The 71,559-nt window shown below is 47.5% G+C and overlaps 1 protein-coding gene and 1 pseudogene across 2 annotated transcripts; both read left to right on the top strand.

The window, feature by feature from the left end:
• The first annotated feature begins 5,100 nt into the window (after window positions 1-5,100).
• Window positions 5,101-37,012, top strand: Kcnk1 (potassium two pore domain channel subfamily K member 1). Of its 2 annotated transcripts, XM_038312886.1 has the most exons (4): window positions 5,101-5,182; window positions 5,300-5,706; window positions 31,141-31,536; window positions 35,884-37,012. In XM_038312886.1, exons 2-4 carry the CDS (start codon window positions 5,352-5,354, stop codon window positions 36,141-36,143), a joined length of 1,011 nt encoding a protein of 336 aa, XP_038168814.1. In that variant the 5' UTR covers window positions 5,101-5,182; window positions 5,300-5,351; the 3' UTR covers window positions 36,144-37,012. The 2 variants fall into 2 exon arrangements, with proteins under 2 accessions (XP_038168814.1, XP_038168815.1); XM_038312887.1 differs by lacking the exon at window positions 5,101-5,182 and having other exon boundaries at window positions 5,270-5,706.
• LOC119802191 lies at window positions 34,325-34,727 on the top strand (annotated as a pseudogene).
• Window positions 37,013-71,559: the final 34,547 nt, after the last annotated feature.

The raw sequence follows: 71,559 nt of genomic DNA on the forward strand, positions 1-71,559 counted from the left end.
GTCCTTCATTTTCTTTTGGTTCATCAGCTCCTCAGTGCCCTCGTTTCTGTTTTGATGTGATGGATACTGTATTTATGCTGCCTAAACTATGGTCTGCTCTTATTTTCAGCGCTGAGGATTGAACCCAGGGTCTTGGGTGTGCTGCAGAAGTATTCGTCCACTGAACTGAGTCCCCAGCCTCTTTTCTAGCCTTTTTGTGAGACCCTCACAAAAGCTCTTCCGCCACGGAGAAGACCCCAAGAGACAAACCTCATCCGGCAAGGCCAGACACACAAGAATGGCCTTCTGTGGACACTCTGGGAGTGCAAGGTCAGAAGTGGCAGTCACTTGGGAAGTCTTCCTGAAGAAGCAGGCATTGGACCAAAGGTGAGCAGAGGCAGAAGTATTTGTTCCAGGCAGAGATGTCCCCAAAGGAAAGGAGACCATGGGCGTGTGTGACCCTTTTGAAGACAGAAAGACTTTGCAAGGAGACAGAAGGTCCCATAGCTAAGCCGGGCGGTGGTGGCGCACGCCTTTAATCCCAGCACTCGGGAGGCAGAGGCAGGCAGATCTCTGTGAGTTCGAGGCCAGCCTGGTCTACAAGAGCTAGTTCCAGGACAGGCTCTAAAGAAAAGCTGCAGAGAAACCCTGTCTCGAAAAACCAAAAAAAACAAAAAAAAAAAAAAAAAAAAAGAAGGTCCCATAGCTAAGGGCAGCAGAGCAGGTTTCCTGAGGATTTCTCATTACCCTTAGTGTTAGTTACCCACCTCCCCCTCTGCCCCGCCCTCCACTCTACTGCCCAGTTAGCTACCCGTGTTCTGCCAACCGTGTCCTTGTCACCTTCACGCCACGCCACCCATGTTCTACTGTCCCCTCTCCCTTAAGGTCTTTCTTCCAGAAACTGCTAACAGTCCCCTTTTAATTTGCTGCCTTCTATATGCACCCCAAGTTAAGTGCACCCCAACTTAAACACACACACACGCATACACACACTTGCACACACACACTCGCACACACACTTGCGCACACACTTGCGCACACACACACTTGCACACACACTCACACACACACTTGCACACACACTTGCGCACACACACTTGCACACACGCACACACACACACACACACGTACAGTTTAAAGACAGGACCCACGTGTAAAAGAGAGCAGATGGCGTTTGTCTCTTTGATCTTGTCTGCCTCGTGGCCTCATTTCGTACACTGTACACTGCTTTTCCAGTCCCATCCGTTCACCTCTGAAAGTCGTTGTTTTGCTTTGCTTCACAGCTGTATAAAATCCCACTGTGCATGTGAACCCCGCTTCCACGATCCATTAGTCAGGCCATGGCGTCCCCACTGAGTCCATCTCCTGGCTACTGTGAGTAGAGACGCAGTGAGCACTGATGAGTACATCTCTCTCCAGTAGGGGACAGGGACTCATTCATTTTTTTAAATACAGTGAATATCGCCTTTTTTTCCTGGGACAGAAATCCTTTTTTTCCACCTTTGAGATCTGATTTATGGTGCACTGACATTGCAAGCGAGAACTCGGCAAACATTTGCAGGTGTGCACCCACTGCTCCGGTGGAGAGATAAAGCACTGCCTTCTCCCCCAGGCATTTTCAGTTATGATGTAATGCCGCTGCTGCTCATTTTGTAGCCCCCGGGGCGTTTCCAGATTCACGTCTATGTCTTGTCAAGTGTCTCCTTTCCTTACTGACTTGTTAATATTTACTTTAATCATGCCAGTGGGTGTGGGCTGTGTCTTTGTGTGGTTTATGCTGACCGGCTTCTACTGTCCCCACTGGCCTTGTGTGAAGCACTGGATGATTTGACTTCTGATACTGAATCATAGTAATGGTTTATCTGCCCTGGATTCTACATTAAATCAAACTTTTCCCCCAGGGATGATGGCCTATGTCTAGAATTTCAGCACTGAAGAGGTAGAGGCAGAAGATCTCACGTTCAAGGCCAGTCTGGGCTATATAGCAAAGGTTAAATTTGTTCTACCAAGCACTTAACAGCAGACATTGTGTACGCCCTCTGCAGCTCCGCCTCCTTCCTATTCCTCTAACACACCTCCTGCTTTCTAGTTTGCATTTCTTGCTTCCCAGTGTAATAATCTGAGCTGTTTCCAGACATGTCACACGTTCCGCATCACGGTATGACTAGTTTTCTCTTACACTGTTGATTTTTCTCTCTAAGAAAATTACAAGGGAAAGAGAATACATGCTCTCACCTTGGCCAACACAAACAACATTTTTTTTTTGCAGTACTCGATTTCTCTCTGTGGGTCCCAGCACCAGGCGACAATGCTCTTCATAGAGGATCTCATGCAGATTTCCATCGATAACCAGATCTCTCAACTACATTGGCCCAAAGATCTCTTTCAAAAATGTTCTCTGGACAGATGGGACGGTTCAGTGGGTAGAGGTCCTCGTGGCCAAGCCTGATGACCCAAGTTGAATCCCCAGAACCCGTGGGGTGGAAGAATAGAACCAGGTCTCCCAAAGTCCCCCGTCCTCCACATGTGTGTATGGTGCACCCATCTCAAATCTCAGACTCCTCTCTCCAGTGCGGCTGTAATCGTTCCGCTGTCTCCTGTCCTTGAGGGTCACAACTCTGGGTGCTGATGGCCACTGCCTGAGAACAGGCTGAATGTTAAGGAATGAACAAAGACCAGGATAGAAAACAGAACTGATGAGCCCAAGAGACATCTCCTCCCTAAAGTTGGTTCTCTTGAGTGTTTGCCAGAGCTATGGCAATGAGTGACCAATGAGCAACTAAGGAGAAGAGACTTTGTCTATGAAAACTGTTCTCTCTCTCTCTCTCTCTCTCTCTCTCTCCTCTCTCTCTCTCTCTCTCTCTCTCTCTCTCGTGTGTGTGTGTGTGTGTGTGTGTGTGTGTAGGACAAGCAGGACAAGGACAACCTCAGGTGTCCTTGTGTTTTGAGGCAGGGTCTCTCACTGGGCTGGAATCCATCGAGTAGGCTAGGTTGGCTGGTCAGTGACTGCCTGTCTCCACCCCTCCAGAACTGGGGCTACAAGCATGTACCACCCATCTAAAAGAAAACTTCTAATGATGCTCTTCAAACCCCAACCCAGATGTATCTTGTTCTGGTTGTCTATTAGAGTGTATCAAGTTAACACAAGACTTGGTGACTTAAAACAAGAACCTCTCAGGCAGAGTCCGGGTGGAAGATTTATCTGGTCCAGGGGACACATGCAGAGAATAAGTCTCCTGGGTCTGGATGGCTGGGGATAAACCACATTCCTTTTCTTCTGTCTCTCTGAAATGCTCAGGAAGTTGTACTTAAGCAGATTGCCACCTAGAACACCTACAGGTCGCTTTCCTACCATGGCTCAAGTCTCCCCAACTAGAGGAATATTCTGGGGTCAAGGTCAGCAGCTGCAGTTTGTATGACCCACCCTTAAAAGTCACCTAGTGTCTTCTCTAACAAACACCGCCAGTTGGAATTGTCTCAAGTCACCTAGTCTCATGCACAGGAGACTCAACTCTGTCTTTTACTAAGAGGACTGTCAGACTCTGCAAACATGGTTCAAAGCTCCATGTCACGTGCTTTCCTCAGTTCTCTTCATGAACCTGTGCTAGCAAAGCTGAGCAGCAAGCTCTAGGGACCCTACAGTTTCTGTCCCCTCAGTGCTCGGTTACAAGGGCTTGCTCTTATGATTTTAGACTTTTTATGTGGGTCATGAATGCCTGACCTCACTTCTGGGGATCCAAGGGCTTCCCCAGCTAGGCTGTCTTTCCTGCTCTCATCCTCCTACTCAGGAGATTTTAGAATGTCCCTGATTCTTGACTTCATGTGCTTATAATGACATGAGCACATATTCATTATGTGGGTGTGGTGGTTTGAATAAGAATGGCCTTCATAGGCTCATAGGGAGTGTCACTATTAGGTGTGGCCTTATTGGAAGGGGTGTGGCTTGGTGGGAGGAAGTGTGTCACTGGGGTGGGCTTTGAGATTTCAAATGCTCAAGCCAGGCCCAGTGTCTGTTTGTCTTCCCGCTGCTTGCTGATCCAGATGTAGAACTCTCGGCTCCTTCTCCAGTACCACATCTGTCTGCCTGCCACCATGCTCCCATCGTGATGATAATGGACTGAACTTCCTCAGTTGTAAGCCAACCCCACTTAAATGGTCTCCTTTATAAGAGTTGTTGTCTTCTTCACAGCAATAGAAACCCTAACAAAGACAGTAGGTATGGCCCAGCAGTGGTGGCACAGGCCTTTAATCCCAGCACTCAGGAGGCAGAGGTAGGCAAATCTCTGCGAGTCTGAGGCCAGCCTGGTCTACAGAGCAAGTTCCAGTACAGGCTCCAAAGCTACAGAGAAATCCTGTCTCAATAACAAGAAAACAAACAAACAAACAACAACAACAACAAAAAGACAGTAGGCATGATATGACTTAAATGGACCAGATACAGTTATGGTGAATCTTATGTATATGGTTGTCTTTCTGTAAGAAGTGGCACAGAGTCAAGTCACACACGCACACCCTTCTGGGACTCTTGAAGCACATAGCCACATGCATGCCTTTGCAGAAATGTAGTACTGATTTTTCACAACACAGCCGCTGTCCACCGTCGGTACTACAGTGTTCGGTACTCCAGTCCACGTTTTTGTTTCTGCCCCCTGGCCATGAAGTGCCTGAAACTGGGGGTATTGTTTAAGCTAAAATCCAGAGGCTGTGTTTTAAAGTATTGGACCTCTCCTTCTCTGTCAGTTGCTTTCTGTTCCAGGTGGAGGCTGAGGGTCGGAAGACGTTTCAAGTTGCTTTTTAGGGTGAGGTTCCTGTATTTTCAATAGTCTGGGTAGCAAATGTCTCAGCTGTCCAGCCAACAAGACAGAGAAAGTTTCTATCTGTACCCTTGGTATTTGGCGACAGATAAATAGGAGGAATGCCTGGGGGGGAAATGTACTAGGATAGGGGCTGGGTGGACAAGCACTGTTGCTCAGAAGTGGCACACACACACACACACACACACACACACACACACAGAGAGAGAGAGAGAGAGAGAGAGAGAGAGAGAGAGAGAGAGAGAGAGAGAGAGAGAGAGAGAGAGAGAGAGAGAGATCTCAGTCCTACTGACTGCACTGGGGAAGGGAAGAGGGAGCCAGGCAGCCTCGGGGTGGCCTGGCCAGAGTCTGGCGCCAACAAACCTGCACTTTCCGGTTTAGGAAGCCAGGTAGGGGGCGCGGGCAGCTAACAGCTCCCGCCAAGTGGGTGCGCGCTCTCTGCCAGCTCTGCTACCTGAGCCGGCAACCACGTCACTGCCACATCATCTGGCCTCTTCTCTTTGCAGGGATCCGGGAAAGGGAGCGGCGGCGGAGGCGCGGGGCGCGGGCGCCGGGAAGATGCTGCAGTCCCTGGCCGGCAGCTCGTGCGTGCGCCTGGTGGAGCGGCACCGCTCGGCCTGGTGTTTCGGCTTCCTGGTGCTGGGCTACCTGCTCTACCTGGTGTTCGGCGCCGTGGTCTTCTCGTCCGTGGAGCTGCCTTACGAGGACCTGCTGCGCCAGGAGCTGCGCAAGCTGAAGCGGCGCTTCCTGGAGGAACACGAGTGTCTGTCGGAGCCGCAGCTGGAGCAGTTCCTGGGCCGCGTGCTGGAGGCCAGCAATTATGGAGTGTCGGTGCTCAGCAATGCCTCTGGCAACTGGAACTGGGACTTCACCTCCGCGCTCTTCTTCGCCAGCACCGTGCTCTCCACCACAGGTAGGGGCCCTGCTGCTACCTTGCCCTGTCCCTGGCGACCCCAGGCCTCCCCTGGGCGCATCCTGCGGTGGCCCGCAGTGGCAGCCCAGGGTGACCTCGGAGCACTACGTGGGTGCTGCAGCTGTAACTCTTCGGGAGTAGTCCCTAACACCCTGGACCTAGCTGCTACAGGGGCCTCATTAGCTGCTCCACACTTGTGGGGACCCTGAGCTGCTGGGCGGGTGGGACCCTGACATTCTGTCCTAGAAACTGAGCAGCAAGGTTAGGGGCTGACTGAGAGCATTCAAGGGGTGTTCGACCTCCTGCTGACTCCATCCCAGAGACCCCAGGCTGAGGAATCTAGGAATGACACTTGGATAGGTCACCTTCGTGACTGTGACACCAACTTCCCGACTGTAGACCTATTTCAGCTTCTTTGAATCTGTTTGGGGGACAGTGGTGACATCACTCTGCTTTTTCTCAGGTGACCTCTGAGCAGACAGGCCTATGGGATTTCCCAGTCGGAGGAAAGGTGGGTGTGGGGAAGGGAGTTTCACTTGGCCTAGACCCCACACTGTGGGGCTTCCTGAATTAGCAGGTACTTCAACTTCAGATGAGTTTGGCTCCCTGTCTACTCCACCTTCTGCAGGAGGCTTAGAAATCCAGCTGAACATACATGCCCCGGGGCGCACCAGTTAGACTAGACAAAGAAAGGCCAGGTTTTGTCAGTGGTGGCTGACCATGCATGCAGGTTAGCAGGCTCTGGAGGACTTAAATAGGCGCATGGACGCTAGAGGGACTCTCAAAGGGCCTCAGTACTGTCCCTTCTTCTTATGCATGAGAGCCAATCTTTGAAATGGTCCCATTTGGCAGGCACAAGGTCACACAGTGCCCAGGGACACTCTGGAATCTGGGCCTCCAGAGTTCTTGCCAGGAACAGTGTGTTATGCCCCTTGCCCCACCTTTCCCAGTGACTCAACATCACCTGGGCTACTCCAGCCCTTCCGCCACGCTGCCCTGCCTCTCTGACTGGCCCTTTACAGCCTCCTCTGGGCTACGGCCAGTAAATTATTTTATTAATTACCCAATAATGAGTGAACACACTCTCCAGCCAGATCAGGTAAATTTATTGTTCAGAAATCTGGGGTGAGTTACTGAACTTGCTTCTAACACGAGGAGAGTTCTAGACTGTATTGTGGTATTTTAAACTGTGTTAAACAGATGCCCAAACAAGACAAACCTGTTGGCTCACCTTCCAGAGAAAGTCTGCCCCTCCCCTGCTGCCCACAGTCCAAGTTTTATGGCAACATATCCCAGTTCTTCAGGTCAGTCAGTCAGGTCTCTGTGGGTCCTGTTGGTGCCAGAGTGTAAATCCCTCCTTCTCCACAGACACGGCTACTTACAGAAAGTTCACAGCTGGTTCACAACGTCGGGTGAGCAGTTTGAAAATGAAGACTGCTCTTCCAGGGGCTGGGGGGCTGGGGGACAGGGTGAGAGCAAGAAATGCCACAAGGAAACAAATGTATGTTTTTTCCTGGGTGGAGTTTTCATGTAGAATCATGGTATTCGGTGTCCTCTGAATTGTGTGACAAGAGCTAGTTCAGACCCTATTTCTTCTGGGAAATATATTTGTCTATTTGTGTGCAATGTAGCCCCTATAATTAGGAAGCATTACAGTTCCTGGACTAGTTGGGGTGGGATAGGGGGCTCGGCTATTGACATTCGGATTGAATTGTTGTTCCTGAGAAAGAAAGTCTGAACTCTGGTGGTGGAACAAGGGTTCATTTAGGAAACGAGAGCAAGGGGCACTTAGGGATAAGCCAGACGAAAGAGGAAAAGAGGAGACTCGATTTGTGAAACCAGCTGATTGGTGAGACCTTCTGAACAAAGTATTGTGAGGTGGAACCCTCCTCTCTCGGGTTTGAGCTGATGCCATCGTAGGACACATTTGATACCCTCATGGTTTCCAGAAGGGCTTTGTGGCAGAAATGCAGACAGCGCTAAGATTAAGGCTGATAGGTTTCATTGCTGAGAAACTGTTTCATGCGAGAGAAGCAGGACCTCAGCTGCCCCGGAGTTACCCCTCTCTCAGGCAGGAACGAGTCACGTGCTTCTAGCAGTAGACTTCTGTCTGGGATAATGATAGGGCTCACAAAGGCATCTGTCTGCTGGGCTTGGTCTAGTCTCGGCACTGGGGACACTGAGGCAGGTGGATGGCTGTGATTTCGAGGCAAGTTGAGGTTAGGTAGCGAGTGAGACCTTGTCTCCGAGTGAATCCGAGCATCAGTGAAACCCACCAAGATGCCCTTGCTGGCTGCCGTCATTGTAGCACAGGCTAATAAAGGCTTTTATCCGTGCCTGCTGTCCCCCACAGCGCCAGCTTGCATGGATGGGAGGAAATGGGTGAAGTCTTCCTGGTCCGTTTAGAAGAAGCCTCAGGACAGCCCAACTCCTCGCTGGTCTTCAGCCATACTCTGAACGTGCCTATTTTCTGAAGCTAAGCAGGGTAGAGCCTGCTTAGTACTTGGATGGGAGGCTTCAGTAAGCACAGGACACCATGTTATCTATCCTTAAACCATTGAATGCCTGGCAGAGGAGGCATGACGGTTGCTTCTCCTCACTGCAAGGCTCTTGGCTGAAACACTAGACATGGAGAGGCATGAACACTTATTTCCACTTGAGCGGCATGGCGGCCTCTAGCAGTGCATATGGGCATTTCTACCTTCTGTCAACAGAGCGGACTCTCCCAGAATGAGGGTCTCTTCGGAGGAGGCCTCTGAAGTGAAGGGAACAGAGCAGTGGCCTTCCCACCTCTACCCTCGCCACGAATGTGGAGCAGCAGCCCTGAATGTTACCAACCTCGGTTCAGTTGAGGCTTCAGAACAGCGTCTTGAAGCCATGTGAGAGCAGAGGAAAGGGTGCACCAGGGTCAGGCTTCTCTGAGGAAAGACAGGCATATAAGAGAAAGAGATCACAGTATCCAAGCACCTTCTGTGCTGCAGCCCTATGCACTTTCTATATTGCAGCTCCATGCACCTTCCTTGTTTTGCTTGGTTGCACTTCTGGGTCTTAAACCCTTGGTGGGCCTCACATGTGCTAAGGAAGCACTTAGCCATATCCCTGGGTCTTGTCATACATTTATTTTTGAGATGGAATCTCTCTAGGCTGCCTCGGCTCTCTCTGTAGCCCAGGCAGGCAGACCTCACACTTGAAATCGACTCGTCTCAACCTCTTGGGTAGCTGGGGTAGAAAGCTGCACCACCAGACTTAGCTGCCTTTCGTCCTTAGGATCGTTGTATGCTGCCTGTGGTCTACAGGTTTGCTCTCTCTCACTCCTGCAGGCCTTGCCACAGCTTGATGATGGATGTCTCTCTCATAAATGCAGTATTTGGGTTCAGATAGCATATACGCTGTCTCTACCTTTTGTTTCTTCAGCAATGTGTGGCCCACATGGCAGAGTCTGTTCTGCCGTCTGCAGATGGGGGTCTTTTCCTGCTTGTGAAGAGATGCTTTAAAACTCACCCACAGTCAGGAAAGTCAGATGCAGTAGCTCATGCTTATAGTTCCTAGTACTAGAGAAGCTGAGGCAGAAGGATTGCTGAGAGTTCACAGTCTACCTGGACTTTAGAGTAAGACTCTGTCACACACACACACACACACACACACACACACACAAATAGTAAAAATAAAAAAGTGCTCAAGAAAGAACTGTTTGGAGTGTTTTTTGACCTGGGCTTTGACTTAGCCGAGGGAGCAGCACCTGAGCACTGGCAGCTTTTAAAAAGGGGATGGGAACAGGTGCTAAGAGGGTGCTGTTTGATCCTTAGTTTTAAATCTGTTGTCAAGAGGGGAAATGTGTCGTTACCCTCAGCCAGTGTGCAGGGGGGCGGGTCTGAGATAGTCATGGAACGTTAGCACCCAGTATGTAGCTACAGTACAGCCTTACAAGGCCCGAAGCACGGCCTTCATGTTTTCAAACAATTAGGGAAAATAGTAAAAGTAAAATCTTCCCAACACAATAAAAATTGACAACAATCCTTTTTCATGGTGTGTAAGAAGCCTATTGACCTCAGTCATACCTGTCATTTCTGTGTTCCTTATGGCTGTTGTCTGGAGATGTTGAATGGTTGTCATGGAAGCCATAGGGCCACACACCCTAAAACAGCAGTTTTCTAAGTCTTTACAGAGTTTCAGACACCTGTCAGGGATGTTCTGGAAGGAGAGCCGGGAGTCTGTGAGCTTTGTGAGTCCACCCTTTGCTTTTGTTCCCTTGCTGTAACACAACCAGAGCAAGGCTCCTCCTATCTCTCGGGCCTCTTGAGCTGGTCCCCAGCCAGCCTGTCAGGAAACTAGTAGTTACTATAGGATGTCACAAAGTCTGTGACACAGCCCCATTCTTTCTGAAGGGCAACAAAGCCGTGCTTCAGCCTGGGTTGTTTATCAAAAATGAGCACAGACCATTGTGGGGACATGCTGGTCGTCCCAACACTTCAGAAATAGAGGATCAGAACCGCAAGGTTAGCCTAAGTTACGTGAGATCCAGTCTCAAAACAAAGGATCCAATCAAAGGACAGCATTTACTCCATCTAGAGTAGGAACGAAAGCAAAAAGTCCGTATCAGCCAGCATGGAGCTGTAATCCGCAGAGGCAGCCTGTAAGCTTTGGCTTCAGATCCAGTTGGTTTGTTTCTTTCTTTAAGATTTATTTTAAATTATGTACAGAGGAGTGTAAAGTGTCATCAGAGACCGCAAGAAGGTGCTAGATTCTCCGGAGCAGGCGTTCTAGGCACTTATGTGACTCCTCTGCTTGGGGACTGAACTTGGGTCCTCTGCAAGAACAGTACGGGCTCTTAACTGCGGAGTTGTCTTGCCAGCCTGGGTCTCCGTTTTCATCCATTGAATCATGTGGGTTTTGTGAGCCCATGCGGACTAAAGTGGGAGGGTTCAGCTGCAGGAAAACACAAGAGAAGGGCAGTGGAAAGACAGACAGACCGCAACCCCCAAAACTGAAGTGAGCTTCTAAAGACCACCCGGCGTAGAGACCCATCCTTTCCTACCACCGACTCACAGCACAGAGGCACGAACTAAAAATCGCTGGCTGACGCCCCTGCTTCGCTTGCAGCTTTAAGTGACCAGGTGTCGAGCTCAATCTCTCTTAACTGCTGGATGCAGGTTTTTGCAGGCCCAACTCTGTCTCCCACAAGCTTCAAGTCCTAACCTGGAAACCTCCAGCAGGGCCTGGGTTTGGAGACAAGGTACTGGAAGGAAGGATAAGTTAAAAATGATGACCCAGTCAGAAAGTGGCTGTGCTCCAGCCAGAGGAAGCCTAGAAAAAACTAGACTGCTAACACCTTGGTGTTTGACTATTCAGCCTCCAGGTCTGTGAGGAAGTAGAAAGTAAACTTCTGCTTTAGCTAGAGCACCAGTCTGTGTTCTTGTGCAATGATAGCTTAGCAATGAGGCTGGGGTCTTTTTTTTTTTATTTAAAGAGGCAATAGGGAAGTGGGGACAAGGTCAGATATAGGAGCAGAAGTAACAGAAGGTTCCAGAGTGTGGGAATCACACTGGTAAATCCTGGCATTGTGAAAGGGGAAGCAGAGAAAAGAAAACATAAACAGATTTCTAGGTCTTCGCTCTTGTAAGCTCTATGCACAGTATTCAAACGGACACTATTCTTGCAGAGCCAAATATAGATACCGATGCCCTGGAGCCTAAAAGCATGCCGTAGTGTGCTCCTGTTTAAGGGCAGTGTGCGGTTGGGGGTGGGGGTCTTGCTGTGTGAGCGTGAGAACCTGGACTCAGTCTTCCAGCCCTCAGATCGAAAGCCCACACCGGCACCCCCAGCTCTGCAGGAGGCAGAGACAGAAGGATCTCTGGTATTTGCTGTTTGTCAGCCCAGCCTCAGGTTCAGTAAGAGACCTGTCTCCGGACAGAGAAGGACACCCAACACCCTCCTCTGGCCTCTGTGACCCATGGGCATGCACTTGCACACAGGCTCACACATGCACACATGCACTCACACGAATATTTAATAAATTCTGTGAGAGCTTCTGTCCAGCATAGGTAGAGGAGAGCAAAGATTTATGCTTAAATATGTAAACCCACCGCAATCGTACTGCATGAGGTCTTCAGGATCTCAAAGGGGTTTTTACTGTTCATCTTGAAACTTGCTGTTTCTGCGCCTATTTATAGAACTTGGAACATTCTGTCATAAGCAAGTGGCCACAGCTTTCAAGAAACCGGTCTTTGCTTTTAATAACAGAACTCAGAGTCATGTCTGGAATGCTTTAATTTGCAAACTGAGTCTTGCTACATTGACGAGGTCAGCTGGCTCCTGCTGGACCTTAGCCTTGCTTTTCAGTTCTGCTTTGCTGTCGACTGCTGGATCCGGGGCCATTTGTGATTCCTGGCTATCTGTTTTACTTAGGCTTCAAATCAAACGCCTGCCTCAGAAGGCTCCTTGGATGGGTAATAATGTCAGTACCACATCTGGGGTCACCTAGGAGACAGTTCCCTGGGCACATCTGTAAGGGGTTTCTAGACTGGGTTCATTGAGCTGAGAAGACACATCCTAAATATGTGTGTGACTCCGTCCCATGGGCTGGAATCCCAGGCTGAATGAGAAGCAGACGGTGAGCTGGGCCCCAGCCTTCATCTCTCTGCTTCCGGACCATGGATGAACTGTGAGCAGCTGCCTCACACTCTTCCCACCATGGTGGATGGCACCCTCATGCTGAGCGCTAATAGACTGTTTCTGAAGGTGCTTTTGCAGGAATTCTGTCAGGGAATGAGAAGAGTGATGGACACAGCTCTGCGGATTCAGCCATTAGTCCAGCTGGTGAATTCAATGTAGAGGACGGCAAACTCACAGAAGGCCCCTCAGACTTTCTCTGAATGTAGCTAGGGGGTCACATTTGAGATGTGGATCAGGTGGCAGAGTGCTTGCCTAGCATGCTCAAAGTCCTGGGTTCAATCCCCAGCACTACACAAACCCTACAAGTGTGCAGGCATATGCCTATGATTCCAGCACTCGGGAGGCAGAGGCAGGAGGTATTTGGTGAGTCTGAGGCCGGCCTGGGCTACCTAAGGTGCTGCCTCAGAAGAAAAGTGTGAAGTTGTTCTGTGGAGACAAGGCTGGAGGCTCCAATTGTGATGTGTCTTCTGTGTTCATGCTTTCATGACCTCTGCGTTTTCCTCTTGTCTGCTGGAGTCCCTTGAAGTTTCCTCTGGCTCTGGTTAGGTCTGTAGTGCAGCTGAAAGCAGTTATAAGTTTCTGAGCATGGCACACAGGACTCAGTCCTCTTACTGGTGGGTTCTGAGCATGGCACACAAGACTCAGGTCCTCTTACTGGTGGGTTCTGAGCATGGCACACCGGACTCAGCTCCTCTGAGCAGTGGGTTCTGAGCATGACACACAGGACTCAGCTCCTCTGAGCAGTGGGTTCTGCATGCATGATGGCACACAGGACTCAGCTCCTCTTACTGGTGGGTTCTGAGCACGGCACACAGGACTCAGTCCTCTGAGCAGTGGGTTCTGTTTAGGTTTTTGTTTTCCCAGCCCAACCCTGCTTCATGTCTTTCCCAAGCATTTAGCTCTCCACCTGCAATTGATGCCATGGTCAAAAAGCCATTATAACCAGGGAGGGCCAAGTGGGGCTCCAGGATCAGGAGAGAGACAGACTGTAGGACCGTCCATGCTTGCTCTGAGTGCAGCGGGAAGCCCTGGCAGATTTTGAGGGAACGGGTAACACATTCTAGATTTTCCTTAGCGGGTCTAAAAGGCCAGAAAAGAATGATGGCAACACTGACTGGGACCAGGCCCCTCCCTATAAACATTCTACAGCCAACAAAGAGTGGGCTCTGCATGGGAGGCCTGGCATCCAGCCATAGGCCTCTGAATTTGGGGTTACATCAGGTCCATTCAGCTGTAATGGGAGTACAGTGAGGATCACCCTTGGAAGTGCGGGAGGCCGCTTGCTGTGGTTCCCAGTTATCTGCCCTGGCTTTCGAGAAACAGATTTGACTTTCACCTTTGAGGGGAAATAGACAAGGAGGAAGAGGGAAGAGAAGGTTCCGGTGGAGCGTGTGGCTATCCAGGGTAAGTTGCTGCCATGCTGGATAGCTTCTAAGTCATTTTAAATACTTCAGTTTCTATGTTGATGAAGAGCAGTTAGACTTTGCTTTGGCTTCTCATTTAGTAGTGTAGAAAGCTGTGCAGAAAGCTGAAAAACCAGAACTCTATAGATTCAGTAGGTATTTAATATTTGATAGCTGATATGAAATGTGTGTTATAGGATATGCCACGTGCACAGCCGACAGGATGCTAACGAATGAATGCACTCAGCACAGTTTTTAGTGGATGGCGTGAAAGGAGCCATGGGGCCGATCTAGGAACCAAATAATGCAAACATGAAGGTTTTTTTTTTTTTTTTTTTTTTTTTTTTTTTTTTTTAAATAGAGACAAGCATTTCAGGTATAGTTGTCAAAAAAATACGATTTTCACTGGATGGGAAACCATCATCAGCTTTTGGAAAAATCCCTAGTGACAGTGAAGTCAGCTGAGGCTGCTGACTTGTGCTCCCTCTCTCTCCTCCTCTGCTGACTTGTGCTCCCTCTCTCTCCTCTGCTGACTTGTGCTCTCTCTCTCTCCTCCTCTGCTGACTTGTGCTCCCTCTCTCTCCTGCTCTGCTGACTTGTGCTCCCTCTCTCTCCTCCTCTGCTAACTTGTGCTCCCTCTCTCCTCCTCTGCTGACTTGTGCTCCCTCTCTCTCCTGCTCTGCTGACTTGTGCTCCCTCTCTCTCCTCCTCTGCTGACTTGTGCTCCCTCTCTCTCCTCCTCTGCTGACTTGTGCTCCCTCTCTCTCTCCTGCTCTGCTGACTTGTGCTCCCTCTCTCTCCTCCTCTGCTGACTTGTGCTCCCTCTCTCTCCTCCCCTGCTGACTTGTGCTCCCTCTCTCTCCTGCTCTGCTGACTTGTGCTCCCTCTCTCTCCTGCTCTGCTGACTTGTGCTCCCTCTCTCTCCTCCTCTGCTGACTTGTGCTCCCTCTCTCTCCTCCTCTGCTGACTTGTGCTCCCTCTCTCTCCTCCTCTGCTTACTTGTGCTCCCTCTCTCTCTCCTCCTCTGCTGACTTGTGCTCCCTCTCTCTCCTCCTCTGCTGACTTGTGCTCCCTCTCTCCTCCTCTGCTGACTTGTGCTCCCTCTCTCTCCTCCTCTGCTGACTTGTGCTCCCTCTCTCTCCTGCTCTGCTGACTTGTGCTCCCTCTCTCTCCTGCTCTGCTGACTTGTGCTCCCTCTCTCTCCTCCTCTGCTGACTTGTGCTCCCTCTCTCTCCTGCTCTGCTGACTTGTGCTCCCTCTCTCTCCTCCTCTGCTGACTTGTGCTCCCTCTCTCTCCTCCTCTGCTGACTTGTGCTCCCTCTCTCTCCTGCTCTGCTGACTTGTGCTCCCTCTCTCTCCTCCTCTGCTGACTTGTGCTCCCTCTCTCTCCTGCTCTGCTGACTTGTGCTCCCTCTCTCTCCTGCTCTGCTGACTTGTGCTCCCTCTCTCTCCTGCTCTGCTGACTTGTGCTCCCTATCTCTCCTCCTCTGCTGACTTGTGCTCCCTCTCTCTCCTCCTCTGCTGACTTGTGCTCCCTCTCTCTCCTCCTCTGCTGACTTGTGCTCCCCTCTCTCTCCTCCTCTGCTGACTTGTGCTCCCTCTCTCTCCTCCTCTGCTGACTTGTGCTCCCTCTCTCTCCTCCTCTGCTGACTTGTGCTCCCTCTCTCTCCTCCTCTGCTGACTTGTGCTCCCTCTCTCTCCTCCTCTGCTGACTTGTGCTCCCTCTCTCTCCTCCTCTGCTGACTTGTGCTCCCTCTCTCTCCTCCTCTGCTGACTTGTGCTCCCTCTCTCTCCTGCTCTGCTGACTTGTGTTCCCTCTCTCTCTCTCCTCCTCTCCATCTCTCCTCTTTCTTTTTATCTCCCAAATCTTTTCTTTTGTCTCTCGCTTCTTTCTCCTAATCATTTCTTTCTGCCTCTTTTCTCCTTTCTTTCCATCTGTCTCATTTCTATGTCTCTCTGCTTTCTTCCTCTCTCTTCCTCTCCCTTCCTCCCTCCTTCCCCCTCTCTCTCACTCTCTCTCCCCTCTCACCTTTTCTCTCCTTTACCTTCTTTCTTTTGTTCTTTTCTTTCTTTCATCCCATCTTTCCTTTCTCCTCCTCCTCCTCCCCTCCTCACATCCCCTCTCCTTCTCTCTGTGTGTCTCTTTCTCCCTCTCCACTCCTTCCCTCCTTTCCCTTTTCCCTACCCTCTTCTCCTCTTGCTACTGGGGCTGAACCCAGGACCTCACATCCCATAAACTAGGCAAGCACTCTCTCACTGAGCCACACTCCATGCCCCTTCTGTAGGCCATTGCATTTGCTGTTTCACAATTTGGAAAGATCCTCTTTGTATAAGCTGTTGTCTTCCATCCCTTAGCAATCGCTTTCTCATTCCCCACCCACGATTCCTGGTGCAGCCTCAGTTTTGGAATAACAACGGGGGACGTGAAATGTCTTAAACCCAAATTAAAAGGTTCCAGCATTCTTGTAACCAAAATTCTTCAAGTGTTTGAATACCGGTTACCAAGGCACTCAATTATTTAAAGAACATGGTTAGGTGGATTAAGTTAATTAAAGGCACAGGAGAGGCTGTTCCCAAGCTGCCTGCCTACGTGGCACTGCCGAGTGGCTCCAGGAGGCTCTAAGCTGAGTGAAGGGCCCCTCTCCATCCGCCCTCTCCCACCCAGACTGGACAGTGCCCGCGAACCAGCCTGGATCCTGCACAGCTACACCAGATGGGTCTCCTGGTGGGGCTGGGATGGCAGGGTCCCCTGTGGAAGGAAAGAGCGTGCTGTGTGGATGAGCCATCTGTCATCCACCCTGATCTAGCTCACCTCCTGCCACGGCAAAGCAGTTGAAACTTAGCAGCCCAAACCACACAGACAAAAGGAGACTAAATATGAAAAACCAGGAGGAGGAGGAGGCCTTAGCAAATGACTAGCCATAGCACATGGCGGTGACACGAACCTTCCCTTGTTCTTCTGGCAGCAGAGGGGAGCCGAGCAGGGATGGCCTCACTCAGAAGGAGTCTGGGCACTGTTTGGGTTTCTCTCCTGCTGTCCCCAGGCTGTCAGCTGCACTCCACCATGGTGCTGTCTGTGACTGCAGTCTCTTCTGTCACCTGACCTGTCCCTTCTGAGTGTCACTGGCAAAGCCCAGAGCCATCATTCACCATGGGAAGGACACTGAGAAGTCACCTCCTTGTGAGTCAGTCTGGTCAACACGGCTGGAAAAGTCCAGCGCTAGGTCACACAGCGTGGGAGTCAGGAACTGATTTTAGTTTATTATTATTATTTATTTAGTTGAATTTAATTTTTTTGAAACGGGGTTTCAGATGTCCTAGGCTGGCCTTGAACTTGTAGCCAGGAATGGCCTTGGATTCCTGATCCCCTTGCCTCTGCCTCCTGAGTGCTGGGATCACAGGCACGAGCCACTACACCCTGCCTGTGCAGTGCTGAGGGTGGAACTCAGGGGCTTCTCACACGTCAGGCAGCATTCTGCCAACTGAACCACGTCCCCAGCCCTTCCTGCCTTGCTTTAAGGTGATCTTTTTGCTCAGATGTATGAAGGACCCCAGAGAGACCAGACGCAGGGACAGGAGGTATGAAGGCATCCAGCTGGGCACCAGGGTAAGGGTGGGGGCTGGGTTCTCGTCAGGGTCACTTTAATCAGCAGTCTCTCCATTGCTCTCCACTCATTTAGACCACACGGGCCTCTTTCCAGAGCCGACTGTTTCCTGTTGTGTTCACAGTACAGGGACAGCCACGTAAGCTCAGAGAGCCCCCACGGCACTTTCTGCAGAGGCGGGATAGATGAGGCTCCTGGCAGCATGTGTGGTACTCTCTAGGCCTTGATGTAGGGGGCAGCGATCTGAACAGCTGTCTTGAGGAGGGAATAGTGTCAGGCCCACTGATGCGGGTGATCTTGGGCTGGTGGAACTGAAAAGGAAAAGGACATCTGCTCAGTGTGCATGTCCAGAGGCAGGCATGAGCCTGTCCGCAGAAAGGGAGAGAGCCAGCCTTGCCCAAGTTCAGAGTCCAGAGTTACCTGCAGCAACAGCAGCCAGTAGCCCTGAGGTGCCCAGGAGGAAAGGAGGTTGGCCCTTGAATCATAGGCAGCAGGAGTCATTGGCGTTACCCAACAAGTGGCCTGGCCTGCATGCTAGCCCAGGATAGGGATGGCTAAGGCAGACAAACCTGGCTGCTACAGTACTAAAGGGGGGCCTTGCTCTGAAGGGTCCCAGATGTGAGGACTAAGAGGTAGGATGGCGAAGCCGAACTGTACGCGGAGCTTCCCTTAGAGTCCTGGGTAAATGTAGACGGAACGTCACGGTATCATGGCAGAGCTTCCCTTAGAGTCCTGGGTGAATGTAGACGGAACATCACGGTGTCACGGCAGAGCTTCCCTTAGAGTCCTGGGTGAATGTAGACGGAACGTCACGGTGTCACTGCAGAGCTTCCCTTAGAGTCCTGGGTGAATGTAGACAGAACGTCACGGTGTCACTGGATTTATCAGGGTCACAGTCTTGTCCCTGGCAGCTCCTCAATGAGCCAGGCTTGGCTACCTGACCTCGGTAGACCAATTAAAAAGATGAGGAGTCCTGGAAAGCACACAAAAGGGGAGATTTGGTGACCAGTAACCCTCAAGTCTGTCTTTAGGATCCTGACATGTGCCTTAGACCTACAGGGCAAGTGGATGCCCAGCTGAGGAGATCTGGTCAGGGAGTTGTCCCCTCCATCCCTCCTCCTCCACGGTCTGGTTCCAGTCTGTATCTCTAGGTTGTCTGACAGGTGGCCACAGCTGTGCGAGATCTCTTCCTGGGAGAGAAGCTCTCCACCTTTTCTTCTTGCCAGCTCGAGATTCCTGGGGAAATTCCAGTTTCTTGGCGTTCATTGTTTAACTGTCTGATAGGCAAAGGGAAGGGCATGGCATCTCTTGAGAATATCTTCATTCCCACCAGGATGGTTACAGTAGTGCAGGCCCCAGGAAACCAAAGGTGAGGGAGTTGTCCCTGGGCCACCCCTCTGAGGTCACTACTGATAGAACAAGAGCTGAGTGCAGCCTTGATGTTTGCTGAAGATAGGACCACACCTCCTTTGGGGCTGCATGGTGCAGGGAATAACTCACCGCCTCATTCCGTGTTCTCTCACCTCGCTGTGGCTATTCGAAACCATGCTTCAGGTGTTCTGTGCAGGACTTGATAGGAAGTTGGAACCACTGCCCCAGATTCTCCCAGATCCAGCTCTGGGGTAATGGGGAAGCTCTCAAGGGTGTAAAGTAGTATATGTTCCAGGATGAGTCACAGATGGTACTTACAGCTGGTGTGAGTCCAAGTGGGTAGTCATCCTATTGCTATGCTCAGAACTGTCCTAGTAAAACCTTGACTGTACAGTGAGGAACACAACAAAACCCGGCGACAGCTCTCTTAGACGAGCCCTGCTGTTCCCATTGGTAAGGACATGAGACTCTTTATGTGTGTCTGAGCTGCATATGTACTTGCTCTTGGTAAGTGGAAAGTTGCGTATCATCATTGATGTGTGTGTGTGTATGTGTGTGTGTGCATGCATGCGTACATATGCTAGTGGGGGTCAGAGGTTGATGCTGGTTGTCTTCGTCTATCACTCCACACCTTGTTTTTTAATACAAGGTCTCTCAGTGACTGGGACCTCAATGTTTCAGCTAGATAAACCCCAGGGGTCCTATTGTCTCTACCTCCCCTGTACTGGGCTTGTTGCTCTTGTTTTACATGGGTTCTGGGGATCGAACTCAGGTCCTTTTGCCTGTGTGGCAAACACTTTACCTACTGAGCCACCCTGAAACGGGGTGTTCTAAATGTATTGTATAGCAGTTCAAGGCAATTTCCTAAGGTTCTAAACTCAGAGAGAAGGTGACCGGCTTTTCTCTAATGTTTTGTTAGTTTTACTGTTTCTCAGGACACCAATGTCACAAATGCAAGTCCAGTCCTACTTCCATAGAAGCCGAGTGGAATCCACACAGCCTTGAGCTGAGCCCCCCTCAGTGATGTTTACATTTGTGATCTGCCAGCTTCTTCAGAGACATAATTTTTAATGCCACACAGAGGATCACACTCGCAAAGTCTCCTTTTCCTTCTTGTTCCTTTACTTGAAAAGTGTGAACTCGAGAAATGAGTATCACATTGAGCTGACTTGCACAGCAAGCGTGCATTTGCACAGTTCCTGAGCAGACAGGTCCACACAAGTGTTTTGGAGGCAAAGTATGATTGAGCAGACTTGTTTGGCTTTGGGGTTCTTCCTGAATCTGTAACTTGTGCTAGGTTAGGGCAAGAGCCAGCCAGCCAGCCAGATGACCTTTGTGCTTCCACCCCATTCAGAAATGGGAATGTAGGCATTTACAGAATGCGTGGCTTGTTATGTGGGTGCAGTGACCCAAACTCTCATCCTTGTGATGCAGGATTAGCACTCCTAACTCCTGAGCTATCTCTCCAGCACCCATGTATAGGCGGAGACTGCTCTTTCATTTCCCAACTGCTCAGATCCGAATAATCACACAGAAACTATATTAATTGCAACACTGTTTGGCCAATAGCTTAGGTGTCTTTCTAGCTAGCTCTTACATCTTGACTTAACCCATTCCTATTTTATATTTTACCACAAGGCTCGTGGTTTACAGGTAAGGTTCCAGAGCATCTGTCTTCTTCGGCAGCTACATGGTGTCTCCCTGACTCTGCCTTCTTTTCTCCTCTATCTCTGCTTGGAATACCTGCATTGCTCTATTCTGCCCTGTCATAGGCCCAAGCGTCTTCTTTATTCATTAAAAAATAAAAGCAACACATATACAGAAGGACTTCCCACACCACCCATATGACTTTATATATGTGTATGTATGTGTGTGTGTGGGGGTGCATACCGTTTCTCTTGAACCTCCACTGTCTTCCCTAGAAATTATCTAACAGGAGTATATGTGCATGCATCCATGTGTGTGTGAGTGTGTGTGTGTGTATTTTTAGAAAAACATTCTGTCAGACTGTGTATCATGGAGCTTGTCCTCGGGGTGTTTGCATGTAGGTTGGCACATCTGAATAAGCCAGACTAACATACTGTGTTTGGGAAACGTTGGAACCGCTATTCAAATATCTGAAGGATTCAAGAACTCTCCCTGCATCTAGGATTATTGGGCTGCATTACTGTCCTTACGTGGCTGGTTTTCTAAGAGGTGATTTGTAGTCTTAGTGTCAAGTGAATGTTCTCTGCTTAAAAAGTCAAATCGTGGCTCCAATTCATCTAAAACCTCCACTAATGACCTGTAAAATGTCACAGCAATTCAGAGTGTAGAGTCCGTCTGAGAAGGAGCCATTTTTAAACATTTCTAGCGCGAGATGTTCTGTTTGTAAGCAGGTGATTTTCTGGTAGCAAACCTTCAAGGAGGGGATAGAACACACTGACAGTTAGGAAGGGAACCCCGTTCTGTGCCAGAGGAGAGCTGTCTTCCCTCTAGAGGGAGAAATGGGAAGTTAGCGCAGATCTCTGCCCTCAGGAAGCAGTGGTCTGCTCATCTGTTTATTATTAACTGGGGGTGAGAAGCTGGAAAGACGGGTGATCAGCAGAGGCAGTTAAGATAAGAAAGGGACAAGAAGGGATATTTGCCTTCCCAGGGCTGTGCTGTGACAGGTGGTTCTTGCTGCCAGGACTTCCGTGTTCTCTAGCTCTGTGTGTGGATGGTCGGGCAGCTCTGTGGGTCTGGTCTGTAGATGGCAAAGTCAAGTCCAGAAGACACAAATGTCTTCTGTGAGGCAGTAGAGTGCAGTGGAGACTCAAATGCTTGTGCCCCAAGTCAGCAAGGTTCGGCGGTAGCTGTGCTTTGAGACTAGAACATTCCAAGGGCTCAAAGAAGCCTCAGTATCAATCAGGGTTAAAATGTATCTGTTGAGTTTTGGTAACAATTACTTTTTGACAATTGTTCATGTTTTTCAATTGAAGCTAATTTATTTATTTATTGGGTGGGGGAAGCACATGCCGTGACATGCATATGGGGATCAGAAGACAATTTGGGGAGTTGGTGCTCTCCTTCCTGGGAGCTCTGGGGATTGAACCCTGGAAAACTTAACCAGTGACCCACTGCACTCTTTAAAGACACCTCATACCATGACCTGGAAGTCACCCCTGAGGCTTCACCTCTTCAACATCCCCCCACTCCTAAAAGTGCCACTCTGGGAGAACAAGTCTTCAATATAAGGATCTGCAGGAACATTCTAGATGCAAACTCTGAAAGGGGAGCAGGCAGAGCAGGCAAGCACCCTCTCCTCCTGTCCACAAGGTGAGCACCTGTTCTGCCCACTGTGGGCAATGCTTTGGCTGTGCAGGTGATCCTAGGTGCTCTAAGAAAGCAGGCTGAGCAAGCCCTGCAGAGCAAGCCAGTGAGCCTTTTCCCCCAAGGTGTCCCATCCGTTCTTGCCTCCAGGTTCCTGCCTTGGTTTCCATAGGTGATGGACTGTAACCTGTAAGCCCCCCCAAAAAAACCCGTGCGGCCCCAGGCTGCTTTCCATCGTTGGTTTTATCCCAGCAACAGAGAAACCTCACTAGTACACACACTCAGGCTGAGGAGCACAGAGTGTGCCTTTTGTCCAGACAGAACAATTGTCAAAGGGTCAGTGAGATGGCTAAGCGCGTAAAGGCGTTTGTTGCCAAGTGTGATGATTTGAGCTCGGTCCTCAAGGACCACCCACATGGTGGGCAAAGAAAACTGACTCCTGAGAGTTGCCCTCTCACATGCACACACACACACACACACACACAGAGAGAGAGAGAGAGAGAGAGAGAGAGAGAAAGAGAGAGAGAAGAGAGAGAGCAACATAAAAAGTAAACAAATAAATTAATAAATACATAATATAAATAAATAAATAAATAAATGTGACTTTAAAAAGAACAATGGTCAAAGAATTAATTGTTTGCTTCCAAGACTCAATGGGTGCATTATGACCCTGGTTGGCACGCTAGGCTTGTTTGTGCCCTTGGGTCAACTCAGAAAGACCGGAGAGTGGGGAAATGACTCCCTGGCGCCTTCTGACCTTGTTTGGCCAACCTTAACCGTGAGAGTCTCAAGATAGCTAAGGGCGCTTAGCATTCACACTGCATTTCCTTCCCAAGAGCCGCTTCAGGATCTGTGGAGAGTGATTACCAATTTGAGAATGGAAAATAGGAAACAATTTGCATATAAATGTCTTATGTATAGTTTGTCTGTTGCATAGCAACGGTCCTGGGGTATATGAAACACAATATGACCCAGAAAACAAATCCGCTTAACTATGGGGAAAACTGGTATTTGTTCATTCGAGTCACGTGGATGTTTTGAGATTCCCCCCTCCCCCCCCCACCCCCCGTGAGTTGATTTCTGCTTCTTGGGTTAAGAATATGGAAATAAGGCTGCACACCCATGGCCCAGAGACACACATGCAGGCAAACACTCAAACACATAAAATAAAAAGCGGATTAATTATTTTTTAGGCATAGGTCTAAAGAGCAGACACACCCTCATCTGAGGCAAACTTACAGCTTCCCACCAAGGTCATCATCATTTTTGTTGTGTTTTGTGCTTTGGGTTGATTGAGTGGCCGGTAGGACATCATAATTCTGCAGTCTCTCTCTGATAATTCTGCAATCTTTCTCTGACATTTGGGCTTTACCCGTGGCAAGTTAATAACACCTCCCCGGGTCATCCAACTAGTAGCTCAGCTTTTCGTTAATAACTAATACATAAAACTTACCTCTGCCAAATCGTGTTAGTTACTTCTCTCGGAGCTGTGATCAGACACCTCACGGAAACAACTGAAGGGAGGCTTTACTCTGGCTCACAGTGTGAGGGTGCAGTCCCTCATAACGGGGAAGGCAAGGCAGCAGGAGCAGAGGCAGCGGGAGCAGAGGCAGCTGGTTACGTTGTATCCACAATCAGGAAGCAGAGAGATAAATGCAGGTGCTCAGTTCACTTCCTCCTTTTTAGTCAGCCCATGACCCCAGTCTATGGAAGGATGCTGCCTGTATTCAGCGTGGGTTTTCCCTCCTTGGAGACGTGGCCAGGGGTTTGTCTCTTGGGTGATCCTAGGTCCTGTCAAGTTGACAATCGATAGTAAGCACCCCACAAATGAAACTCGATTTGGCTCATGCTAGCACCCCAGCATGAAGTACTGCTTGGCACCAGGAGGGCTTCGGGGCACTGAGTGGCACCCTAAAACAAGCAGACAGACACTTTTGTCCTGGAACATATATTTTAAAAGAGGAGAATAACCACAATCAATGTAAGCATGTAAAAAACTATTTCATATCAAATAAGCATTTGAAGGAAGACGGACTAAGGAAAGGTGATACAAGGATTGCACGAGGGTGACGTAGAGACTTTACGTATTTTACATTCTCCATGTTGACTTTGGTCAAGTCTTAAAGTTTGTGAGCAAGCCATCCATTTGGATGAACCAACAAGGGCCACTCCAGGTGGTGGTGACATCGTGTGCAATGGTCCTGGCATAGAGTCAGCTTCTTCTGGTTCCTCTGGGGAAAGTAGAATGTCTCAGAAATCCCCTCTGAGTCACTAAAAGGAGGGACAGGAAAACGTGCTTTTCCTTAACTGGCATAAGTGTGTGGCAATGGGTGGGTTAGTACAGGGAATGTTTGTGAGTTTGCCATGTGTGCAGGTCCACAGCGTGGGAGAAAAGTATTTCCACAAGAAAGAGCACATCTTAGGGAGGGGACACTGTCCCAGGTATCCCAGATGAGAAAGAACTCACGGAAGGAACTGCAGGTCCCACTGGTCCCAGTTTCCAAGCTGATAAAAAAGTCTTGGAAAGAGAAATTCACATCCAGCCTACAGACAAGAAGGGCAGGAGAAAGTCAGAAGGACATTTGCCTTTGTGAATCTCTATTTTGCTTTTAGACAAACAGAAGGAATAGAGTCCCCTGTGTTTGATCACCTTTGGCTAAAGAGTCCTTTAGAATTGGAATAAAAACTATGTCTGTTTGTTTGCTTGTTTGTTTTGGTGCCTGTTTTCTTCCTTTACTGTATCAAAATACTTGAGACAATCAGCTTAAGAGGAGGAAAGATCTATTTGGTTTTCTGGCCCACTGCCTTGCTTTAGGCCTCTGATGAGAGGCAGGGAGCAAACAGATGGAGGGAAAACTGCTCAGTTAGACCGGGTGGCCAGCAAGCCTCAGGGATCCACCAGTCAGCCACCCCAGAACCCGGGTGGCCAGCGGGTGGCCAGCAAGCCTCAGGGATCCACCGGTCAGATTCCCCAGAGCCCGGATTACAGTACATGGATCTGTGTGGGTGCTAGGATTGAATTCAGGTCCTAATGCTTCCATGGCAAACTCTTTAGTGACTGAGCGCTCTCCTCAGCTCCCAGAGCATCTTCACTACCTTTGGAAAGGGAAAGAAAAACAAGTTACGTTGGCTCTTGGTCAGACAGTGGGGTAATGCATAAGGGAGCTGTCAGGAATTCACAGAAGGGTCCTTAGCTGTTAATCCTGGGCTGATTGGGGTCAACAGTCCTGAAAGTTTATACCCTAAACAGGAAAACAGGGTGCGGTGTCCCTGATGGTTGGCTGCAAAGGAATTAAACCAACGTTTCCACGTAAACAGTCTTTCCTGTGGACTTCACCTGCAGCTAATTAAACGCCTTTTACGTTTTCACCTGCCAGCCTGTGTAATTAATTTCAAGACGGCTCAGAATTTTTCTCTATCAGTTAAATCAGGGACTGTTTTAATAGCCTTCAGTCATCACTACGGAGGACATTATCTTAAAAGATGCGGTGGGACTTGAACTGTGTGCAGAGAATAGAGTGGCGTACATAGGCAGCTTCTTTGTCGTCTACGGAGAAGCTGCATCGCTGACCTGAACACGTGTGCATATTGTATGGCCAGTGCCACAAGAGGGCGGTGTTTCACGAGTGCTCATGAGTTCAGTACATACAGTACACGGGTCATTCCGCTTTATCCTCGGGATACCTGCATGAACTAAGAAGTAGCATCACACAAGCCCACAGGGACCATCTACAGGTTCATCTAGAAACTTTCACTTCCCTAGGTGTCAAGGTTCCAGAAAGTCTCAGTGGACACCTTGTTCTCCTCCTGTAGTCTCAGGCATGGCACGGCGGTGGGCAGATTTGGTTGCTCCAGAGGGTCCCTCAGGATTCCCATCCCTTCACACTGTATGAGGGTTGGGACCACTTCACCTTCTGCTCTAGAGTTAGGGCTTGGGGCCAAGTGAGAGCTCTCTTGATTACTTGGGGGTTTTCTGTGGCTAAGGGCACACCCCAAATGACCCAAATGCAGCATCAAGAAAACAGTGTCTGGGCTGAGGAAACTGTTAAGGGCACTAGCTGCTCTTCCGGAGGACCCACTTTGGTCTCCAGCACTCACATAGGATGGCTCACAACCGTCTCTATCTCCACCTCCATGGGACCTGACACCCTTCAGGCACCCGCACGCATGCACACGTGTGCACATAGCCTCACAGAGACACATACTCATGCACACAAAAATAAAATAAGTCTGAAAGAAAATAGCATCTCCTTCTCTCTTGGCATTTTGAGTTACCTTTGGAGTCTGTCTAACCAGCCTACGGTGCTTAGCAGTTGCCAGGGGAAGAAAGATTAAATTGTCTGAGCAGCTGCCTTGCTGGGGGAGTGCCTGCAGCAGGGACTGTGCGCCCTCTTCTGAAACTGCATATCTAGGAAAGCTTTAAAGTATAGTAATTTAGCCTCGGGGTAGTGATGGCCTCGGGGTGGTCTTGTTAAACCTGGAGGGGACTCGGGGAAAGTGGCAGTGGAGGACCTAAGACTTTCGTTACTAGATCAGCAGACCTAGCTCATGATCTTGGGCTTCCAGAGAACCTTTGTCTGTTACACTTTCTGACTTCTTTGATGGCTTTTCACCTTCAGCCAAGTCCTGGTACTCCCATTGCCAAGGTGGGGACTGCTGGGGGATGCTTTAGTGTCTAAGAGGACTTGCAGTACAAACATGAGGACCTGGGTTCAGAACCCTGGCACCCACATAAAAAGGGAGGTGTGCACCTCTACCTCAGCACTGTGGGGGGAAGACAGAAGGATGTACAGACCGCTGGTTGAACGTGATTTGGTGTCTGTCTGGGAGTGCGTTTCTGGAGGTTAGTACAGAGTTAGGCTCAGGCGATCTGCCCACCGGTGTGTCTGGCTGCATCTGGAGTGTCAAGGGTCCACACCGAACAAAAGATTAGTTCTCTCTGCCTCCCTTGTGCTGGGACACCTCCTTCTGCTCTTGGATGTCAGGCCAGGGCTCTGCTCACTGTAGGCTGGAAGCCTGGAAGTGTCAGAGAAGGACCTGTTCCTTCCATGCTCTTGTGGGGACACAGTTCTAAAGAAGAAGGAAACAAGCGGAGTCCGGGATTGCACACTTGGTCAGTTTCACAGAGGATGAGACAAGAGGCCACTGATTTGTGTACATGTCAGGGTGGCTTTCAGTGCCTGGAGCTCCAGCCTGGGCCTCCTTCCCAGCATGCACCACGCTAACAATAGTGATGGCCTGTATTGTTCCGTAGCTTGCTAGTTATGGAAAAGAAAAAAGGGTAGCTACTATACCTGCTGAGCAGCATCTCTCTTAGACGCATCTGTGCAAGTGAGAAAGTTCTAACTCTGTGATGTGCTCTGGTGTGCCGTGTGAAATCCCACAAAGTTTCTCCACGATGCCAGAAAGGGGATATAAACCCTAATATAATGGGATATAAACCCATGTCAGCACGATTTGAGGGTTTCATGTGAAGTGTTCCCTGGCCTCATGTGTCTGCATGAGTAGTCCTGAGATGGTGGGTGCTCATTGAGAGGGTCCTACCTACCTGGAGGCAGCGGGTCACGGGGGCGGGGAGGGGCAAGCCTTGGGTTTTAGTGCAGCCCAGCTTCCTGCCCCAGGGTCTCTGCTTCATGTCCTAGGCTCCCTGATTCCTGTCCCAGTCTCTGCCTGCCTAGGCTCCCTGCCTCTTGCTCCAGATTCTTTGCTCCCATTCTCAGGCTCCCTGGTTCCTGACTTAGCCCCCTCCTTCCTTCCTAATGTTCTCTGCTCCCTGTCCCAGGTTCCCTGCTTCCTGATTCCCAAAGATACGCTTCCATCACCAGCCGCGCAGACAGGAGCTGGTCCCTCCTGCCTCCAAGACGGAAGGAGATAATGGATGGCTACAAGTTGTTCTCTCTCTCTCTCTCTCTCTCTCTCTCTCTCTCTCTCTCTCTCTCTCCTCTCTCCCTCTCTCCTCTCCCTCCCTCCCTCTCTCCCTCCCTCCCTCTCTCCTCTCCTGTCCTCTCTCCTCTCTCTCCCTCCCCCTCTCTCTCCTCTCCTCTCTCTCCTCTCTCTCTCCCTCCCTCTCTCTCATTCTCTCCTCTCTCTCTCTCCTCTCTCCTCTCTCTCTCCTCTCTCTCTCTCCTCTCTCTCCTCTCTCTCTCCTCTCTCTCATCCCTCTCTCTCTCTCCTCTCTCTCTCCCTCCCTCCCTCCCTCCCTCCCTCCCCCAGCTCCCTCTCTCTCTCCCTAAAAAGCCACGACTTCACAGGCATGCAAGCTTTTATCCCCACCTCAGATCAGCTTCTTTCCTCTACCAGCTCCTGCCTAAGTCTCTGTCCTCCCTTGCAATCTCTGCTCAGCTGTCTCGGCAGTGGATGCCCTCCCTGCCACACTTAGTCCACTCCTGGGTTCCTGCGTTGCTATGGGTGAATAGAAATCCATCTCCAGATCATGTCTCATTTCTCTGATCACTGGAACGTGTCCCCTGAATGTCTAAGGAGAACTCTAGCTCCTGAGAGACCTGGAGTCGGTGTGGTCATGGTTTGTTTGACCCACAAATGGTCTCGTGGTCTCGTTCTTTGCCATCCAGCCCTTCCCTTTTCCATATGCTGCCTGGATGTGGCACACTATTGGCAGTCTTCACGCGGTATGGAAGCCCCAACGCTCCAAATGTCAAGCTCAAAATTAGCCTCGGCACTCGGGAGCTGTTGGCAGCGTGGGGACCAGATAGAGTCAGGGATTGGTGCTCAGAGTCATGGTTCTTACCAGTTTGGGGACACGTGCCACTTTTGAGAAGCTCTGCTGTGGGAATGTCACAAAAACACGCATCTGTGTGTGGATGTATACATACGTTTGCACACGGCTTCAGAAGATGATCTGTGGTTCACTCATGGGCTGTGCACCTCCTGGGGCACACAGTCTGCTCAATTGCACACGCGCATGTGTGTGCGCGTGTGCATGTGTGTGTGTGTGGGTGGGTGCATGTGTGTGTGTGCGTGTGTGTGTGTTTACTCACTGGGTACAGAGGTCGGAAGAGTGCCCAGCTCTATCCCTCTGGCCTATTTCCTTAGGATTTCTCATTGAACATGGAGCTAGGCTGTCTGCATGCAAGCCTCAGGGATCCTCCTGTCTCCCCATCCCCCTTACTGAGCTAGGATTTAGGTGTGTGCATGGCTATTCCTGTCTTTCTACATGGGTGCTGAGGATTCGAACTCGTGTCCTCAAGGGCTAAGAACATCTAAGTTATATCTTGAACCCCAAGAGGAGAGGTTTTTCTTGGGTTTGATTTTGTTTTTAAGAACATCAGATACTTGAGAATGAGACAATTTGAATCTGCAACTCAGGGGTTTTAGATTTTATTTTATTTTATTTTTTTAAATATTTATTTATTTATTGTGTATATAGTGTTCTGTCTGCATATATGCCTGCAGGCCAGAAGAGGGCACCAGATCTCAATACAGTTGGTTGTGAGCCACCATGCAGTTGCTAGGAATTGAACTCAGGACCTCTGGGAGAGCAGTCACTGCTCTTAACCGCTGAGCCATCTCTCCAGCCCTCTCAGGGGTTTTAGAATTATTAATTTTAGGCAAAATATATTCCCAAGACCACACTTTGAAACCCGTTTCAATTACACTAACATGTCATTTTTTTCAGATCCTAATTTCATTTTTTTTTTAAAAAAATACGCTTAGCTAGCTCTCTCTTGAACTGACTTGTTCAGACACACTTGGCATTTCAGGAGGAAGCCCTTGTGGGATTTCAGACATGGTTCCGAGATCCTTCTTCTTGCCTGAGCTCTCTCATCGGTTCCTGATAGGTTTTTTGATAATTATTTCAATGAAAGTCAGACATGTAATGACCAACAATCACTAGTCCTGAATAGCTGCTCTGTTTGGTGGGGTCACGGGGCCTCTGAATGTCTAGAAATGGCAGGAAGGGAAACGTGTGGACCTCGGAATGGGCTCCGAGGTTTGGAAAGAATCAATCACTCAGCCTATGACTCACTGAGGTTTTGCTTTCTGTGTCTTTACTGTGTCTGCCCCCCCACCCCCACCCCCGGTCCCCTGCTCTTATCAGCCTGCTTCCCCTCACACGCCTTTGTTTGTCCGTCCGTCAGTCCTACCGGAACATTCCCTGAGTAATCTGGTTCCAAAGGGAACACAGTGCGGCTATAGACAGATACTAATGAGGGCCCTGTGGGGAGCGGGGAGGGAGGGATCAGCCTTGATGAGTGGGGTGTCCTGCAGGAGTTTTCCCGAGGGGTCTGAGATGACGAGGGTGTTATCCTCTATCACACACTTCCTCCTGTTCAGCCCTGCAGTGTGTCCTAAGCCAGAGACCTCTGCGTGAGAGGAGCAGGTCGGATTTCACGAAGAACCGATGAACACACCAGATGTTACCAGAGCGCTCCCAGGAATGTCCCGGGACATGATGTCCAGGTTCTTTGTTTCTTGAACAGTGAAGGGGATATGAGACAGCATGGCAGTTATGAAACTGTAGATGGATTAAAAATTAAAATAGGATCTAGAGAGATGGTTCAGAGCATTGAGAGCTGGAGTTTGATTCCCACACACACCTCAGGCGGCTCTCTTCTGGCCTCTGCAGGTTTACCTGTATTCATGTACACATACATTCACACAGACACGCATTTGCCCACAAAATACTTTAAATCTTTTTTTAAAAGTTAAGAATAAAAACGTAGACTACCCTCCATGGGATGGGAGCATGCATAGGAAGTTCAAGAGCCCTGACTTAGAGTTCAGGGTTCCTTTCTACCAAAGTCCAGAGAGAAGTTAGTTGACAGTGTGGGATCTTTCTTTGGTTGTTGATTTTCTGTTTGCTGGAGTAGGCTTTTCAATTCTTGGGGTGGTCAGGCCGAGTCTGAACGAAGCCTTCCTTGTTTGCTGGGTCCCTACTTTAAACTTTTGTATGATTCACAAACCTTCTTGCCTCACAAGTGACTGTCACCCTGATTAATTTAACAGACACCCAGAGGCCAGCGCCTCTGAAGGCTCCCGCCTCTTCCCAGTCTCCTCGTGGCCCACGAGAGCGTTGTTTCATGGTGTGTTTTGTGTTTCCAGTGCACTCATGAAGCCTTTTCTCCACACAGGCTACGGCCACACGGTGCCCTTGTCAGATGGGGGCAAGGCTTTCTGCATCATCTACTCTGTCATCGGCATCCCATTCACCCTGCTCTTCCTGACGGCTGTGGTCCAGCGTGTCACCGTGCATGTCACCCGCAGACCCGTCCTCTACTTCCACATCCGCTGGGGCTTCTCCAAGCAGGTGGTGGCCATCGTCCACGCTGTTCTGCTGGGGTTCGTCACCGTGTCCTGCTTCTTCTTCATCCCAGCCGCTGTGTTCTCCGTGCTGGAGGATGACTGGAACTTCCTCGAATCCTTTTACTTCTGCTTCATCTCGCTGAGCACCATCGGCCTGGGGGATTATGTGCCAGGGGAAGGTTACAACCAGAAGTTCCGGGAGCTGTACAAGATTGGGATCACATGTGAGTACCTGTGGCAGGCTGCGCCCTGCGTGCCTGCTCTGTCCCCATGTCCATCTTTCCTGTGGCAGTGCCTGCTTGCTTTCTCTTGGATCTGTTTTCTTCATTCCCCTGACTTCCTAGAGTTATTTCACTTCACCCATTCCAATATCACAACGCTTACTGCTTAGTGATGTGCCCAATGCACCTGGAAGTCACCGCCGAGTTTCTTGTGTGTGTGTGTGTGTGTTTTCATGTGGGGTGTGCATGTGTCCTTGTTTGTGCTTGGGAAATCAGAGGACAACCTCCCCAGTCCTTCCTCGGGTGCCTTCTTCTTTTTGTTTGAGACAGGGTCACTCTTTGACTTGGTATTTCATCAAGCAGCCTAGACTGGCTGACTAGGGAACTCTAGGGACCCACCTGTCTCCACTTCCCATCTCGACATCTCTGGGATTACAAGTTCAAGCTGCGGCACCAGCATTTCCCAAGGGCTTGGAAGATTCAACTCACACTTGTGATGCTCTTGACTGCCAGGCCATCTCCCAAGCCCTGGTGGATTTCTCAGATGGTGTGACAGGCATAGTAGCCGTCTATTACTTCAGTAGCTTACATTACACTGTTAACTATTTTACTTGCAAGAAAATAAGACCTCAGCTTGTCACTAACATCGTGGTCTTTAATTTTCCAGAAAATTTCTCAAAGTAGTCACTGGCCTCATTTGCCTGTGTCATCCGTCTTGAAGTTACCTGGCACCAATTCCTCTCAGAATTTACATGTAGAAAATGAGGCAGGCAAATTTTAGAGGCCTCGGATGGCAAAGTGCCAGTTGCTCAAGCATGAAAACCTGAGTTCAGATCCTTAGCGTCCACACGGAAAGCCAGGTGTGGTGGAATGCTGGCAGGGACAGACACAGAAGGATCCCAGGGTCGCTGACAGATCTGTCCAGCCAAAATGGCAAGTTTCGGGTGCAGCAAGAGACTCTGTCCCAAAAGTAAGCTGGAGGGTCATTGATGACAGAGAGTGCCGACCTCTGGCGTCTCCATGCATATTCACCAGCAAGCACACCTGCATACGCGCATGCACACAGCACACAGTCTGGAGGAATGCAGCCATCCATCTGGAAGAAACTGCAGGTTTTCTGTGAGCCCTCTCTGTTTGTTCAGGATGTGCAGCAGGCCATCCTAGCTTAGTTTCCTCTTCTGCCTTCCCTGGACTCTTTTCACCTGTGACCCAGCCCAGCTACAACTTCTAGGAAGCGGTTGGTGTCCTTGCCCTGTCTTGCTGTCTTAATTCCAGAAAGCGGTTGGTTGAACTACACTTGAACACTTCCATGAAACCGTCAGCTCACCGGGAACAAAACCTGCACTCATAAACCCAGTGCTTCCTGGCTCTTGGCTCCAGTTCAAGCTCAGTAAATATTTGCCAGTGTTCTGCAGGAGGGTTTCCTACTCTTTATTATTTTAGAGTCTGGGTGTAGCTCGGGGACCACCCCACAGCCGGCCTGCCTCGCTTGTAGAGCTCGTCTGGCTTGCCTCTAATTCAGCAGCATTAATTCTCAGTGTGGAGATCTTTTTGTGTTTGTATTTCGTATTTGAGATCTTTCTAAGAAGTGGAATTGCTGGCCCCAAATGAACACGCTTCTTTTGTGAGTCACAGAAGATAACTCTGAGGCTCCCAAAGGGAACACAAGTGCACACAGTCACTGGTATCTGAGGTCCCATCCTCTTTGGGTGGCATTGGCCAAAACAGGTCTTGGCATTTTGTGCGTGAATTTGATAGCAGTGTAGATAGACGCCATCTTAACTTTCTTTCCAGCTAGCAGGCAACTCTTTAGTTTTCATTTGGCTTTCTAATTTCTTTGAGAAGCAGCATGTCCCCGAAATTGTGTTTTCTGGTTCATCTTTTCTCTTGTGTTAATTGCTCTTTTCTATCTCCTGATCCGTGAACTAGCTTAGCTTTCCAAAAAACACCGAATCCTCCCATAACCTGTTTCCCTGGTTGCGGCATGGACTGTGTTTCTCAGGCAGTCAGCCAGGACGCGTCTTATGCTCTGAGTGTTCAGAACTTGAACACCTAAGGAATGAATGATCCGAAGGTGTAGTTAGGGTAAAATCCCACAGCTTGCCCCATGGGCACTTCTGGCAGTGTTCCCGAGTCTGGCTAAATAATAACCAAGGAGGGAGTGGATTTGTCCACTGACGAGCAGTGTTACTGCCAAACACAAGAAAGTCCCTGTGGTGCCAGCTTACTGTCATAACTGATAGCCGAAGTCGGACAGATCGAAACTCTGTCTGCCTGGGACTCCAGGGTCCAGGCTCCTACAATGCAAGTTTTAACTTTCCTCATCTGTATATTTTCTGGAAATCTTCCTTTCATATTTTACTACCAAGGCATGATACAAAAATTTCTGACATCCCCTTCCTGTCCCTTTCTGTGAGTTTGTTTGTTTTGTTTTTTGTTTTTCTGAAAGCTGATTTTAAAAAAAAAATGTTGAAACAGACTTAAAATCGTTACTTGCCCATCACAAGTTCCAAGAAATAGCAGTTATCCTTCATGAATGAGAAAATCGTAGCTACATAGTGAATTCTCCTCGTGCCCAGATACTGACAGTGGCATCGTAGGAGACTTAAGAAGCAGAAATTATGACAAGGATATGGACTGCTCGGAAAGGCACTCAGGAGAGGGGAAAAACGGTTTGTGACTCTCTGATTCTAGGCCAAGGAGGAAAGGGTCACACCAGGCAGCTATGGAGGGGAATCACACTGGCAGCGACTGATTGCTTTATTCCCCTAAAAATTAAAGCCCGAAAGCTGGAAGGAGCAGGATGTCCAGCTTGGGGCTTAGCATTAGTGGTGTTGAGCGGTGGGGAGCAGGTTAATAATGGCTGATGCTGACGAAGGCAGGAAGAGCTGTGTTCAGAAGCGTGCCCAGTGCCACTCTGGGGAACGGGGAAGCGTGCCTAGTGCCACTCTGGGGAACGGGGAGGCAAACATCAAACCGGATAGACCAATTCCCCAATGGTTTGTCAGGCCGCTGGATTCTCTCATACAGATGCTAACAAGAACAAAGGCATCACCCAGGGAGAAGATTCTCTGATGGTGTATTTAGAGAATTCCCAAAAATACATCCCTGGAACAAAAATAGTCTTCACTGGAATTAAGAAGGAAGAAAGGGCAGACTTATCAGCTTATCTTAAAAAGGTTACTCACATGTAATACCGCCTGCCTTATTGGTTAGAAAACAAATGTCTCATGGCTTTTAATGTGTACCATAATTTAATTCATACATCAGAACTCAGGTCATGAATGGCTAGCAGTGTTTCATGTCGGACAGTTCAGATTTAGGTAAAACTGACTTGTAGAAAAGTGAATATGTTCTTTTTTAAAATAGGGATTCCGGTTGCATAAACACTGCTTTCCCTCAATCAGTAATATTCAACTTCCCACAAAGATGGGGGTCTCGCCACAAAGTCAGCTGAATAGTCTTAGATTTATGTAACTGGGCATATGAATGTGTTCAAACACTGGGGAAATTCTCCCACTGTCTGAGGACCAAGCAGAAGACACCCATGCTTCCGTTTGTGCTTGCCGGCCTGTCCCACGCGGTGGTTAAACATCAGGAAGCAACTGTCTCTTCTAGACACTGTCGATTTAATTAGGATTCCCTGTGTCACAGATGCTGCCTTTTATGGTTGAGGGGCATTTTTAATGCCGTTTATGTATGATAGCAAACAAAGAGTGTTTGACACTTCAAAAAGACAAGCCGGGACTGGGGAGGTGGCTCAGCAGTACGAGTAGGCACAACAAGCATGGAGATGTGAATTCAAATTCCCAGCCACCACATACTCACCAGAGGGCATGGCTGCACACCCGCAGCCCCCCCCCATGCCCACCAGAGGGCATGGCTGCACACCCGCAGCGTCCCCCCCCATGCCCACCAGAGGGCGTGGCTGCACACTCTCAGCCCTAGTGCCAGCAGAGGTGGAGACAGAAGGGTCGCTGGGGCTTGCTGGCCGCCAGCCTAACTCCAGGTTCAGTGAGAGACTTTGTCTCAAGGAATGAAGCAGAGAGTGGCATCCAGTGTCCCGGCCTCTGCATTCACGGGCATGGGTGCACCCTCCTACCTGTGTGAAGCTCACACATACGATCGAAGCCTGTGGTTGTGCCTAATCCAAGTTCACCAATGGCTCAGTCATTTCATTCTTCTTTGGGTTCCTCCATGAGCCGAGGACTTCAATCATGCCTCAGAATAGACTGGCTGTAGCCTGTTGGAGAACTCTTGTGCGGGTGGCGTGGGGGAGGATAAGTCATGCGTTCTTGATTTTGTGGTACTTGGTCGAACTGAGCTGCTGCCGTGTTTTCTGCCTTGCAGGCTACCTTCTCCTCGGACTCATCGCCATGTTGGTCGTCCTGGAAACCTTCTGCGAACTCCACGAGCTGAAGAAATTCAGGAAAATGTTCTATGTGAAGAAAGACAAGGATGAGGATCAGGTTCACATCATGGAGCATGACCAGCTGTCCTTTTCTTCCATCACTGAGCAGGCGGCCGGCCTGAAGGAGGATCAGAAGCAGAACGAGCCTTTCGTGGCCTCCCAGTCACCCCCCTATGAGGACGGCTCTGCGAACCACTGAGCCCGGGCCGTCAGATCCCGGATATGAGGCAGAGCTTTGACTGTCCATTTTTACAAGGAAGTCAAAATCAAGATAACATCATTTTAAGAAATATCAATATTTTAAAAACATGGGACTTTGGGCTCTGGAGGTGGGTGTCTAATCCCTGCACAAATGAGATGTGTGCCTGTAATTCATAGGAGACACATCACCTGGACATCACGGATACTTGAAGCAGTGTGCTGCAGAGGGTGGGAGCAGATTTTATATATAACCAGGGACTCTGGGTTTGCATTCCAATCATTTTTGCTGACAGCTAAATAGCAACATTTATATTTAAAATAAATAGAGAGAGATGTATTTTATAAATAGGCTTAAGTGTCCTGGCTTGCATGTACCTATCCAAAATGATTATTTTTGTAGGATCTAAATTAACGTTATTTATAATAAATAGGTTATCATCCACTGTGTACATAGAACGTATAAATATGTTTATACCCTGTACTTACGTGTAGGCTACCAGATCTCCCTGTACTCCTTAAGCAAAGATAAGGAATATTTTTTTCTTTTCGATTTCTCTTTATACTAAAGAACTCAGAATTGCCACAACAAGCTAGAAGGCATACGAAACCCAAGAGAAAATCAGTATGATATTATATTACCGTATTTGTCTCTGCCTTCTTACGATGGTGTGGGGCCAGATGGCCAGTGAGGAAGAGGACTTGTGAGAAGGGGAAGATATTTGGTCTGGAAGAGTCACCGCTGTTTCTACCCACCCCACAGTAAAGCACAGGACACAGCGTCAATGCCCCCAACGAACAGATTACGTCAGGCTGATCTGAGCAGTCTACATGTAGAAGCTGAAGTCAATAAAATCATGGCAGGTCGCAGTCTCGTGTTTTAGTGTCTGATGTTTTCCTCCATATCTACAGTCCATACGGGCACTGCTTTAGAGATACCGTATGGTAGCCATTTATTGGTGTATCTGGGATATCAGGAGGGCCCTGTGTGATGACAGATGCTCACGATCCTGGGTCATACCCAGGGGTGACTCCCCTCACCTGGTGATGACCTGGCCATATCCGTGACTGCAGAGTGTGGTCTCCTCACATTAGGTAGCTCGCTCCCACCACCTCAGCCCCATGTTGCCCACTCCTGCCTTATCCTCCCAACAGCGTGTTTCCAACTCAGAACAAAGCCATTCCTCATGGAGTAAAGTTTCATCTTAGGGCAAAGCAAAGAAGCTCTTTTTTTGTTGTAGGTGTAACACACACAAAGCCACTGTGCTGGGCCATCTCTGGTGACCTCAAGTGTCAGCATGACCTTTCTAGTGTTTCTGAATCTGGGGCATGCTGCTCAAGAGTAGGTATTTTCCATGCTGGCCCTGCCTCCCAGAGGGTAGGCTGCTCTCCAGTGTCAGACAGGAGTAAGGGCAAAGCAGTGACTTCTCACAGGAGGCAGCGGGTGTTGGGGGCTTAGCCGAACCTGCCAAGGGCCCGGAGAGTTTACTGTGTGGTGTGATGCAGCCAGAGACCTGAGAAGACTGTAAGTCACAGGGACAGTGGGTCACGGGTGGGGTGTCTTTCTGTTTGATACCGCACAGAGGAAAGCGCCTCTCCCCACAGTTTCTCAGCTTTAAGTGGATGGGAGTCAACATGAGGAAGCATACAGATGGGGGGCAGTACTAAGTAGCCATGGGGACTGAGGAGATGGCTCGGTCAATACAGTGGCAGTCATGAATGAGGGATGGACCTACTCTCTTGAGAACTAACCCCAGCGAGACAGTGCTGGCCACTCCTTAGAGCAGTGTCCCCATGACATAACCACCCCTCACTAGGCTCCTCCTCTTAAAGGTCCCATCCACACATGGAGGGAAAAGCTTTGAGCACACTAACCATGTCCAAACACTAGCACTGGGGTCTCTGCAACCATCAGATCTTACAACAAATTTAAAGGAATTTGTGCAGAAGGCAAAGGGAGAAAAGCAGGGGCTTTTCTGACCAGACAATTTTTGCCCAACTCCAGGAAGACAAGAAGATGAGATTTCCAATACAGTCACAATTTTTCTAAAAAGCAGCTGTGTTTATGCTTGTAAGTCATGTACCTTGGGACGTGTGCACGATGTACCTTTTGGGTGATGAGAAAGGAGATACTTCAAAATTAGAAGGCAAAGTCACTGAGATGGTCAATGCAAAACTCCTTCCACCTTCTAAAGTTACCAGGAGTCCAATGCCCTCTAGGTATTAACCGCTGATACTTGTCTCAAATAAGATACATCACTGTCACCAGGACAGGCACCCTGAGGGGTGGCAACAGGAAGAGCTGTGTCTTAGGATTCCGAGCCTGACACCCGTACATTCCCTGTGGTTTCCTGTTCTAGGAGTTCTATGCTGAGGAGCTGAGAGGGGAAGGGATAAACACATCCTCAATTCGGAAAGGTGTCCCCTTTGGGCTTTTGATTGCAAAATATGTTCAAGGTTTCAGTTTCTTAAAAGTGGCTGAAATTAAAACGGTACAGTATTCCTCACCCGTTGTTTGCACATGCCCGGTGACACTGTTAATTGACCTTGTTTTTCCTACCAGAGTTTATAATTTTCCAAAAGATTTACTTTTCTGTTGTTTATTTCTTTTTTGTTTTTGCATCCCAACCAACATTTCCCCTCCCTCCTCTCTTCCCAGTCCCCTGTCCCCACATCCCATACAGTCTCCCTCCTCTGCTTATCTTCAGAAAAGCGAGGGCAGTTTCTGCTTTCATATTTTTCTTCTTAGCTTGTGGGTGTGGATGCACACATTTTGTAGGTGCGTGCTCATAGAGGCTAGAAGGGGCATCTCATCCCCTGGAGTCACAGCAGTTTGTGAGCCACCCAAAGTGGTTGATGGGAATTAAACCAAGGTCCTTTGCAGTGGTAGTATACATAGCTGCTGTGCTATCTCTCAAGGCCAGCAACCTCAGCTCTCTAAAGCAAAAGGGGTCTCAAAATAAACAGAATCTCTTCAAATAAAATCTTTTTCTTGAGTTGTCAAGAAAACACGCCGAATGGGAAGCAAGCCCTCTCTGCTCCACTCAGAGCAAACCCACAATCAATTTGCTCTCACTTCTAATAAAATCCTTGTTCTGATTTCCAAGCTCACAGAAAGCAAAGGAAAAACACCATGCCCTAGTCCTCAGGTTCTGTGCTAGCGAAACCTGCCATGCAAGTTTTAAGTGCACAACTAAAAAAATAAATTCAAAGTGTCAAGATGCAATAGCAACAACTGTATGACCACCTAGGCCACTTCACTGTAGCATGGCATGCCTTGGTTCTATAGAAGAATCTATAATACTAATACTATGCTCCAGCCATCCTGAGGTAACTGCCCCAGGAATACAGTGGCTACTTATTTTACACCAAGAAGAGGAAACTGTCTCTTCCCTCTGAGACATGACAGTCTCTCTCCCAGCAAGCTCTTCTCTTGCTGCAGTACAACACCTGAGAAACAAGCTTTCTGGCTCATGGTGTGAGGGGGACACACAAACCATCATGGTGCAGAAAAATGGCAGAGGTCATGGGGACAGAAGCGTGTGAGTGGTTCCCCTCGCATCTTCACAGATCAGTGAGCAGAGAAGACAAGAAGTGTGGCTGGGCTGCAGACCCTCAGAGCCACCAGTGAGCCACTCCTTCAATGAAGCTCCACTCCCTGAATGTTCTTCCAGAACAGCACCACCAGCAGGAGACGAGTGTTCAAACACAGGAGCAGACAGCAGCCTCACACTGTATCCAGAGGAAGCCCACTAGCAGGATTCTCTTAAGCTGACTTCATTCACCTGTAGGAATTCTTACAAGCAGCCAGGCTGGATTTCCTCTGCTGGTAGACTGTTCTGGGCCAGCTGCGTGGTTTGTGGACCTAATAATCTACTGAAAGCCACATTATCTGCTGGTTCAAGAACACGCAGAGCAGGGCTGGAGAGATAGCTCAGTGGTTAAAAGCACTTACTGCTCTTGCGGAGAATCCAGGTTAGGTTCCCAGCACCCACATGGCAAATCACAACCACCTATAACTTCAGTTCCAAGAGATTCAACACCTCTTCTAGTCTCTCCAGGGTCCTACAGGCACACACACACACACACACACACACACACATAATATGTAAAATAAATAATTCATAATTTTAGAAAGAGCTTACAGAATAGCAGTCAGTGTGGCTGATACCCTGACAGGGACCCTATCATGCTCACCACATACACCCAGGACAGCGACAGAGAAAACGGGTTGGCCTGAGGACTGGACACTCTTCATGTTATCTCAATGACACTATTTCCATAATGTGCTCTGTTTAAACAGATACTATAAGTAACATGAGACGGGAGAGATGGTTCAGATGTTGAGAGTTCTCCATGCTCTCCCTGAGGAGCCAGTTCCAGCTCCTGGGGATCTGACACACTTCTAGATTCACCAGCACACAAGGCAGATGCTCACACTGACTCCCCAAAGTAAAGTGAGTCTTCAACAAGTGGCAAGTGCTTGCTAGGTGCCCTATCTATGGTGGAGATGCTCTAAGACCTCAGTGGATGCCCCAAACCTTACGTGGTACAGAATTCTACCGCACTGTGTTCCCCATCCTTCACAGTGATGCAAAAGTCCGGTTGCTAAAAGAGGCGCAATGAGAGATGCAGCAGTGACCAGTGGCACAAAAATCGCCACAGCACATCACAGCTAAGGCGACTTAGAACTCACTTGCTCCTTTCCGGAATTTCCCATCTCATATCTTCAGGATGCTGTTGAGTGGCTAACAGGTAGGAAGCTTGCTTGTTATACGGTCCCTTGTCACCACCTTCTAAATCATGATCATTGCACAGCCCTGGAATTAGCAACCTTACAGGCAAATACACACAATCTCAGGTGTGAAAAGTTCGAAGTCATTTTACATCATTTGCTCAGTGCTGGGGTTTGAATGTTTTTAACACTCAGTTCTCCACTTGAGGTACTTTCTGGTGAGTCAAAATAAACCCTTCCTTAAGTTGCTTTTGACAGCTTATTTGGGTCACAATAATGACAAGAGCAATAGACACACTAAGCTAGGGGCTGAGCCTCCCGGTCTCTTTGTTTGTGGCTCTGTGTCCCCTGCTTGGGCATGAAGAGAAGCTTGAGAAAGCAGAGGCTAAGAAGCATCACTGTTAGGAGGTCCCACTCGTGTCTCCTGTAGGTGTCAGGACTCAGAATCACAGGAGAGGGAGCTACAGCAAGGGAGGACGACGTAACTGTCTGCCCATCAGTGACCGTCTGCCATCCGTGACCGCCTGACCACCAGTGCTCAGGAAACGGGTCCACAGCATCGGCAGCTGCTATGAACTCCAGGCTCAGGCATCCCTGGGAGAGGAAATGATGTCGACAGCTGTGGAAGTAAAGAGTGGAGTGGGCTCTCGAGAGGACACCTGTGAATGGAAATACCACACATGCCAGTTAGCAGTGCAAGGCCATGATGCTGGTGACACTGTGTGAGTCAGCAAAATGAGCATGAACTCAGATGAAGGTTGGAAGCAAGGTTTTGTGGGGAAGCTGGTCCTGGAAGATTAAGCATAAAGACTTTTTTGGAGACCAGGTGTTGTTGGTTGTTTTTACTCTTTGCTTTTTGAGGGCCCCACACCCAGCTCCCAAATAAATCACATGGAGGCTTATTTGTTATTATGAATACCCAGCCTTAGCTTGACTTGTTTCTTGATGTAGGTGTGTCTTCTATCTATCTGATGATTTCATTGGATAATTAATAAAGAAGCTGCCTGGCCCATCTGATAGACCGGCCCTTAGGTGGGTGGAGTAAACAGAACAGGAAGAAGGAAGTGAGGTAGATGGCTCAGTCAGATGCCACGCCTCTCTTAAGTTAGGCAGACCACCGTGCCTCTCCTCAGAGAGAAGCCAGACACGATGAAGCTCCAGCCCAAGATGGACGTACGCTAGAATCTACCTGGTAAGGCACCACTTTGTGGTGCTATACAGATTATTAGATATGGGTTAGTCAAGATGTGAGTAAGAGGCTGAAAATAATGGGCCAGGCAGTGTTTAAAAGAATACAATTTGTGAGATGTTATTTCGGGGTATAAGCTAGCCAGTGGCCGAGAGCAGGGCGGCGGGAAGCCGCCTGCAGCTCTTCACTACAGTTTCTAGCCAGCTTTTCTTAAATTATCCCATCTACCTGTTTCTCTGCGCTTTCACCTTTCTCTATTTCTGTGTATCTTCTCTTTCCTCTTTCCTCTGTGTCTGGCTGTGTGGCTGGGTGGCTGACCCCTTCTTTTCTTGCTACTTGAACTTTTCTTCCCAAATTTCACCTCCTATTTTTTCTCTCTGCCTGCCAGCCTTGTCTATCCTTTCTCCTGTCTTGCTATTAACCATTCAGCTCTTTATTAGACCAATCAGGTGTTTTAGGCAGGCAAAGTAACACAGCTTCACAGAGTTAAATAAATGCAATGTAAAAGAATGCAGCACACCTTAGCATCATTAAACAAATGTTTTGCAGCATAAACAAATGGAGCACATCTTAAGATAATATTCCACAACAACCGTGTAAAGACTGATTTTAGGAGCCAGCAGAGACATCCACGCCATGTTCTGAGTGTGGGGTTCAGGTAAGCTACTCTCTACCATGGTGTGCTCAGTGTCTAGACACCTCATGGGTCAAGGCTCTTATGGCAGATGTGGGGTATCTTCTACTTTCTGAGGATGGGGTGGGGAGGTCCACAGAAAAAGCCAGGCAGAAGTTCGGGAAGTTGTCAGGAACCAGAATGTATGGTCACTATACCTCCTTTGATTCAATTTCCTCTGCAAGTGAGAAACCCTGGAACCTGAAGCCTGTAGGGACTCAGCAACAATGTCTCAGTTGGCACCTGGGTGTCTGTGAAACAGGAAGGACTACTGCAAGGTATTGTGGGCTGAGCAGCAGCTGGATTTGCACATCACAGTCTCCTAAACCGGACACCCCATGTTACTCTGTTGTGTTCTCAGGTGGTTAGTCTTGGTTGCAGAAGGCTAATTTGGTAGAATGTTGGCTATTTATAGACCCAACTGCAACTATGGGGAATTTCTCACAACAGTCTATAGGACACTTTTTGCATTTATTCTACCCCATTTAACTGACCAAGGTTCTTTGTCAAATGTATTTATTTCTGGTCCAGGAGATAACTCAGCGTTAATAAAGTATTTATCCCACAATCTTGAGGACCTGAGTTCAAGCCCCAGGGTCTATTTTAAAGAAAGGCATGCTGACACATTTGTAACTCCAGTGCTAGGGGAGCTTAGACAGCTGGGGCTGGGACTTGCTGGCCAGTAGCCTAGCCTGCCTAGCCTGCTTGCAAAGTCCTGGCCAATGAGAGACTCTTTCAAAGTAAAGAGATAGTTGGTGCTATGGAATGACACTTGAAGTTGTCCTCTGACCTCCAGAGGCGCGCTCACACACACACACACACCAGCACAAGCGTGCCACACTCAAACACATACCCTCCTATGAGCACACAGGGATGTATCCATTTCCAGAATTATCTGTCTACCTCAAGTACCCTTGAGATCAGATCCCACATGGATAGTATTGCTGTGAACACAGACATCAGTAGTTACCCCTGTGACCTATGGGAGGACCCAGGCTCCGCTTTTGTAGGAGGAAACCTGATCAGAGTAAAGATCTTTATAGAACCAGCTACCATGAGAGAGATTTCTTCTCCCTATAAAAATTGACAATGATGTTTTCTTGTGTCTTGTCACTATGTTACGGCTACAGTTTAGGACCCCATCTGTCTAGGTAATAACAAACCAGCAATAAAATAGGAATTGATTTTCCCTGGCTCTTGCTGCACAATAATAGTGATGTTGGCAACAGCTCTGCTGGGGCTTTTGGAAGGCATGGAGGGTGGATGGACATGTGTATGTGTGTGTGTCTGTGTGTGTGTGAGTGTGTAAGCATGTATGTGTGTATGTGTGTGTGAGTATATGAGTATGTAATATATGTGTAGATGTGTATATTGGTATGTGTGTGGGATGTATGTATATTTGTGTTGTGTGTGGTGTTTGTGTATGTGTATGGCCTCTGTGTATGTGTGGTGTGGAATGTGTGTAAGAGTTTGTATGCATATATTGTGGTGTGTGTCTGTGGCACATGCATGTGTGCATGTGGTAGATGTGTCTATGAGTGCAGGTACACACTTAATATGGAGTCCAGAGGTTGGCTTTGGGTGTCTTCCTCAACTGCTGTCCACTGTTCTTGGGGACAGGGGCTTTTACTGGATGTGGACCACATGGATTCACCTAGGTTTGTCACCAGCAAACCCCCTGGATCCTCCTGTCACTGTCGCCCAGTGCTGGCACCATAGGTGTGTGCTCCAACACCCAGCTCTTATGAGAGTGCTAAGGATCCAAACTCCATTCCTCATGCTTGCATAGTAGGTGTTTCACCCCCAAGCTGCCTCCCCAGCCCCGAGTGCCTTCAGACCCATCAAGAGAAGATGACGTCACATTTGGGAGCTCTGGAGCTGTGCAGACTCCACACTACTTACAGATTCTTTGATCACAGTCCCAGTTGCTCCATTAAATTTTCACACCATTCCTCAGTCCTGTGTCCCAAAAATGACTATAAGAAAAGAAACCATGGGGAATAGCATTCCTAGCTCCTTAATGCTGCTGCTGCTGCCGTTGCAGAAGAAGAAGAAGAAGAAGAAGAAGAAGAAGAAGAAGAAGAAGAAGAGGAGGAGGAGAAGGAGGAGGAGGAGGAGGAGGAGGAGGAGAAGAAGAAGAAGGAGAAGGAGAAGAAGAAGAAGAAGAAGAAGAAGAAGAAGAAGAAGAAAAAGAAGAAGAAGAAGATCCTTCATGGCTCAGATTTTCTTCCTTGTCTCGCATCCCTGAGGGAGGGAGGTCTTAAGAGGGAGACCATGCTTCTATGCATAGCTGAACCCAGAGTCTGCACATGCTCCTTTGCACCATCCTAGATGTGGTTCTGGGCGATGTCAGAGGGTCTGTCTACCTCCTCAGGATTTGAGTTTATTCTTCCATAGAGTGGAACAGACATTGTCCATTTCCATGCTCAGGGAGGGCATCATGCTTAAAATTGGCAGCGCACCCATCGACAGTCTTAAGGATTTAGAAGACAAAAAAAAAAATAAAATGATTTCTTTGGCACACCAAGGCTCTTGGAACTCCAGAAGGGCCCTTTGCAGAGAGAGACTCAGGCCCCTTGTAAGAACAATCAGAGGATGAAAATTAAGTGTGGGAGAATCAAGACGGCACAAATACCACAGGGACCGAGATGCTTGAAGAAAGGTGTGGGTGCGAAGAATCAGGACGACTTCAGCTGTTAAAACATGCCAGCGTTTCCTTGCTGGAAACCCCCCTCCATTTGTATCTTATCATTCCTGCACAGCCAGATCTGAGTGAGGGATCCTGGCATCCCGGACTAAAGCAAGACTTAACGGCCAGGCTCCTGGAAGGTAGAGACGTGCTTCCTCTTCTACAGTCCTGACTGGACACCTCTCTCACCCTTGCTTCCTTCCACACCACACAGGAAAGGAAGGACTGACGGTGATGGTTGCCCCTATAAACTCAGGGTCTCAAGTGTGAGCTCCTCCCCTGGGTGAGCCCCTGAATTAGTTACTTGTTATTTTACCAGGGCTCTGGTAAAATACCTATCAAAAGCAACTCAAGGAAGGGCTTGTTCTGGGTCACATTTCAAGGGCACAGCCCATATGGCAGGGAAGGCACTGTGTTAAGAGCATGAAGTACAATGTATCTTCAAAGCATGAGGTACAATGTATCTTCAGAGCATGAGGTACAATGTATCTTTGGAACATGAGGTACAATGTATCTTTGGAGCATGAGGTACAATGTATCTTTGGAACATGAGGTACAATGTATCTTTGGAGCATGAGGTACAATGTATCTTTGGAGCATAAGGTACAATGTATCTTCAGCTCAGAAACAGAGAGGTGACCCCTGGTGCTCAATTCACTTTCTTCTTTTAATTCAGCTCAGGACCCCAGCCCATGGCATAAAATCACCCACTGTTAGGGAGGGTTTTCCTGCCTCATAAATATAATCTAGAACTCCCTCATAGGCTCAGAGGCCTATCTGTTAGGTGAGACTAGACCATCTCTGGGTGACACAGCCTGTATGAACCACCACAGCCCCTTATAGTTGCACATGACCTGGGGACCCAGGGCAGCTGACCCAAGTGCTACAAGCAGTGGTCTACTCTCATCCAGACACTGCTTGTTTCCTTCCTAAATCAACATGCAAATGAAGCTGATAAAGCCTTATAGAGAGGTTTTTCTGCCAGGCAGGCCTTAGTTTAGACATCTACACACACACACACACACACACACACACACACACACGTTTAACTTTCTTTCAACTGTTGACCAGCTGAAGGTTCTCACCGGTCATGTACTGTCCCATGCTAAGCTTATGACAGCGGGTCTCTCCTCCCTTTTCTCTTTAGACTTGACATGCTCTTCTTTATTCATGTACACAAGTTTTTTCCCTCAGTGGGTCCCTTTATTGACACTGTTATCCTTTTATTACCCTTCCTGAGGGTCCTAAGGTTCTCAGATGCTGCCTAGAGTTGGGCATCTCATCAGTGCCATAACCTATGACATTTTTTGTTCCTTTAAGATATCTAGGGGAGGCCAGGCTGTAGTGGTGCATTCTTTTAATCCCAGTACTTGGGAGGCAGAAGCCAGTTTGGTCTACAAAATATGTTTCAGGGCAGCCAGCGCTGAAGAAGTAAGAACACCTGTTGTGAACTGTTCATGTGCATTGTGGCAAGTTTTCTTGTTAAACTGTCTTCGGTTGGTCATCCCACAAATAATGACCTGGAGATTTATTATTAACTATGAAAGTTTGGCCTTTAGGTTAGGCTTGTCACCAGTTAGCTCTTATTACTTAAATAAACCTGTTTCTATTAATCTACATTCTGCTGTGTGGCTTGGTCACTTCTGTTCTGTACTGTATGTCCTACTTCTTCAAAGTCTCATAGATATCTCTCTCAATCCACACACCTAGATTCACCTCCAGTCTCTCTTTCTCTCCCTGGAAATTCTGCCTATCTCTCCCATCCAGCTATTGGCCCATCAGCTCTTTATTAAACCAATCACAGTGACACATTTTCACACAGTGTAAGCAAATATTCTGCAACAGTGCATCTTAGCAATGAAGGCCCAAGAGCTAAGCCTGCCACCGCTGAGCACACAGCAAGATATGTCACTGCTGATGAGCATGCATGGCGGTGTGAACAGGCCTGAGGACAAGGCCACCTGTCTAATGTTAAAATCCTACATTCTGTATAACTCCATGAACCTGAGTTTGAATTCCCAAAATATATGGATTTTTTTTGTTTGTTTTGTTTTCAGTTTATGTTTCTAAGTAAGATGAAGTAGCATGGTCCTGTATTCTGAATGCTGGGCTGTGGAGACTAGAAGATCTCAGAGGCTCTCTGGTTCACCAGCCTATCAGAATCAGTGAGTCTATGCTCAATGAGAAACCCTGACTCAAATGATCAAGTGGAGAGTGATAAAGACCCCTGATATTGATCTCTGGTCTCCATGTGTACATATACACATAAGCTCTCTCGCTCTCTCTCTCACACGCACATATAAAACTCTCTCACATACACAACTCTTTCTCAAATACACACACACTACACATACACTACACACACTATACACATACACACTATGCACATGCTACACACACTACACATACCATGCACATACATACACACTGCACACATACAAACTACACATACACTACACCCCCCACACACTACACCCGTAATACAGACATGCTACACACACATATACACTACACACACACACAGAGACACACCCTACACATATATATACACTACACACATACACACACTATACACACCATAGGCACTTTTTTCACAGCCCCTTCAGCTTTCATTCACCTTCTCCTCCATTTCCTGCCATCCCTGGCACCAGCTTGATGCCCATTTGTTTGGCCTGCCATTAGCTGGTGTCCTGACAGCCCCTCTCTGTCCTTGTGCCAGCCTGCGCCCCAGTATCTGCTGTGTGTCAGCTGTAGCTCTGTTCCCGCTGTTCTAATTTTCTTGTCCCCCTCCTTTTTGCCTTCCCACCTGCTATGCACCAACATGACATTCGTTTTTAGACCCTTCTGGTGTCGATGCAGAGATGTCATTTTAACTGATGTTAAACAAACCCAATTTCCTCCTAGTCCCTTCCTGTACAAGCTTTGTCACATCTCTCTTGAGAGTTCTTCTTTTAATCTGGGTGGATTTTTGTGTTTGCTATTGAATGTTTCTGTCACTACACTGGGCAGAAGCCATGTCTAAGCGTGCCTGTAACAGTTCTTGGATCTGATAAGATCAGGCTTAGTATACATATAAGAAAGGAAGATGTTTGGAAAGCAAAATTTTCTTAATATTAGACCCATGGTGATTGAAATACTGAGATACGAATAGAAAAGGAGTATTTATTTTACCAACAAGTGTGTGTTCCCACGAGATGGAAAACATCATTCCAGATACGTGAAACAACCACAAACACAAAGACAGAAGTCCTTGCTTGCCCTCACGCAGCTCTGTGATCTGTTTATCTTACTTTACTGTACTTTAATAAGGTCTTTTGTAGTCGTAGGCTGGCTTTGCACTTGCTATGAAACAGACGATAACCTTAAACTGCTGATCTTCCCTCCTCTACCTCTGAAAGGCTTGGATCACAGGCATGCACCATCATGCCTCACCTCCTGAGGATTATGATCACAGGCATGCACTACCATGCCTCACCTCCAGAGGGTTGTGATCACAGGCATGCACCATCATGCCTCACCTCCTGAGGATTGTGATCACAGGCATGCACCATCATGCCTCACCTCCTGAGGGTGTGATCACAGGCATGCACTACCATGCCTCACCTCCTGAGGGTTATGATCACAGGCATGCACTACCATGCCTCACCTCCAGAGGGTTGTGATCACAGGCATGCACTACCATGCCTCACCTCCTGAGGGTTATGATCACAGGCATGCACTACCATGCCTCACCTCCAGAGGGTTGTGATCACAGGCATGCACCATCATCCCTCACCTCCTGAGGGTTGTGATCACAGGCATGCACTACCATGCCTCACCTCCTGAGGGTTGTGATCACAGGCATGCACCATCATGCCTCACCTCCTGAGGGTTGTGATCACAGGCATGCACCATCATGCCTCACCTCCTGAGGGTGTGATCACAGGCATTCACTACCATGCCTCACCTCCTGAGGGTTGTGATCACAGGCATGCACCATCATGCCTCACCTCCTGAGGGTTGTGATCACAGGCATGCACCATCATGCCTCACCTCCTGAGGGTTGTGATCACAGGCATGCACCACCATGCCTCACCTCCTGAGGGTTGTGATCACAGGCATGCACCACCATGCCTCACCTCCTGAGGGTTGTGATCACAGGCATGCACCACCATGCCTCACCTCCTGAGGGTTGTGATCACAGGCATGTACCAACATGCCTGGTTTGTGTGGCGCTTGGATCATATCTAGGGCTTTGTGTATGCTAAGTGAGTACTCTATAAACTGAGTGAGAGTCTAAGCATGAAAGCTCCATTTAAAAGGCTATAACTGGGGCTACAGAGATGGATCAACAATTAAGAGCATTGGCTGCTCTTCCAGGCAACCATGGTTTAATTCCCAACACCTACAACTTCCTGTAACTCTGGTTCCAGGGAGTATCACACCCACTTCTGGTCTCCCTTGGCACCAGGCATGCACATGACGAAGACATTCATGCAGGCAATTTTTTTTATTTTATACATAAAATAAAAATAAACCAATCTTGTGTTTGAAAGGGTTATTACAATGCATACCTGGCCCAGTTTAGATATTTTATAAATCTTATTTCATCCTCTCATATCCTGCACAGGGCAGGTACATGCCCATGTGGAATTGGGGATTTTCTATTGCCTGTTTGAGTCTTCATCCTCTCATCTGTGACAGCCGTCTGCCTCTTGAGGTGGCAGGGGAGAGCACTGATAATTGGCCAGCACTGTGTCTCTGCCTAGCATTTTTACTAGGTGATTTAGAAGCTTATCTTCACAGACAGGCCTGTGAAATGAATTGCTTGGTCTCAATTCTCAGATGAAAAACCAAGTTGTCAGAAGAGCAGAGAAAGTTGGTGAAAGTCAAATGCCTCTAAGTAGCAGAGTCGAATAACTAAAGTCACATGACTGCCAAATGGCAGAGCACATTACTGGAGTTTTAGGGAACCTGGGAGCCATGCCTCCAACAAACTAGGCTCTGTGTCTATCCCCAAGGGACAAGAAACTGAAAGGCAGAGGGAGAAGATTCTGCATTGTAGCCAACACTGGGCAGAGAGATCAATGAAGTGACCCAGGGATTCCAAGTCCTGACATAAGCTTTATGTTTGTTTGTTTTGTTCTCCTCCTGCTCCTCCTCCTCCTCTTTTTTTTTTTTTTTTTTTTTTCCAAGACAAAATTTCTTTGTGTAGCCCTGGATGTCCCGGAACTTGCTCTGTAAACCAGGTTGACCTCAAATGCAAAGACCTGCACCTGCTTCTGCCTCCCACATGCTGGGTTTGAAGGTGTCTCCGCCAGGCCCAACCACAAGGCTTATGTTTAAACAGACACGCAAGAGTCGCAAATAGCTAAAGAGTCCAGGTCAGGGTGTGGTCCTGCCCCCGCCCACCACCAGCCCCCACCCCCGACCCCGCTCCTGCCCCCGCCCTCTGGACCTGGTGTGTGATGGTTTTGCAGAGCCTCTGGAGCCATTCAAAGCTCATGGCCAAGACATGACTATGAATTGAACTTCTGAACGTGGCTGTGGATGTCAGTCATGAGATCCAGTGAAGCTGTGGCCATGTGTGTTAGGGCCCGGGAGCAGATGCAGCTGTCGTGGATTTTTTTTTGTTTGTTTGTTTTGTTTTGTTTTGTTTTTTTGTTTTTCGAGACAGAGTTTCTCTGTGGCTTTGGAGCCTGTCCTGGAACTAGCTCTTGTAGACCAGGCTGGCCTCGAACTCACAGAGATCCGTCTGCCTCTGCCTCCCGAGTGCTGGGATTAAAGGCGTGCGCCACCACCACCTGGCAGCTGTCGTGGATTTAACTGTAGAGTCACGAGACAAGGACAGGCCAGAGACACCAAGACTGAAGGTGATGGTCCCCAAACTCCAATCTGGAAGGAAGGCACGAGGGTGGGAGCATGATGTGGCTGGTCACATTACAGCCGAGGTCAAGAAGCAAAGGAAGAGGAATGTTGGCTCGTAGTTGTTGGCCCCTGAAACGGTGTCACCCACATTTAGGATGGGCCTTCCTACCTCAATCAACTCGGTGTAGAAAATGCCTCACAGGCATGCCTAGAGGTTTGTCCCATTGAAATTCTAGGTGCCCAGCAATTTGTCAATCGAGATTAATGATGGCAGTTGCCTAGGGTAATTCACCCCAATCTCTTCAGTTCATGACAGTACGAATAAGACGCTGTTGGTGAGAGACCCGTGATGAGTGGATGAGGCCATGCAAACAGGAAGACAACCAGGACCTGTGGCTCATGGGTCACTGGCCACTAGAAGACCAAGGGTCTCTGTGTACCTCGTGAAATCCTTTCATCCACTGGATGTTCTGATCTAAACCCAATGTTGAGATCCTGGTCCCAAGCCCTTCTCCCTAGAGATTCCTATTTAGCAGACCCAGGGAGCTATGTTGTGTGATACGCTGCCTTTATTCTGAAATAGGAGGGTTAAGGGCCTTCCATTAAGAAACTCAATTTAGAAAGCTGAAAGCAGAATCCAAGTTAGGAAAAGTAATTCCAGGCTGAGGAGACAGCTAGGCTGTAAAATACATGCCTCGCAAGCATGAGGGCTTCACTTTAACCCTCCCAGGGCCCAAAATTGTAAAAGAAAAAGAAAAAAACCTGAGAATGATAGCACATCTTTGCAGTCTCAGCTCTGGGGAGGAAAAGGCAGCAGAATCCTGAGGGCTCATTGACTAGCCGGCCCAACCTGTTGGATGAGCTTCAGGCTAGTGACAGACCCTGTCTGGAAAAACAAACAAGATAAAAGTCACACAAGGAATGACAATCAAGTCTATCTTCTGGATCATACATGCCAGCAAACTCATGCACACATGATCTTGCACATGTGTGTTCCCACTCAAAGCTTTAAAATAGTTCTTAGCAACCAAACACTGCAATTGTAGATCTAGATGGTGCAAGGCCTCATGGATCCAAGTGACTTTTAAGACATCATAACCTTGTTGCTAATTCCCAGTGGGATACTTCTGTGCAAAGGAGGGATGTTTACAATAAGAAAACACAGATGTATGTGTTATAGGGGGCTGCTTGTTTGTTCCCAGCTACTCAGCCCTGAAAGAACCACACAGAAACTGTATTAATTAATTTGCTGCTTGGCCTATTAGCTCTAGCTTTTTATTGGCTATCTCTTACATCTTAATTTAACCCATCACTATTAATCTGTGTATTGCCATGTAGCTGTGGCTTACCAGCAAGGTTCTTCCTCATCTGTTTCTGGCAAGGCTACGTGGTATCTCTCTGAGTCTGCCCCTTCTTTCTCCCAGAATTCAGTTTAGTTTTCCCCACCTAGCTCTACTCTACCCTATCATAGGTCAAGGCAGATTCTTTATTCATTAACCAATAAAAGGAACACATACAGAAGGACTTCCCATACCGTATGTGTGCAGTGTCAAAAAGGTGTTTGTACCAATGGTGCTGCTTTTATGAGACACACATGTGTGTGGTGTAATCACCGAGGGGAGACACGTATGTGTGTGGTGGGGAGACACACATGTGTGTGGTGGGATCACCAAGGGGAGACAGGCATGTGTGTGGTGGGATCAGTAAGGGGAGACACACATGTGTGTGGTGGGATCACTGAGGGGAGAAAGGCATGTGTGTGGTGGGATCAGTAAGGGGAGACACGCCTGTGTGTGGTGGGATCACTAAGGGGAGACACGCATGTGTACGGTGGGATCACCAAGCGGTCATTACAGGGCTGACAAAATGGGACTTCTGCCAAGGTCGGAAGGTCTAACTTGAGGATGGATGTGGTTGATGAGTTTCTTCTGCACTGGGAGTGTTAAATCCAAATTCATCTGCCCTGTCTGTTTCCCCAGCTCTTTGGAGAACAGCCTGGTCCTCAGTATGGGGCAGGAAATTGCGGTTCTGGAACACTCTGTCAGATTCTAAGTAAAGGAGACCATATGAGACTCCTGGAGTTACATCAAAATGACCCTCTTGCCACTGTGAAGATATAGCTACAAGTCAGAGGAGATTGACAAATCCATTAATCCAGACAATCTTGGGGACTTGTAAACACCGGTCATGCTGAGTCCTGAGCTCTTAAAATTATTGACAGTTTTTGAAGCTCATTTTTAATCTTCAGAAAATAGTAGAGAACTGTTCTACTATTTGAATTCTGAGAAAAAGAAAAGAATAAAAATAGCTATTTTTTTCTTTTTTCTGAAAAGCTTTATTTTATTTTTAGTTGTGTGTGTGTGTGTGTGTGTGTGTGTGTGTGTGTGTGTGTGTGTGTGTGTATGTGAGGCTATGTGCACCTGAATGCAGGTAGTCACAGATGGGGATGCCAGATCCCTGGAGCTGGAGCTGCAGATGATTGTGAACCTATTAACATGGGCACTGGAACCTGAACTCGGGACCTCAGCAAGAGCATCAAGCTCTCCTAACCTTTAAGCCATCCCTCCAGCCTCTATCCTTGTTTTTCTACTTAGTCATATGACTAAACCCATTCTGAAAGACAATTATCAATTGAAAATACTTATAAAAATCACATGTGAGCTGGGCGGTGGTGGCACACGCCTTTAATCCCAGCACTCAGGAGGCAGAGGCAGGTGGATCTCTATGAATTTGAGGTCAGCCTGGTCTATAAGAGCTAGTTCTGTAGCCAGCCTCTTGAGAGTTCTTTTACCTCTACCAATGCTTAGTCCGATGGGGTGATTCTGTCCTCAGACTACATCTGTCCCCATCAAACTTCAGAATGTGTAGAGCTCCTGTCTCCTCCTGTCTTATATTCCTCTCTCCACTGAGCCATGTCTCTCCTGTTTCTACCTCCCTAGTACTGGGAATAAAGGCATGGAATCCCAACTGCTGGGATTGCCTTCGTGTGAGCTCTGTTTCTCTTTTAAGCATATTCAATCTTGTGTAGCCCAGGGTGGCCTTGAACTGACAGAGATCCCTCTGCCTCTGTCTCCCAAATCCTGGGATTAAAGGTGTGTGCCACCATTCCTTGGCCCCTAGTGGCTTAGCTTTGCACTCTGATCTTCAGGCAAGCTTTATTTGTTAAAACATAATCAAAATAGCACTACAGGCAACAGGAGTCATCTACTGAATTCAGTGGCCATCTGTCTGGTCTGTTAGTGTCACCAAGGGCAGAGCAGAGCAGACAAGCTCCTGCAGAGAATTCAGATGCCACCGTGATCTGCTCAACTCTCTGGAGATGGAGCTAATCACTTCCAGGGGACTCAAGAAGAGAGAAACACATTATGATACCCCAGTGATTCCATCACCAGCCTGCAGAGTTTGTGAAACTTTTCAGGGCAAAGTGGTGTATTGCTTGGGGGAATCTTCGGGATAAATACAAGGAACAGTGGAAATTCTACTGAAGAACAGAATGGCTGAGGGGCACATGGTGAATCACAGTCTCTGTCTCTTTTTAGATTTTAATTCCATTTGCCGAAGAGAACTACCAAAGAGGGACCGTGAAAATAGAATCTGTTGTAAGGGACTTTAGCAGTTGTTTTTGGTGATGTGAGACTGTGTTTCTGGTTTTACTTTGAAAGAGTTCCAAGCTTATTTTATAAACATTTTTGAAATTAAATACTTCCAGACCAAGTGGGATGGTGTCTGGGAAGTGTTTCAGAACAATCCAGGCATTGGAGACAAAAAAAAAAAAAAATGAGGTATAGATTAACAATATGGTGGTCAACGGACAATTGCCACATGGGTCACATGGTAATTGCTACAATGTAGGTTTGATGGAGCCTTTCCTGTGTGGGCAGAACAAACCTAGATTCATTAAGAACAGTGAGAAAGAACGCTGGGAAGGGGGCGTTCCAGGGAGGAAAAGCAGCTCCTTGACCTGCCCCAGTGGGATTATGGATCTTATGGAGGGAACAAAGTGGAGATTGGGTAGTCTTTATTGGGACTGGTTGTTTTTAACCACATTGTGGGTCAAGTTGGTGAAGAATCCACATACCCTATACATGTTCCCTTGAACCAGCATGGCCTGGTGGTAGGAAGGGTTACTTTATTCGTTCAGGAAAGGTACCACATGTGCTAATAAAACAGCTCGTGATCGATCATGGGCTCAGCCCTTATTGCCTAGGGAAACTAACCCTATCTCAGTTATATTGTTCTCTTTACTTTTAAATGTACTTAATGTTAAAAATAAAAAGCAAAGTCCTGAAAACAATGACAACAGCAGCAGCAGCAACAACAACAACAGCAGCAGCAGCAGCAGAAAAGGCTGGAGACAATGCCACCAAGCATCCAGGCAGAGTCTACTTGAGACGTTCATACAAAGATGCAGAGGGGTTGAGCTGAAAGGAGGGAGCTTGGAAAGCCATCTGCCTATGATCAGGCAGGCCTTGCTGGAAACAGATACAATGGGGTCCAGATGTGTGCGTGTGTGCATGTGTGTGTGTGTGTGTGTGTGAACTAGTGCACGAGTGCATGTGTGCACAGGTATACATGTATATGTGCATGCATGCTTGTGGAGGCCAGAGATCAACCTCATATGTCATACTCAGAAGACACCCACCATTTGAGACAGGGTCTCCCCTGATCCAAAGTTGGTCAAATAGCTTAGGATGGCTAGCCAGCAAGTCCCAGGAATCCTCCTGTCTCTATCTCCATATTTCAGGGATTACAAACACTCCCATGATCAGCATTTCTTACATGATGGGTTTTCGTGGCTTGAACTTGAGTCCTCATGCTTGTGTGGTAAGCACTTTACTGACTGAGCCATCTCCCCAGCCCTCGACTGGTTTGAAAACGAAAGATACTTGAACATGCTGGATGTTTAAGATGGACTCCCACAGAGAGAAAGATGATCTCATGAATGAAACATTTAGACAATACAGACTCTTGAGTGATAGGCAGTTTTGAAGAACTGAGAGATGGGGAGAACAGAAGCACTGGAGAGGGCTCTCCAAAACTCTGTCCTCCCAATGAGTGCTCATCAGAATCCCCAGGAATCTTAATAAAATGAAATCCCTCCTTGTCTCCAGCCCTTGAAGATGCTAGTCTCAAAAAATGTGGAGATTTTAATATAATATAGAGAGCTACCGTATGCAAAAGTCCTCCAGTGAACTCTGCTGCAGACATTAAACTCATGTAATGCTCTTTCAATCTTTTTCAAAAGGTAAATGCGTGTGTCCTTGGGGTAAAAGGAGTATTTATTTGGCTTGAAAGCCTGGAACAAAGGAGCACGCCAATTAGCCTTCTATAATCAATCACTCGAGGGGCGGCAGAGATGGCTCCGCAGTTCACAGCGCTTCCTGCACTGCAGATAACCCAAGTGTACTTCCAGACAACCACTGGGCAGCTCACAACTGCAGGCAATTCCAGCATCAGGGGATCTGACACCCTCTTCAGGCCTCTGCGGGCACATGGGCTCACATGAACGTACACCACCCAGTCTCCAAAACTGAAACCTTTAACAACAAACAAAGGAACAAACCAAACAAACACTCAAACACCAGGACAGAAGCAGATTTCACTACCAGGGGCACCAGGGGCCTTGAGATAACCTCAAGTGTGCCCCCATTTGATTGTTTACGTGTCCAGAACATAAGCTGTTCTTATCCTGTGTGTCCTGTAGACTCACAAATAAAGCCTGGGCCGAAGAGAGATGGCAGAGAAAAAGCCAAGGGCTTCATCTGGGCCAGGTCTTTGGCTGGGATGGCAGCGACCAGGCTCTGCTGTCAGTTTGGCTCCCTGTGCAGATCTGATCAATGCCATTGTGGGTAACAGTTCCTATGCACCCAGACTTCCTTTGGGGAAAGCTAGGACTTTAGAATGGTAACGTTTAGGTAGCAGCAACTGGTAAAACACACCATACAGGTCACAGTGACTGTATTAGCCAACAGCCTCAATGAGAAACTTAACATCCTCAATAATTATTTGGGTTGTAAGTCTTGGAGGATCAGGCTTTCTAGACAGGGTGTCAATTCCATCTGCTATCAGAAGAAAAAATAGTGGAAACGCGTCTCCTACCACTTGAGCAGTTAGCCGATCAAGGTGTCTTAATACACAAATAGAATATGTAACAATTGGCTACACCAGCCTCGCTGCTTCTGCCACAGACCCTCGTGAGCATCCTGTTTTCCCCATAGATAAGTGTCTTTGCTTCTCTTCATGCTGCTGAGATAAAAATATCCTGCTGAAAACAACTTAAGGGGGAAGCATGGATTTCAGCTCCCGAGTTCAGACAGTAGCCTATCGCAGTGGGGAGGATACAGAGGGAATGCAGGAAGGGCTGGTCCCGTGGCATTCGGTTGTATGCACATCTGTGCTCAGCTCGCTTTCTCCACTTCCATGTCCTCTGCCTAGGGAAGGGTGCTACCCACAGTGGGTGGGACTTCTCGTCTCAAATAATATAATCAAGACAACCCTCCACAGACATACCTTTAGGTCAGCCTGATCTAGACGGTCCCTCCCTGGGCACTCCCTTTCCAGGTGATTGTAGACTGTGTCAAGTTGACGATTACAACTAGCCATCACAACAAGCAACAAACACCACAACCCTCCGTGTGTGTGTGTGGCAGGGGCGGGTGAATTTGAGACAGGATCTCACTGTGTAAACTCAAGTGAGTAGCCCTGAACTCTTTGTAGCCCTGCGGCTTACCTGTCTCAGTCTCTGGAGTGTTGGGCTACAGGTACATGCCACCTTCTCTGGATTTGACTTACCTTCTCTCAGTTACCACCTAATTATGTCAGTGTCTCCGAAGTTGCCACCTTGCTCTCTCTGAAGCTATCCAGGCTGTCTCAGTAGACTGTATTTCCATCTCACTTCTTTATTCTCCCACCTATCGGAACCTCATATCGTTTCCTCTTCCCTTCACTGGCTACAAACATTAGAATCATTTGAGTGGCCAGGAAAAACCAAGCTTGCTCTTTTTTTTTTCTTTTGTTAAACTAGGCTTTTGAACTATTAATTGCATGGTGTTAAAGCCTGCATCTTAACACATTTTAATAGCACTCTCAGCAAAAGGTGCTTTATAATGGACGGTAATTTACGCCAATAATTGCAGTGTTATGCTAGAGGGGCCACAGTGCTGTCCTGAATCCAGAGAAACCGAAAGCCAAATGACAGCATCTTCCTGCCCTCCATGCCCTTCCTCTGCCCCCTCACTTCCAGGCTTCATTCTCTGTTGCACTAACTTTTCTTCAGAGGTGCAACCAAATGTGTTTTTGCCATAGATACGGCACCGAGGACAGACCAAAGCAGCCATTCGGTGCAAGTTTATTGGTCTCACAGAGCATGGATGAGGGGAGAATGGAAATGAATGCAGGCATGTGGAAGTCACTAGGGAGACACAGAGGGAGTCAGACATACAGAATGGAGGAGAGGTAGAAAGCCACGTGGCAGAACATAGATGAATAGAAACAGGTTAATTTAACATATAAGAGCTAGTTGGGAACAAGCCTAAGCTAAAGGCCAAGGTTTCATAATTAATGAGTTTCTGTGTCATTTGGGGGCTAGTAGTCCCAGAGAAAGTCTGACAAGAAAGACTGACACTACATGACTGACTACATACACCCTGGCTTCCCACCTGAGTCGGACAACCTGTTTTGAACCACTTTTTAAACCTATCAGATGTGAACATGTCACACTGGAAATGAACATGACCTGGGGATTGTTTGCTATGTAGCGGTCCTCGGCCCACATGAGCAAACTGGAAGAAAGCGCAATGACTGCGGGCATATTACAGGCAGGGGTCATCTCCAGCTCTTCCCATCCTGATGGAGGACTCCCATTGGCTAATAAAGAAACTGCCTGGCCCATTTGATTGGCCAGCCCTTAGGTGGGCGGAGTAGACAGAACAGGAAGAAGGAAGTGAGGTAGATGGCTCAGTCAGATGCTACGCCTCTCCTAAGTTAGACAGACTGCCATGCCTCTCTCTCCTGAGAGAGAGAGAGAGATGCAATGAAGTTAGCTGCCTGGTTAGACATGCTGGTGTTACATAGATTTTTTGATATGGGTTAAAGCAAGAGATGTGAGAATTAGCTAATAAGAGGCTGGAACTGATGGGCCAGGTAGTGTTTAAAAGAATACAGTTTGTGTGTTGTTATTTCGGGGCACAAGCTAGCCAGGCAGCCAGGAGCCGGGGCAGCTCCTCACTACACCATCCCTCCCTGGCCTCCTGCCTCCGGGACTCCAGCTCTCAGGACATTTTCCTAACAAAATCCCACACCTGCTTTGCTCTATTCAATTAGAGGAGGCACAGCAGAGGTGTGGGGGGTTTGTAGTTGCTAGTGTATTTTCTTACTCCTCAGCTGTTGCAATTCAGCCTTCCAATCTGTTGTTTTCCTCTGACATTTAAACCTGCTGTCAAGCCAGAATGGAAAAGCAAGGCGAGCAAGGATTGGTGAAGATGTAGCGGCTGCCACGGGCTCTATTTAGCAGGTTCTTCTTTGTGTGTGTGTGTGTGTGTGTGTGTGTGTGTGTGTGTGTATGTGTGTGTGTGTTTAGATCAGAGAACAAATTGTGGGAGTTAATTCTCTCCTTCTACCATGTGGGTTCTGGGAATTAAACTTGGGCCACCAGTTTTGGGGCGATTACCTTTACCCACCGAGTCATCTGACTGGCTCATACCTATCTTTAAGTATATACACATTATTTTTCTTGAAAATCACATATATCCATGAAGCATGATCTATCTCTATTTCCTCCTCTAATGACCCCCAAATTTCCTCCAACAAGATTCCACCCAAAATCCATATACTTATTTATTTATTTGTTTAATTATGTTTTTTGGAGACAAGGTTTCTCTGTAGCTTTGGAGCCTGTCCTGGAACTCACTCTGTAGACCAGGCAGGCCTCGAACTCACAGAGATCCACCTGCCTCTGCCTCCCGAGTGCTGATATTAAAGCTGTGAGTCACCACCGTCCGATCAGTGCTGTCTGTATATGTGTGGGTTTGAGGTCATCCGTTGGAACACTGGAAATCTTTCAGCTGCCATACATTCAAATATAGATGGTTCTTCCTCCCCCAGTACCTATCAACTGCCAATCTCTCCTCTGTAAGGGGTGGAGTCTAGAGAGAGCTTTCCCCATCTATGCCAGACGTTTGGCAGACTGATCTTAAGCAGGTCTTGTGCAGGTATCCCCGGCTATTGTAAGTTGATGCAGACAACAGTTATATCATATACAGAAGACAACATTTCACACATTTCTGCCTGTCGCCCAATTCATACATTCTTTCTGTCTCTTCTATGATCTTTCCTGAGCCTAGGTGGTGATGGGGGATACTGATGAAGGTGTCTCACATAGGACCAAGCACTCAGTCACTAATTCTCAGCACTGTGACCACTTACACACCTCAGCATTGACTGCTACCTGCTGTGGAAAGAAGCTTCTCTGACCAAGGTTGACAACGGCCCAGTCTACTGACATAAATATAAATATTTAGAAGGTAATTTGACATCATCACCATTCAGCAAAAAAAAAAAAAACAAACCAAAACAAAAAAAACAATAGGTAGGTTCTACCCTAGGGCCTAAGATTATCCAAGTCATGACCAAGATTATAGTACCAGGCATGGAATTCCCTCCTCTGGAGAAGGTTTCAAATCCAATCAGAAAGTGCTTAGTTGTGAGCTACCCTTATAACATTCCTGCCACTACTTCGCCAGTGGTCACGCCTTGTTTGGCAAATCAATATTACAGAGTTCAGAGTTAGCACTGGGTAAGACCACTGATGTATTTTCTCTCCCAGTATCCTTCACAGCACCCCCTTCCCAGTGCTATGACAGCTGGCCAGCAGGGAGGAGTTTTCCCGGTAGGTTTGAGCTAGGTTCTCCTATTTCCTGCAGCCACACTGTTTGGTGTCTTCAGAAATACAGCCTTAGTATACACAGTTAAGCTGGAAAACCAAGAGCAAACTTGTATGTGGATTTTGAGAGTTGAACTCAAGCCCTTATGCCAAACACTTTGCAGAATATCTACCCAGCCCCAGGCTCTGTTTTGTTGCTATTCATTTCTTTGTGAAATGGAATGAAGTATCCTGGCACAGTGGGTTATATCTGCAATCCCAGCACTTGGGGGATAAGGCAGAAGGATAGAGAGTTCAAACCTAGCATGGGTAACGGCAAAATTCAGTCTCAAAGGAAATGGAATGGACTATCTATTCCTTGTAGCCGAACCCAATGGTGCTGATGGAGCTTTAGGAGGAGCTTCTGGGTCCCTACAGTCTAGTCTGGCTTCCCAGCCACTATGCAACCCAGGCTAGTGTTGAATTCAACATCCTTCTCCAGTCTTCCCAAGTCCTGGGAGTACAGGTTTGTGCCACCACAAAGACATCCCTGCTCAGAGGCAATGATTCATTTCACAACCCCAGGCACCTCTATTATATTGTGATTTAATCCATGTAATTATAGGAAAGGATTTAGATATTTTTGCCAGAACAAAGATAAAGAGTATATTATGAAGTTATTAACACGGTTTTGGTTCTCCTGACTACAGTATTAATGGTACCAATCTCCTCATGAAAGGGATAGCTATTGGAAAAATAAGTCACTGTTACCTTCACAATGCCAAGGAATGATGGATGACCCCCATTTGACCTTCTGAAGAGTAAATGACAGGTTTGTTCAAGTTATACACACTGTCACAGGCTTCCTATCCCCTCCTCAGAGGGTATCTTGTTCTTCCTAGTCTCTTCATTCTTTTTCTTTTATATTCCTTTCTTGTTATTTAAGAAAAGTTTTAAAGGATTGAAGAGGTGTCTTAGTGAGTGAGGTGCTTGCTGCTCAAATGTGAGGACCCAAGGGCAGCTCCCAGAACCCACATGGAAGCCAGACATAGCATCACAGGGCTGCAAACCCACCGTTGTACATATGGAGACAGACTGATCTCAGAGGCTTGCTGGACATGAGCCAGACCTGTGATCTCTGGCCAGGTTCAGTGAGAAAACTCATCTCCAAAAATAAAGTGGACAGTAATTGAGGAAGACACCCAATGTCCGCTTCTGACCTCTATACACATGCATACACATATTCACTCATACACATATAGCACACACATACACACACACACACATATGTCAACTTTAGATATGTTAAATTATCTCTTTGTCTCTTTAACTGAGACAAAGAACAGTTCTCACACTGGGGAGCCCCTAGAAGCAATGTAGGATTTGTAAGACTCTAGGTTAGCCATATACTAGATTATGCTTATAGAAACAGAAAGTGAGAAGTCACCTTCAGGGAATAGAAGTGAGGAAAGGGTAAATTTGACCAGAATCTTTTTTTCTATTACTATGACAAGACATCATGACCAAGGCACTTTATAGAAGAAAGAGTTTATTTGGGGCTTACAGTTTCATAAGGTGAGTTCGTGGCTATCGTGGCAGGGAGCATGTCAGCAGACAAGCAGACAGGCCTGAGCAGCTTCTCAAAGCTTACATCTTTATCTGAAAGTAGGAGGCAGAGAGAGAGAGAGAGAGAGAGAGAGAGAGGAGAGAGAGAGAGAGAGAGAGAGAGAGAGAGAGAAAGAGCGCTAACCAGAAATGGTGTGGGCTTTTGAAACCTCAAAGGGTATTCTCAGTAACACACCTCCTCCAACAAGGCCACACCTCTCAATCCTTCCCAAACAATTCCACCAACTTGAGATCAAACATTCAAACCTATGATCCAATAGGCTAGTCTAATGCAAACCACCACATCCCTCTCCTTGGTCCCCATAGGCTCCTGGCCATATCATTATCAAAATGTGTTTAGTTGAACTTCATAAGCCCCCATAGTTCTTCATTCTCAGCACTGTTTAAAAGTCCAAAGTCTCTTCTGAGATTTAAGTCCATCTCCTAATTTTACATCCTATAAAATCAAAAAGGAAATGACATACCTCCAACACACAATGACACAGATATACATTACTATTCTCAGAGGGAAGAAGGAGACCACATTGAGGAATCACTGGATCGAAGCAAGGAGAAACTTTATATGGAAAAATACAAATTCTGTGCTCAGTGTCTGATGTCAAGGAGCTTAGATGGCTCTTCCTCCTCAGCTGCTGATTGCAATGCACTTCTCTCTCTTGGGCTGGTTATCTTTTCTTCTCCAGCAGCTCTGGAGACAGGCTCTGGCATCTCCCACATCCTGGGGATTCCAGTGTCTTCCAGGCTTCACCTGCACCAGTCCATGCAGTGCCAACCTCAGGTCTCTAAGAGGGGACTTCCCTGCCATGTGACTGGCCTCAGCCTTAACTGTGGAGGAAGAAACCACAACCCCTTTATTCCTGTATATTTCATGTTTCTAAAGGCCTAACCATGTAGTCAATGCCACCAAGCTCAGCGAATGGCTTGTGATGGAAACTGGCCTCCTCCTTGAATTACATTTATGTAAGTGATGTAATGCTATGTTTCTGCTTTATAGGAACAGATAATTCCCAAGACCTTTTCATTTTGCAAGTTACAAGATTACCTGGATGAGGTCCTGTCTTGATAGCATTGATCCTTTCATTTCATTATAAATCAGGCCTCTCATCTCCTTCAGCACAAGCCTTGGCTCCAATTATACATTTTCTGGTGCTCATTTTCTCCCCAAACTGTACATTTTATAATTCTTTTTGCCCTGCTTGCTCTTTTTCACTGTATACCTGCGTAAGAGTGACCACTAACAACCATATCATGGAGCCAACTTTTTAGGCTGTCTTGAATTTTCCTCTGTCAGAGAAATTAGTCTAAAACTCTTCAACTTAATCTTAGACAGATTCTTCATACAAGGGCAAAAAGCAGCCACTTTCTTTGCCAAAATTTCACCAGGATGGTCCGTAGCCCAGTTGTTGATATCATTCCCCTTTGAAGCCTCCTAAGCTGGGCCTCTAGAATCCACATTGTTCTCAGTACTAGAGCCTTCCATGCTCCTTCTAGAGCCTTCCATGCTCCTTCTAGAAGGGCCCAATTAGCCCAACTCACAGCATTCAACCAATTTCCCAGTCTAAAGTCCCATTGTCTCCCACATTCTTCCAAACACAAGGTCAGGCCTGTCACAGCGATACAATCCCTGGCACCAAATTCTGTCTTAGTTACCTGAATTCAGTTCCTGGCACCTACACTGGCTCACAACCAGCTTTGACTCCAGCTCCAACAGGAATCCGATGCCATCTTCCAGCCTCTGTAGGCACCCAAATGTATGTGCACATGCATGCACACACATACACATAAATACATATAAGCAATGAAGTAAAAATCTAAAAATCTGACGTCTGCTTTATTCAACTTTGGTTGGTTGAAGACTTGGTACTTTGATTGGCTGAGACTGTTACCTGCTGGACAGACAAAGTCCTGTTTGGATCCATACCTGTTTATACAGAGTTAAGTTGCAATGGGCCAAGAGAGGACATGATCATATTTGTATGGAAGCTCTTTTTGGCCAAATTCGGTTTTGTTTAACTCTTCTTTTTAATTTTTAAAACCAAAATGACTGTAGAAATTTTTTGTGAACTCAGTCTGTCTTGGGAAGCCACAGCTTGGTAGAAGAGCCACGAGACTGACCTTGGAAAACAAAGTCATCATGATTGTGGTGAGATGAAATGTTGAAGATCAAGAGCCCAAATTATCCTGGGCTATCTTTAGTCTCTCTTAATGACCATTTACTGCCAATCTCTTTATCCAACTCAGCATCCTTGTGATGACTAGACAGAGCTTTTAGAATGTATCCTTAAGCTGAGCTGACCTCTAAGAGGTCCTCTAAAGGATGAAACTGTATTTACTGCTTCTGCTGAGCTATGAGCTGAGCTCATAGGTGCAGGATTTTGCACAATCTACTTCACAAAGTCATGAGATACCCGAGGCTTCCCATTCCCCCTCCTCTCCTAAAAAGTGCCACTCCCTATAGGCCAATTATTCAAATCCATGAGTCTATGAGGGCCATATATTCAACTCTCACCCCAGTCATCCCTGGTCTCCACACCTGGAGTCTTCTCTCCTGAGTCTATCAACACCCAGCACACACTGTTCACACAGACACTCTCCAACCCAAGTGGATATAAGCAGCATCATGAACGTCTTGGAGTCCAGAAATAAGGAACAAGAAGAACCACTGGGAAAGCAGCAGACCTGGAAAGGAAGAAAGGGCCAGGTTGCTAGGAACTGTCCTGACTCATGGATATGGAGTCTTCTCATGATTGAAAAGGCCAGGTTAAATATCCCTTCCTGGGGATGTTATTCAGGCAGGAGGCTAGAAGGAAAACAAATTATTTAATTTATTATTATTCAATTGAGATTCTACACACCAATCCCAGTTCCCACACCCTCTCCTCCTCCCACTCTCTTCACCTTCCCCCCATCGCCCATCCACTCGTCAGAGACAGTAAGACCTCTCATGGGAAGTCAACAAAGTCTAGCACATCTCTTTGAGGCAGAACAAAGGCCCAGAAAACCAAATTATTAACTGTGGTGGGTATTTTGTTGTTTTTTTTATATACAGCAGTATGGTTTTTTAAAAAAATATTTAATTTAAAAGTAAACAAACTATTTCTTTTTCATTTTATATACCAAAATCCCAGTTCCCATTCCCTTCCCTCCTCCCATTCCCTCTACCTATCCCCCATCCCGCATTCACTCCTCAGACAGGCTAAGGCACACTGCTTTGGAGAAGGTCCAAGGCCCTCCCTATTATATCTTGGCTAAGTAGATTATCAATCCAAAGAGAATAAGTTTCCAAAAAGCTAGTACAAGCAGTAGGGATAAATCCTGATTCCACCGCCAGTGGCCCCACAGTCTGCCCCAGCCATACAACTGTCACTCACATTCAGAGGGTCTAGTTTGGTCCTATGCTGGTTCCTTCCCTGTCCTGCTGGAGTTGGTGAGCTCCCATTAGCTCAGGTAAACTATTTCAGTGGGTGTTTCCATCATGGTCTTGACCTCTTTGCTCATATTCTTACTCCTCCCACTCTTCAACTGGCCTTTGGGAGCTCAGCCCAGTGCTCCACAGTGGATCTCTGTCTCTGTTTCCATAAGCTGCTGGATGAATGTTCTACGGGCCCCTCTCCTCTATAGGTTAGGGTCTTAGCTGCAGTCATCCATGTGGGTTCCTGGGAACTTCTCTAGTGCCAGGTTTCTTACTAGCCTCATAATGGCTCCCTCAATCAAAATATCTCTTTCCTTGCTCTCATCTCTGTCCTTCCTCCATCTCAACTATACCATTCTCTCAACTTCTCCCCACTACCCTTCTCCCTTTCTTTTTGACTTCTACGTTCTCTCACCACCCCCATTACTATGTTCATAGCATCATTATTTGTAATAGCCAGAACCTGGAAACAGCCTAGATGTACCTCAACTGAAGAATAAATAAAGAAAATGTGGCACATTTACACATTGGGACACTACTCAGAGGTAAAACAAAACAAAACAAAATAACAATGTCATCTTGAAATTTGCATGCAAATGGATGGAACTAGAAAAAAAAAAACATCCTGAGTGAGGTAACCCAGAGCCAGAAAGATGAACATGGTGTGTACTCAGTCATAAGTAATACTAGCTGTAAAGCAAAGGATATTGAGCCTATAGTTAATGATCCTAAAGAAGCTAAGTAACAAGGTGAACCCTAAGAAAAACATATGCAGATCCACCAGGAAAGGGGAAATAGACAAGATTGCCTGGCAGTGTGTTTTCTGAAGCAATCATTTTTGTTTGTAGGTGAAGCAAAGTCTTGATCTTTTCAGGTACCCTGCAATGCCAGGGAATGTTCACTTTCAGCTGGAAGCAAGGATGTTCTAAAGGTAGAATCAAGTCAGGCAGGCAGTAATGGCACACACCTTTAATCCCAGAACTCAGGAGGAAGAGGCAGGTGGATCTCTGTGAGTCTGATGCCAGTCTGGTCTACAGAGCAAGTTCCAGGACAGGCTCCAAAGCTATAGAGAAACCCTGTGTTGGGGAAAAAAAACAATAAAAAATCAATACTAAAGGCAGAATTGTGTGCTGGGAGTAGAGTACTTCAGGAAGTGAGAAAGTGGGGAACACTGAGTGACAGAACATAGAGCCCAGCTCTGACCACACTGAACCACTGGGACTGCCTCTTGGTTAGACTGCTGTATGGAGAAGCAGGGGCTGTGTGTATTGACTACTTTGTATTGACTATTCTGTATTGGTTACTTTGTACTGGCTACTTTGTATTGACTACTTTGCATTGGCTACTTTGTACTGGCTACTTTGTATTGGCTACTTTGTATTGACTACTTTGTATTGGCTACTTTGTATTGGCTACTTTGCATTGGTTACTTTGTATTCACTACTTTGTTTACTACTTTGTATTGGCTACTTTGCATTGGCTACTTTGTATTAGCTACTTTGCATTGGCTACTTTGTATTGGCTACTTTGTATTGGCTACTTTGTATTGGCTACTTTGTATCAGCTACTTTGCATTGGCTACTTTGTATTGGCTACTTTGTATTGGCTACTTTGTATTGGCTACTTTGCATAGACTACTTTGTTCATTGCTGTGACAAAATACCTGATAAAGCACTTTAAAGAAAGTGTTGGTTTAGTTAGGCTCACAGTTTAATAGAGATCCAATCCACAGGACCACAGCATGGGGGACTCCTGTGAGTGAGCAGAACCCTTTAGAGCTACTGAATTACAGACTCTGCTTCTACTAGGGGCTACTTTTAGCTGCCCCATATCTGACCAGTAGAATCCAAAGCCCCTGAGCACGGATGCAGAGTATTTGAGGAGTCTCCACTGAGTAAACATTTGTGCAAAGGATGAGCGGAGGTCCCACAGGGCCATGCATTTATCACTCTGCTCAGGATCCTGCGCTAGCTCGTTCCTTATCCTGTCTTTGCAGACACTGTTTCAATGAGGAAAAGAAGCCTTCAGCCAGGAGGAACCATTATCTCCCTTGTCTGATTCGACCTTTGCTGTCAAAGGCAGAGAGCTAAGAGCAAGCATGCGGCACCCTCCACACAGGACCTGGGTCCTTTCAGTGCTGCCTGGCTGCAGTGGCTGCATGCCAGATAATGTGTCCAGCCAAGGGCTACTCTGCACATCTAGACATACCTCTACCTCTGATGTTCCTCCGACCCCCAGCTTCTCTGTCGCCAGACAGCTTCAGGCTAAAGAGAAGCAGTTGGAAGTCTCTTATCAAAATTATTCACGCATTCTGACGCTTGGTCCCCAGCCGAAACTCTGGCAGGTACCCGCTCCTGTTTATTGTGAGAATCCATTAGCCCCCTGAACACACCTGAGCTTTGGCATTCTCTGCTATCCCATCATCTATTCTTGAAGTTATTTGGGGCCTGAGACCAAGTCAGAACAGAACGTGGTCCAGTACGAGAGGCAGCCTGCACTGTTTCTGCACAGAAGAGCATTGTTACTCCAGGACAACAGAACAGATGGACTGCATGGGGTCAGCCACTGGGCCTCCTCGTTCTTCTTTCCAACGTGGCCATACTAAATAAACCTCCTTTCTCTGCTTTTTGCATACGTCCTCCGTTTAACCGGTGTGTCAAAGACGCGCACCTGAGAAGAGCTTCCTGGGCTGCTGGCACACAGCTGTCTCTGGAATAGCTTCCTTCATTCTTAGTCACCACATCAGCATCGATGTGGTGACCAGCAATCCTGAGCCTGCCCAATCAGAATCACACAGCAGGCCAAGAGTTAAAAACGGCAGCTTTCTCTTTTCTGCCTCCTAAACAGACCAGGCTAATGGATGCTTCATGGACCAGAGCAGCTTTGTGGAGGACTGGCTTTTCTGGGCCCTGGTTGACACGGTGCCTTCTTGTGACATTCCCTTTTTGCTTTCACCATGGAAAGATTCTACAGAACCGATTGTCGGGAACTTCAGCAGTTGAGGAAAGCTGGGATTCTAAAATCTGGAGCTACACTATCTTGGCCCATTTAGTTCCCTTAGGAGTCATTCATCAGCCACCTGAGATTGACTCAGAATTCTTTCAATTGTCATGTAAAATCCTTTGGGACGTAGGAGACTGCTCAGTCTGGCTAGGGAACAGCTCTGTGGAAAAGCCACTTGCCCCAATCACCTACCTGCTGCCTGTCACTCTCCTCTGGCTTGTGGCAGAGCCCACACTCTTTCTTCGAGGTTGAGAGGAAGTCTGGAATCCAGAGAAGCCTCATAGCAAAACTTTTACTCCATCACAGGAGTTTAATTTAAGAAAAATTATCTGCATTTAGACAGAACAAGCACTTTGAATATCTGTGGTGAGTTTGGCAGTGACATTATGTCAGAAACTCCTTAGTGAGTGGCTAGAGATTTCTAACCCCAAATGTGCTTTGTCCAGCCAGAGAGATGTTTAAATGAGCATGAACCTCATTGGATGGCTTTGAGTATCGGTCAAGCACTGAATGACTTGGTTGGTGACAGTGGCTTGGATGAGGCTCCTGAAGGTCATGGCTCTTCAGTGGGTCACACGCTCATCCTCAGGTATGTCTAGAGACACGAGCTAACATTTCTTACATTCCAACTCACTCTTCAAAGGTGGTGGGTCTTCTTAGTCTGTGCTCTCTGGGATGGTTTCCCTGCTGATCTAGGCATTAAGTTAAAAAAATTAGGGGTGCTAGCAGATTCTCTGGCAGATCTGGTCTGTTGCATTCCATACACCCCAGAGGTGCTGTGGACAGACATGACTCATTTGAGTCCTTGTCCTTCCAATCTGGAGCTGTGTCAACACTGCTGTCATTTTGATCTGACAGAGTTGCACTGTTGGGAGGTAGTAGGGTCTGTAGAGGAGGTAGAGAAGTAGCCTCCCAGGAGATCAGTGCCTTGCCATAGACCTGAAAGCATCAGGGCCAGCTACCTAGGACTGGACTCTCCCAAGTTATGAGCCCAGTTTCTCTTTGCAAACTGATCAACTCAGGCGTGTTGCTGCAGTGACAGGCACTTACTAGCACACTTGATCTTTGGAGGATGGTCCTTAGATTTCCCGTAGGTATTGCATAAGGTCTCCCCAGGTTAATGTGGCATCCTCAGAAGCCTAGAGTTCAGGGGTCAGCCAGGATGTGGGCCTCTCCTTTTTAGCATTTTTTCTATTTCAGTTTTTCCCCATCCTCTGAGTGTATCTTTGTGGTTTGGCTCCATCTGTTCCACAGTTGGAGACACGGAAGGTGTTCAGGGGAAGCGCTAGGTGAGCATGTATCTCAGAGCAGCAGGGTCCTCCTTGCTCACGACTTCTCTAGTACCACCCTACTTTCCTCCCAGAATCCATTGTGCATTCTACAGCTGTTTTTTTATTTAATCTTGTGTTTATCATTGTTGCCCATAGAATGGTTTGCCAACACAAGCTGTTCTCCGATTGGAGGCTGAAACCTGTGATTGAATTCTAAAGACAGATGGAGCACAGACTCTCCATCAGAATCTTGACTGAGACCATCTGGGTATGCATCCCCACCTGCCATGCTTGGCTCTGGGGTCCTGGCCACTCTTTCTTAATTCTGATAATCTCAGCTGCAAAGTAGAGGGGTGGCCATCTGTAAGGCACAAACTCTCTGTGACGATGAAGTACATGGATGTGGGTGTATCTCCTAGGATGACAGAGCAGCCCTGGCTACTAACTCCTGCCGTCACCATGCACTGGGCAAGTCCTTCTTTTCTAATACAAACAGGAAACAACAACAAAGCCCACCTCTGTCTTTAGCTGCTCTTCAAACTGAATTCTGGAACAAGATGCTGGCTAATTGTCACATTGAAGTTATAGTATTTACCTGATTCCTATCCCAGCACACTACACTGCAGATAAATGAGTATGTATGCATGCATGCATGCATATGTGTGTGTGCTTATTTATTTATACATATATACACAGACATACTTATATATACATATATTTACATACATTCACACACGTGTGTGTGTGTGTGTGTGTGTGTGTGTGTCTGTGTCTGTGTCTGTCTGTGTCTCTGTGTGTGTGCCCAAAGACATCTAATTTATAGTATAGATAGCTCAGGATTCCTTTTTATACATTTTTTCTTTCTGAAAACTAAGGTTTACTTTTGACTTATAAGCATACTAAATGAGCTCTTCTCTTCCAAACACATATTGAAAGTCCTCCAAACTGACAGTCAATAAAGAACACACCAGAGAGAAAGGAGGCACCGTGGTTTTCCTGCCTCACTTACTTTTTTAAATTGATTTTTATTGAGCTCTACATTTTTCTCCACTTCCCTTCCTTCCTCTCCCCTCCCCTTCAACCCTCTCGCAAAGTCTCCATGCTCCCAATTTA

This window comes from Arvicola amphibius, chromosome 15 (assembly GCF_903992535.2).
Source record: "Arvicola amphibius chromosome 15, mArvAmp1.2, whole genome shotgun sequence".
Lineage (NCBI taxonomy): Eukaryota > Metazoa > Chordata > Mammalia > Rodentia > Cricetidae > Arvicola > Arvicola amphibius.

Bases quoted from the DNA above. Each gene is read 5' to 3' on its own strand.
- Kcnk1 (XM_038312886.1), top strand. From the start codon at position 5,352: ATGCTGCAGTCCCTGGCCGGCAGCTCGTGCGTGCGCCTGGTGGAGCGG. The intron at 5,707-31,140 runs GTAGGGGCCCTG...TTCTCCACACAG, and splicing joins CACCGTGCTCTCCACCACAG to GCTACGGCCACACGGTGCCC. The intron at 31,537-35,883 runs GTGAGTACCTGT...TCTGCCTTGCAG, and splicing joins GTACAAGATTGGGATCACAT to GCTACCTTCTCCTCGGACTC.